This window comes from Ixodes scapularis, unplaced genomic scaffold (genome assembly GCF_016920785.2).
Source record: "Ixodes scapularis isolate PalLabHiFi unplaced genomic scaffold, ASM1692078v2 PGA_scaffold5__190_contigs__length_132052651, whole genome shotgun sequence".
Classification (NCBI taxonomy): domain Eukaryota; kingdom Metazoa; phylum Arthropoda; class Arachnida; order Ixodida; family Ixodidae; genus Ixodes; species Ixodes scapularis.
In genome coordinates, this window is record NW_024609880.1 from 101,613,265 (window position 1) to 101,685,353 (window position 72,089).

The following is a 72,089-nucleotide window of genomic DNA, read 5'->3' on the forward strand; positions in this document are numbered from 1 at the left end:
CCCTATTTCGAACCCTCGTCCTTGAGTACCGAGCCTCCTACCACCTGGCAGGCCGGTAGTTGGTGTTACTTCGGGGGATCCACCCATGTCAAATCGCCCTTCGACAAGGGGGCAGGGGGGGGGGGGGGGGGGGGAGAAGCCCGCGTCGCCCGCATCGGCACTGAGTGCACTTGGGCTGTTGTAGTGGCTCTAGGCTGTTGATGCTCAAGCCTTTCATCCGCGGCTTGCCGCCAGCTTATCCGGCTGCTCGACGGTGAGGAAGCGGCGAAAGTTACCTCTGAAGTAAATGTAAATCCTTGTTCATACAGTTATCTGGTGTCAAAGTGTGGAAGGTGTCCAACGTGTATTGAGGGCGGGAACTACGAGCGCTTTGCTTTGCTTTCGTAACCGAAACCAGAACAGCGAGATAACTGCCTTGCGTACTCCAAAATGATGAAAGCAATAAGTCGTCAAAGACCCGTTTCTAGGGTTTCAAACCAAGTAAACAAGACAAATATAATTCAACTTCGTTGTCTGTATGCAGGAGGACTTATGTAACACAACAATACATTCTCGTTCCAAAACGAAAAAGAAAGTAAAACTCGGTCCGCCGTATACGGCAGCAACTTCTCCGCTGCAAAACCTATGCTGGCAACGTAAGCGGTTTTAATATGGCAGCCTCCGCTTTGCGCCGCGTTCCCTTTCCCTCCTTCCCCCCCCTGGGACAGAAAGCCGCCGCCATTCGGTTAATCAAAAATCGACGCAAGCGCCTCCTAGAAAGACAAAAACAAAAATCGAGAAACCGGATAAGACGTCATACATATCCCATAACCGCTTCGCTTCCTGCCGCTGGCAAGTCCTAGCAGTAGGCTTGTGTTCGCGCTTTTGCGTCGTGTTCCAAATCGGGTAAATTCTAATAAGGGGAGACCCTTCGCACTCCACGCTACCGTCCAGGCGTCAAACCACGGTATCGTCTCCTGTACAAGCAATCATGAGCGACCGAGAGGTGAGTAGCGCCGTTTTTTTTTCTCAATATGTTCCGAACCTACGCGCTTCGGCGCCTCGATTGCCTTACCGGCGTTAGGCCACATGGGCCACATCCACGGCCCGTACTTTGATATCTGCTTCAAGTAACGTTCGATGCTGTTGTGTACGCACATCTAGCGTTTCCTGCAGTCGTGTGTGGCTCCGACAATCGACTGCTGCTCCGGGGCACGCTTTTTAAGATCTCAACATGGCGCGCACAAAGAGTGGAAAAGATGGCGTGTCGCTTCGGCGGCCGGTGCGCGTTCTCCGCGCTGAAGCCATTTTAATTCTCGCAACAATGCTTTCACTTTTTACCGTTATTCTTTGTGGTTAACCGTCGCTGTGAGTTCATGCTGGACGTGTATTCTCCGTTCATGCTAAAGTATTTGCATAGGGAGACGCCCCGGAGTATTCGCCATGCCGCACTCTGTCCAGCGGCAGGTCGCGTCGGCTGCTCTGCTCTCTGGGTATTGGGATTCAGGTCGTTTATGATTAGATACTGACGCGGTAATTGCAACGTCCTTCTCCTCTCGGACGCGATAACGTTCTGAAATCATTGCTCGGCGATCATTCCATGCTGGTGGCGTTAGAATATTGCGAAAGTACTCCCAACTTGCAGCTTGTGTCCAGCCGTGCGGGTGTTCGCAGAGCTCTGTGGGCTTGTAGCAGGTGTTGCCTTGCGAGGAAATGCCTTTTTTTTCTTGTTGTATTTTTTATAAACTAGCTTGCATGTGATGTCGTTCGCGGCCACGCCTGTTTTTTATGTGCCGCGAGCGTTCGGTTCGCGCTGAAGTTGTAGTTCGAAGAAACCAGTAAATAGAAATAACAGTCAGTACCCAACATTGGTGAAACTTCCAAGCTGGTGCCATTTCGTAGTAAAGTGAGCCTTGGTTTTACACCTATTAATTGACAAATTTGATTTGGCCGATGTGAACTATGCACATGTGTTACGTGCCATTTTGTTTAAAGCAGTCTGGGGATGCTATATTATAGCCTCAGAGCAATCAAGTTTGGTGTGACTTGTTGCGCCATCTAGCTCAAGGTATTTGCAACTCTGGGAAGGCCCTTTCGCCAATCCTGCTTGCTCGTTGGGCCGTTCATGCATCACTTCAAAGGTGTTGACTTCAGAGCATTTGGTCTTTTATTTTTAACATTGCTATCAGCTGTTGCAGAAGAGAAAACAATTGCTATCAGCTATAGCAAAAGAGCAAACATCAAAAGCTGCGGGCACTGTTGAATACTGGCTTGTCGCAACCCCAAAGCCTAGCCGGTTTGGAGCTCCGTGGATTCCCGTGGAGAATACAATGCCGCCAGAGATGAATTTTTTTTTTTTTTATTTATTTCACAATACTGCCAGCCCTGTTAAGGGCCAAAGCAGGAGTGGATGATACAAAAACAAAGAATGTACACTGCGTTCTGTACATCGCACACGTACACAAAAAAAAAAAGGCCGGTGTTACAAATCCGCTTACAGAGGCGTGCCAGAAACACACACACATATATATATATATATATATATATATATATATATATATATATATATATATATATATATATATATATATATATATATATATATATATATCTGTTTTTTTTTATTCAAACAACACACATAGAGCATTCTCGAAATCGGAAATCGACTCGAGAGCAACAACAGCACCTGGAAGTTTATTCCAAGAATCTATAGCCTGCACAAAAAAGGATTGTTTAAATATATTTATACGGGCGTGAATGGGTTCGAGCACTTTCGGGTGATGTAAGCGCTCTGAATGGTGGCTTTTGGGTGTTACATATTTAGAGCTGTCGATTTTGAGAAGGTGATTATAAATTTGAAAAAAACAATTTCAGGCGTTGACATATTCTCCTTTTTTTCAAGGGCTGCATGTCTGCCTGCTTTTTTAGCTCCGTCACAGACGTCGTAGTTCTGAAATCAGAAAATATCGTACGCACCGCAAGTGACTGAACCTTTTCAAGCTCATTAGAAAGCGTGGCCTGCCAAGGATCCCACACCTCGGAAGCATACTCCAGTGTTGGTCTTACAAGAGCTTTGTAGGCAACAAGCTTAACCGAGGGAGGTGTCCTATACAACTTCCTTCGTAAATACCAAAGTTTTTTAGTTGCCTTTTTTGTTACATAATCCACATGTTTGTTCCATTTTAGATCGCTAGTAATAACCACACCCAAGTATTTATAGCTGTCAACTTTAGTAAGCCTGACATAATCAAGCTCGTAGTCAAAGTAAAATATATTTTTTTTATTCGTGAAGTGCATGTATTGCGTTTTCTGGGTGTTTATTTTCATATTCTTTTCACTACACCATGACGAGATGCGATATAAAATATCATTTACTTCTATCGGATCGTTTACTGACGAAATGGGAGCATATATAATACAATCATCGGCAAACATTCTTACTTTCACGCGCCCGTTACTACAGATAGAAAACACCCTATTAACATATATTAAGAAAAGCAAGGGACCCAACACGGAGCCCTGTGGAACCCCTGAGTACACGTCCAACAATTCCGAAAAGGTGCCATTTACATCGACGAACTGCCGGCGATTTCTGAGATATGCGCTAATCCATCTTATAATCAATGAAGGAACACCGTAGTCAATTAAAACATTAATTAGTTTAAAATGTGGTACTCGATCGAACGCTTTAGACAGATCTATAAAAATGGCATCCACTTGCAGGCGATTATTAACATAACCAGAAATCTCATGATAGCATTCCAGTAGTTGGGTTGTTGTTGAATACCCTTTCCGAAAACCATGCTGATTGGAACTTAGGATGCCCTTATCCTCCATAAAAGAAACTAGCTGTTTATTCACAATGTGCTCTAGTAGCTTACATGACGTACAGGTCAAAGAAATGGGGCGATAATTATCAACTGAATCACCCTTCCCACTCTTTTTTACGGGCACAACTCTTGCCAATAACCAATCGTCCGGTAGAACAGAGTCTCGGAGTGAAATGAAGAATATAATTGTTAAGTATTTCGCAACCCATTCAGCGTATCTTCTTAGAAATTCATTTGGTACAGTATCTGGTCCTGGCGATTTCCTAGTATTAATTGATAACAATAAGGATACGATACCTTGTTCCGATACAAAACCACTCACATCAGAGCCTTCATCGGCAATAAATGCCGTAAAACGTGCAAAATCAGCAATCCATTCACGTTACATTACTCGAGATGGATTTCTATACATACTATTTGACTCAATACTTCGAGTTGATGTGTTTGAAGTGCGACGTTCTGTTTGGGTTCGATGTGGCGACTCCCTAGGGTCACATCAATCTCTTGACACCCTTACTGCTCACTGGTCTCCGGACACACCTTGTTTGAGCAAAATTATGCGGATGCTTGTGGAGTTTGAGCGTAGTTACCGGAGTGAGCGTTTACTCTGCTTCGGCGGTCGCAGAGCAGACTGTCGTCTGCATCTTTAGCATAATCGCGTAGCTACTCAAGATGGCTACTCTATTTCAACCATTGTCTACGGTTGTTTTTTCGTTTACGCTGCGAGAAGACAGTGTACTCAGAAGATAAAAATGTATGCACTGCATGGCGAAAGCTTATTTATACGGCATTTATTCGAGTTCTGTGTAAAAGAAAACAGCATATTCGATCGATGAGAACTAGCATCACCTTGCGACAAGCAACTCCGTGCGACACTGTCCCAACTACTGCCAGCTTACACCAAAATCACATTCCTCGGACACCACTGTTGTCTTCAACAGAATGATGAGGGTAGGGCAAAAAAGTTGATCGCCAAAGTCAGGTCGGTTATTCATGCGGGAAGAGTTCACTTGGGGGTGCGGGAGAAGGGTAAGAGCCGTTCAGTCGGGGGCGAGACAAGGCAAGGCGCTTTTAGTTCCACTTTTGTAGCGGAGGCAAGCTCGATGAAATTTTTGCTTCTGTGTGTCTGAGGTGTGCACAAACAACGTAAAAAGATGCCCTCGTCTATTTGTCCTCACTGAAACGTGGCTGAATTATTTGGACGTTTAATTTTGTTCTGCCAGTTCCCGTTTTGGGTTGTCTCAACCTATTGAGGAAGGCACCCCTAAAACTCCCCAGTGCTAGAGCCACACATGTACATACATTAATACATTTTTAGTCTAGTGAAACAACACAATGCTCAAAGTTGGTAATAAAAACCGCATCTTGCAGGCGTGCACCGGTGGCGCTGCTGATTTTAACCTAATGTTGCCTCATTTGACAACGGTGGTGCTGTTGATTGTCTGACAGTAATGACCCTGAGTAAGAAAGTAGCAACGTCTTCCTCCTCCTTTGATGCCGAACTTTTTTTCTTTATTATTTTGCTCTTTTGAACTTGTGCGTCGACGATAGCGCCGCCTGGATCGCTCTAAGAGGGCAGAACCCCTTCAATACTGGGCTTCAACTTGACTTAAGAGTGCAGTCAAAGGCTGAAGGCATGCAAACGCATGCAGACTAAAAGTGCATTGTGACGGTGTACTAGCCGTAAAGGACATGCTCAAAGAAAGATAGTGGAAGCCACAATGTGTCGCTTTCTTTCTTACTCGACTGGGTAAATGGGCTTCAAGTGTCTACTGCGCTTGGACATCATAGGCATTCCCCCTCTCCTCCTCCCTGCTTACTTTTTTTTATAAATATCTTTTTGCTCTTTTGCACTCATGCGTGGACAGTAGTGACGCCTGGATCGCTCTAAGATAGCAGGTGGCATTTTTTGAAGGATGTTCCTACTTTTTTCTATAGAGGGGCTTTAACTGACCGTGGCGCGCTCTGGAACCCTGCCCAGCAGGCGTATAGGCTCCGGTAGCGTCCTTGGCGGTCCATTGTAAAATGAAACACAGTATAGTGCTGCCTTCTGAATGCTCTGCAAAGCTGTACACATGCTGAGAACAAGACCTGGGTTCTTTGTGCCCCACATGGACACAGGTCTTGTCTTCAGAATGCATCCAGCTTTGCAGAGCATTTGGCAGGCGGATCTGATTCTACTGCGTTCTGGCTCATGTTGACCGGGATGCATGTGACATACGTTGTCACACAATCTCGAGCGTATATAAAATTCATAATTGTGTCAGCTGGCAAATGAGTGCACAAATGTTTGTGAACTGAACAGAAGGCTGCTGAGGAAGAATGGCGAAGTACAGGGCTATTAGGTAGGCCTGTGTTCGGAATGTTAAATAGCTGGTAGGAGTAACCATAATGTAGCCAAAAGTAAAATATTTATATAACCCATTTATCACCACTTTAAACATAGATCGAGGGGAAAAGAAAGTTGCCTTTGTCTATTTTGGGGTTTGGAACAACACACAAGGTTATGACACCTTGAAACGTGGTGCGGACGAATGTTTGATTTCAAATAATTTCGTAGAAAAGCAGCGTGTACAAGTATTTCTACAGAATGGGATAGTAAACTGAAATTCGCCAACTAAGCTTGTACAGACACTCTTGCAAACTACCATACCAGGCGTTTCTTTGAAGCCTGTCAAACGCATCTAAAAATGGGAAGTTTGAGGAAAAATTGGGAAAAGAGAAACTTTTGGGGTACAAACTGCCAGCCACAACAAACGTCAAGGATTGCAAAAGACAAACTAATGACCAAAGTTTACTAGTCAACTTTTTAGTTAGTGAAATTAAACGAGGTTCTAATTAGAAACTTGCTGAACATCATCAAAAACCCCTAAATCAGTCAATCTTAAGACGAAGCACATTGGTGCTCTAAAGTTATCACTCGTGCAGAACTGCAAGGCTGGCGATGTGAAAACGAAGATAATATTCTTATCACCCACATTTTTGCATGTGGGCCTTGTGTTGACGTAGTGGAAACTTCTGGACTGGTCTTGGCATTTGTAAAGTTTATCCAGAATGTCACGACGCATTGGTCAGAGAAACCTTCACACTTGTATAATGGAGCCTCTATTGTAACTTCATGTTTGAGATGGATGACAACCTGTTAGAAGGCAAAAAGGCTTGCTGAAAGCTCCAAATGACTTGGCAATGCTGCTGGGCTTCGGTAGCAGCAAATTGCTCAAGAGCTAGAGAGGTGTTTCAGATTGCTCTTAAAGAGTAACTGCAAAGAGAAAAAAGTTTTTTTTTAACAGCCTAATTGGGACAAGCATGTCACAAAAACAATTTTTCCGTGAGAAAAAAAATATTTTACGGCAATATTTATTGCGTGAGACTGATTTTAGTTTGCGGCTATTTCACCCATTTTAAATCGCGCGCCACGAAGTTGGAATTCAGTGTCGTTGAATCCCAATCGGCAGCTATACTTCTCATTGGCTGAGAGTTTGATTGACAGCTTAGATCTTGGTTCTTAAACCTTTGTTATATGTTGCAATTCCCTTTTGAGCGGCATATTTTTACGTTTAAAGAATAACCCATGTAATGAGAGTTATCATCCTTTACAAAAGGCTTACAAGACGGGCACTTTCGTTTGGATTCGTACCGTAACAAGCAAAAACTCCGCCATACTTTCATGGCCGCCGAAGTCTCTGCTATCGCTTGTCTTGCCCACCTTGACTAATTGTTTCGCCGAAGTGATCAGTGTTTCGTGCTGACCCAGGTGCTTGAGTGAGACTTCTTGAAGTGAAGTAGTGTATGTTTACCAGCTGTCGCAGGTTTTAGTGATAGGAAGCGCTGCGGGGTTTTGGCTTTCATAGCGCGGTTCTTTCGTTTTCCTCTGCTTGCTTAGTGTGTTTTGTTTTAGTTTTTTTTTTGTGCTTGCGCGTGCAAATGCTGACTTTTCGGAGATGTCAGATGAGTGATCCCGACAGCGAGCCTTCCAGCAGCCATGTCGCCCCGAAAGGAATGCTATTTGGCTGGAGGTGATCGAGCATTTGCGTAGCAACAAACATGGCCAGTTACGTTCTAGTCATGTCGCTCCGGAGGCCGTCGAGATTCGCACCGGGTGCCCCGGGTGCATTGAACGTCCGCGACCAGACACAGCTGTTACGTAAAAAACCTTGCACAGCCAGGTGATTACGTAATAGCTGTCCGCAGAAGTCCTCGGACGTTCGAATTCTGCGTTAGCCTGTACTGTTATCGTAAATCTTGGCTTGCGATCGCGGCTTTGTAGATTATCGTATTTGTTTTGCTGGAGAGACGCAAACGACGGGCATAACAAAATCTGTTGCATATTCCGCATACCTTGCAAAAGCACTTCCCCAGTCACCATGCAAAAAGCGCGCAACACGCAGTCCGCACCGTCCTGACTTCCCAGTCTTTTACCTGCTTTAGAGCAGTTTGTACCTGCTAGTAGGTATGTCTACTGAAACTTGAAACTAGGGGCAGTGCCAGAGAGCAAGGAGACAAAGTTTGGAAAGCTTGCTCGCCCTCCCCAATTTCTGAACTTTCAAGTGATTGTACCATAATAAATGCACAATGCCTCTTCCCCCCCCCCCCCCCTCCAAAAAAAAAAAAAAAGCACCATGTTTACTACGTAAAAAATGGTCTCAGTTCATGCATCATTGGGCAGGTAGGAAATCTTGCCCAAATTTATTCACACCGCACGATGAGCGCAACATGTCGCTGTGCAGTCCAACACGAAGCATAAAAACTGCAGATTTAGGATAACAATTCGAAGTTCATTGTTCAGTTAAAACGACGTAATTTTGTTGAAAACGCCCGCAGCTTTTTACTCACAATATGCGTCAGGAGTCTTCCACATTTTGAAATGGAACGAAGGAAGATTTACTTTTAGAAACGCTCGCCGCGTCTTCCTGGACCAGTTTGACTGGACGGGACTAACCCGTTTTACTTCAACACCACAACAGCCAATTTGCGCTCCGTGTTGGGTGTCTACTTCCAAGCACTGCACCACACACACCACAAATGTTTCAGTTCTTTGTCGCATCGCCGTGTTGCACCAAACAGAACGAGATCGCCGAAGTCAATGCAGCGCTGTCGTGAACGTTGGCTTGTGGTTGCACACTCGTGGATCCTGTGACTCCCTTCGCTTTCAAAGCACGCACGACGATTACGAATGATACTTTGCGTCTTCCGGGAACATCACAGGGGCACTTCTTCGGTCACGTCTTCGTTATGTGCTCGCAAACCCGCAGCTTCTCGTGTACCGTCAAACCAAAACAATACCGGCGCCATGTTTAGCGTGCGTTGTTGCCAGATCTTCTCGGAAGTCAGACGCTGCATTGTTCAACTCAGCAGCCAAGTCAACAAAAGGAGCAAATCCAAGAGTGAGGAACGGGGCGTTTCCTCCGCGGCGGTCGAAAGAGCGGGAGTTTCAAATGTGGAGATGTTCTGACTCCGACTAAATTGCGTCCTGTGACGTGAATATTGCTAAAAAATATTTTTTTTCGCGGAACATTTGTTTTGTGACATGCTTGTCCCAGTTAGGCTGTTTAAAAAAAACACTTTTTTTTCTTTGCAGTTACCCTTTAGAGACCCGTTCAGACACTTGCGACTTAAGACCGAGTGCCTTGGAACCTCTTAAAATCGCTTACGACGAGAGGACACATTGATGCCATCTATTGGGTAGCAGTGGAAACTTGGCAATACGCATATTTTCTATTTCTCACACACATCATCCTTTCTTGGCTCGAAAAACTTTTCCCAACGTTATAAATGACCCTTTCTCATAGGTATGATGCACATTTGGCCTCGGAAATCCTGCAAAACCCTCGTTCTAGTGAAGTGCGTTCCTGGGTCAGCGTGCCAGTGTGTTCTGTCGTCGTAAGAAATTTTAAGAGGTTTCAAGGCACTCGGTTTTAAGGAGTCGCAAGTGTGTGAATGGGCCTTAACGTGCAATTATAAATGTGCTTAATTGTTCTTAGGAGTACAGTCGTGTCAATTTCTGCAAGTGAAAATTTTTTTGGTGCTGTACAGGAACATGCTTTTGATGTCACATGTACACACATAGTGCTTCTTGGTCTTGCCAGTTTCCTTCTAGGGATGTGTGGGTGGACGTGAATACTTTGGTCATGGGAGGTTTTACAAGTGTTAACAAATCCTTATGTCACCTCTCAAAATCTTTAAGGATATCTACACGTTTACTGTTGCTCCTCTGCTTTTTGCACTTTCTTGTTTTTAGAGTGCAGCTCTTAGGCGCCCGTTCCCGGCTTGAGCGGCGTCGCCGCCGGCGTAACCGCGCGGTGCATTATGACTAAATTTCCCCGCTAAATTTAGCGGAAAAAGTTTCCCCTCTAAATCTAGCGGAAAAAATTTTCCCGCTAAATTCAGCGGAAAATTTTCCCCTAAATGGGAGGCGAGCAGGAGAGGAGGAGGGGCATAGCCTCATCTCCGCGTACCCTTCCCCTCCTCCTCCTCAAGAGCTGCGCTCTAATTCGGCGTTACAGGGAGCTGTAAACGGCTTTCACTGTTTTCATGCATTGACTAGGTATAGGTAGGTGGGTCTTATCTGTCGTCCTTGTTTACTGGCATTCCCGTGCAAATTCCGATTAGTCACTTTATTGTTTTCCCGCCGGCGGCAACTGTCGGTCTGGTGCCCGACTTCAATCTATTACCCTTGCAGGGCACCCCGGAGGAGGTCCACGAGGAGGAGGAGGAGGCCTACCAACAGCAGGGGGGCCAGCAGCAGATGGGGGACGGGGCCGGGGGAGAGGCTCCCTCTGAGGAGGAGGAGGAGGAAGAGGCCGAGGAGGAGGAGGAGAAGAGCAGGGGAGACGAGGGCTCCCCCGGGGAGGAGGAGGCCAGCCAGAGCAGGGAGGCGCACGACCGCCGGAGACCGCCCTCGCGCTCACGGTCCCGCTCGCGGTGGGTATCCCAACCAATCCTTGGAAACCTTTAGAACCCTCGAATTTGAGACCTGCCTTTTCCAGACCTTGAAAGCCCTGGAACTTCTAGCGGTGCTTGGAACATTTTAGTCAATTTTTTTTTTCTATAACATTTTTTAAGGTAATAAGATCTAACCTTTTTTTTTTTTTTATTTCTATGGTAACATAAATTACAAAATTTCAACGAGGAAGTTTTCTTATATTTTGACACATTTAGTGGATGCCCGTTAAGCGCCTGGCCACAATGGTAGCAGTCCCGGTAGTTCCAGATTCGATTTCGCCCATCCGCCATCTTGCGATCTTGCCCCTTGTTCAACTCGTTCCCTCGCATACTCTTTGCTAGCTACTCCTGGTTTGCTTGTTCTGCATCTGTTCTATGCTACATGGGGGACATGGTTTAAAGGGGTCATGAAACGCTTTTCCAACTTTTTCCTGTTTAACTTTCCTCCTCAACTCATAAATCGCTCATTCCACCAAACAGTTAAAGAAGACGAAAAGAAGGGAGGCCCCCCTCGCTCGGAATCTGGTTTGTGTAACCGGACAGAGCCATTGTCCCCCTAGAAGATTAGCCCGTCGCTCAAAATTCAGACAAAAGTGCGTTCCCCACCCCGTTCATTCCGAAGCTGACAGTGCTGTTGAAGCTACGTGCTCGTTGGGCCAGCCACACTTGTTACGTGAGCGTGGCAAATGTGGCTGCAGAGAATGAAGTCAGGTGATGAAAGGGAGGCGGCTGATTGGTCGGGTAAGCGCGTAGCTTCTAGCACAATGTCAGCTTAAGGGTGAAGGGGTTAAGTGAGGTCCGGTTGCGTTTGACGTCAGTTTGGACCCGATGACGCGCTTTTGGGACCGCGGATGTATCACAGTGAAAAGGCAGAGAGGTTGCGAAGGGGAGGAGGTACAAAATAGTCCGCTCTGTTTTCAAATTTTCGCACTGAAAGTCAGGCTTTTGACTTTCTACCTTTTTTTATTTTGGTTCACTGAACGATGTGCTATTAGTAAAATCCCAATCTAAAATAATTTATCCCAACCCAAAAATTGTTTCATGGGCCCTTTAAGTTGTGCGCGATGTCCGGGAAGTGTAACTCCAGTCACCGAGAAAGCAGAGGCAACAGGTGACATCACCTAAATTGTTAAGTAGAACAGCCTAAGGAAAATGGCGAAAACGAATGTTTAAGAACTTCTAAACAACAACAATCAAGGAAAAGCTACAGTAGCTCTGCTGAACCCTTTACTAGCCCCTCTTTGGCAAATGCGCCTTTTCCTAGGTATCGTGCAATAAAGAATTTTCGCACTGCATTTAAAGTGTGTTGTTATATTATAAATTTACTAGATATGGGCTTTGTGTACTTCTTAATGAAATGAAAGACGAGAAAAAAAAAAGTGTGTGCCCATGCTCCAGAAGTTCTTTTTGCTGCTCCAAAATGACCGAGACCAATCGTATCACTGCATTTATGGTCGGAGACAGGCTAAGAGGGCATTAGATGCTCCGCTTCCAGCGATTGGTCGTCGCCTTCCGTTGGGCTTAGGCTGCACATGCAACGAACGGTCGCGGAAGGCGGAAAGCTTGCGTTCGAGGCGGACCGTCTACTGGGGACTTAACTCGTCACCGACCATACGCCAGCGCGCTGTTTACAAACAGGCCCACGTTTTTCCACACCGGGTGTGGGCACTGCGCTTGAGCGAGAGAAAAAAGTGTGACCGAGGCAAAAGCGTTTGTGCGTGCACATTGCCGACAACGGCGCTGCTGCAGCGACTCTACATAAAAGCCGCGCGTCGATCATAGCGTCATCTCCGAGTTGCGTACGCGGACATCCTGGTGGCTGGAGTGCATCTTGGCTGACGTGCTCACAGTTTCATCATTTTTGGTTCCTCTATTTTCACCCAACGACGTGGAAGCGTCGTGCCGTTGCCCGTTGCGTTCACGGCGGCGGTATAGCGTTTGAAGTAGACGTGGCGGACGTGTGTTCCGCCGTAGGTCGGTCGGCGGTCACGAATTAGGATGCCATGGCGGTAGCGACGCTTGTCTCTTCATACTTTTTGCCGAGACTCCTACGACCTGCTGGCTCTTGTGACGTAATTTGTTGCCAATTTGGGACCAGTTTCGATGCACCGGCGGTGTTGGATGCGAAGTACGCCGGTGAAAGTTGCGTTTGCGAAGAAATCTGTCGCCCTGGCTCACAGCTCCCACTGGCCCGCGCAGAAGTCTCGATGAAAAGGGGGTGTATGTAGTCGGCGACAGGTTGAGAGTTAGGGGAAGCTCCTCCCAACTTGTTCCAGTCTAGCAGAAAGAACGCTGGAGACAAGGCGACCTCTCCAGCGTTCGCTCTGCTAAAGTGGAAAGAGGTGTGAGCTCGTGAACTGTCGCCGACTGTAGCTGTGGGAACATCTAGAACATCTCTTTTCAGATTGGGGACACCGATAAGTTGGCTATTTTCTTTTACCAATTATTCTTAAAAAGGTCTGCCCATGCAAAGATTATAAAGAGAGAGAGGTTCTTCTGCAGTCTTCGAATTGTTTTGTTACTCTTTTGAGGTTTTGGGGTGAAGTCTAAATTCTAGAGAAAGGTTCTTTGATCGTGGCAGGGAGAGAGAATGGTACTGTTTTGGAATTCGGAAGGGGAAACAGACATTCTAGGTCCGTTTGCAGAATTGCATCCTTTGTCTTTCTGTCAGTTTATCACTGTAAAGCTGAGAGGTGAAATTGAAGTATTTGCATTGTCCTGTCTGTGTCCAGAACCTTGTTACCCTTGGTGTCCGAGATTGTCGACGCTCGTAATTTTCTCGTGGTTCCACGAGGTCTTTGGAGGGGGTTTGCAAGCGCCGGCATGTGACGCGAGATTGAGAAATGTTTTGCGTGTCTTGCAGGAGTCATTCCCGATCATCTCGCAGGAGACATCGTCACTACAGTCACTCTCGATCCCGTTCACGTTCACCCAGGCGGAGCAGCAAGTACTAGTGAGTTTCACTTTCTTCGTCATACTTCTGAAAATATTTTCTTTGGAGGAGAAAGTGTCTGATTGGGAGTTTTGATTGCTTCAAAAGTCTGTCGCCATTGCTCGCACCTATGCCGACAGACTGTGTCGGATGCTCTAAAGCAGGGTTCTCTTAACGTTTTGGCTAAGATGCCTGATTGAGAAATCGTCGCAGTCTCGAGGGTGTAAAATAGATAAGGCTGCACGAATGAGGAAATACTAAATCAATAAGCTTAAATAAGCATTTAATTACAAAAATCTAAAGTGTAGTCAGATACAACATAAGAAAAACAGTGCGAGAAAAAAAAAAAAAAGGGGCAAGCACGAAAAAAGTTGTTGTAGAAAAGAATCGCCCTTCCCCACTCCAACTTTCCTAGTTTCCACCGTTTTCCCCCTTGCACCGTCCTTCTTGTGTTGTATCTGACTGAGCAAAAATTAGAGAAAAATTTAAAGGGCCCCTGAAAAGAAAAAAAAGTTTTTTTAAAACAGTCTGGTTGGGACACGCGTGTCAAAAAATGAATTTTACGCGAAAAAAAATTTTTTTTAGAGCAATATTGACGGCGAGAGATTTATTTGAAAATTTGCGCGCAAATTCCAGGTCATTCAGCTTGGCTTCTCATTGGTAACCATGGTCATTCAAATCGGCTTCTCATTGGCCAATAGAATGAGTGACAGCTTAGATGTTGGTTATAAAATCTTCGTGATCTCTTTAAATCGCCTTTTGAATTACATATTTTTAGGTTTAAGAAACAATCCATCGAATGAATGTCGCAATTGTTTACAAACGTTTTACAAAATCATAACTTCCGTTCGGATACTACAACAAACAAAAGCTTCGCCATTTTGTTTTCTGTCGTGGTCGCCGTCTTCGCGTTTCGCGTTCTGAAGAGGGCTTGTTGCTTGTGTTAAGCGCGATCCAAACCAACGCTTCTTTTTGCGCCTGTAGGTCGTGCGGCTGCGGATGTGACGTATTTTCGTGACGTCGCGCCGCTTCTTCGCTCCTTCCGGGCGCGCACAAGAAAGTTGGTTGATTTCAACTTCTTTCTCAACGCGCACAAAAACGCGCGGTGACGTAGTAGGACGCTCCTGTGTCCCGGCCAATCGGTGGAGGGCAAGCTAGTTCCGGCTCCGCGTTTCTTCGCCGTCTGGCTGCCCTCTCCTCCTCCCCCCCCCCCCTTTTATTCTCTTCCAACATGACAACGCGATCTCTCTTTCTCTCGCCGTCTGGCCGGCCAGTCTGTCGCCGTTGCACTTTGCTTGTGCGCTCGTGCCGAAGTTTCGCCCGTCCAAACCAAAGCGCACGGTTCTGACTCAGAAAGCGCGCCCGGAAACAGCAAAAACGCCACGAAATGCGTCACATCCGCAGCCGCACGACCTACAGGCGCAAAAAGAAGCGTTGGTTTGGATCGCGCTTAAGTTAGTCAGTCATAGTAAGTACTTAGGAAGTGGCGCGGGGTGACAAGTTTCTGCTTTTCTGCTCTTCTTTGCGCGATTCGTGTGTCCCGTTTACCTCATCTTTTGTTTGTTTTCTGGCGCGCGCCAGTGCCAATTTTTGTTTAGATGTCGGTTCCCGTGGTTCCCGTAAAGAGTGTAGTGAGGCACGCGGCACCGCACTCAACGTTTAATAAAAAAAAAATCAGTTACCACTGCGTGTCCTCGCGGCGGCTTGAAGGGTCGTGCGGCTCAAACGAACTCGTCGAGGCACCCGCTTCGCCGCGGCGAAGCGGGTGCCTCGCGAGCGGTTGTTTTGCGGCGATCGGAGCGGACGCCTTCCGGCTGGCGAGGCGTGTCCTCGTACGGGCGAAGGCCCAGCTGCTGGCAGCGTTGAAGCAACCGACGCTTCAGGTCGGGGTCCACCGCGACGACTATGTACTGTGTGTACGACCACGGTGACCACGGTCCGTGCACGATACGACGCGGTATGTCGTTCGACCGGCAGATAGCCGGCCAGCCGGGCCAGGGGCTGTTCCAAATCTCCAAATGGATCCGAGTTTCTCCGGCGGATCGTATCACGTGACAGCACAGATTGAAAAACGCTGTACGCGGGTAGGTTTTAGAACGCCGAGAGTACAAAACCCTCACCCTGGGGTAAGATCGAGTCGATTTTGGAACACGGCCAGGAAGTAGCAATGGCTCTCGTGCGGGGGGCGCAGCCAAGCCAGGAAAGCAGCCAAGCCGATCCACTACGAAGAGGCGGGGACTACCTCTCCTCCATGCGCCCGAGATGCCGAGAGAGAGAAAAGTGGAAAGGAGGTGACTGCCGACTAAATTGCGTCTGGCGCAGTCAATATTGCTGTAAAAAAAATTTTTTTTTTCGCGTAAAATTTATTTTTTGACACGCGTGTCTGAAGCAGACTGTTTTTAAAAAAACTTTTTTCTTCTTTTCAGGGGCCCTTTAAGGTGCATAAATAGATATGTATGCTTCATTTTTAAATGCAGCAAGTTGATAATTATGACGTTGCAAAATATTTGACCCAGAGAACTCGCCAGGGATAAATCAAAGCACTTTGGCATATTAACACTGGACAGAAGATTAAAGCATGTTTCACATGCAGCGGTTTTGGCCCTAGAGCGGCGAGATTTCTGCCGATTTTCTCAGCTTTAATTTTCGATTTTCTCAGCTTTGGTTTTCGATTTTCTCAGCTTTGGTTTTTTCAGCCTCTTCTCCGGCCTGGGAAGCTTTTTGATTCACTTGCGCTCAATCTATTTTCATAAACTTGGTACTATTTTCTTTGGAATGAACTAGACTGCAAGCTAAAGCTATCTTTATTACGATATTTTGTGGTATATAAAACTGGCATTTCATTATTAGACATTGTTATAGCTGCTATTGTATGTCTTCTGTTTACTTTAATTTTTTTTTGCATGATTATATGGTGCTAAAGAAATAAAAATAGCTTTAGCGTGTATGGCATTTCTTTAGGAAGCAATTGATACCTTTTTTTTCATTAAAATTTTAATAAGGTTTTTTAAAACCCTTGCTGAAATTAGCTAATTAATATTTTACTTTGTTCATAACTTTTCACTAAGGGTGTGCGAATATTGAAATTTTCGAATACGAATCAAATATGAATAAGACAAAAAACTGGGTTCGAATATCGAATATGTGTCTAGTAATAAAAAATTGCAAAGCAAGAGGTAACAGCATGTTTTATTGCATTTTTTAAAATAAATCAATGAAACTGCATTCTACTGGACTGCAGCAGGCTAAAGATACTTCTAGTAATGCACTCATTACAAATTATTGTGTAGGAAAATTAACTGCTCAACGTGTTCAGAAAGTAAGTGCTCCCTACGCACCGTGACAGCATTTCCGCCAGCAGAAATACCCTTTCACTTGGGAAACTTGGAAAATTTAACTGAAGTTCGAAGAAGTTTGACTTATGGACAGCGTTGCCCGGCTGCTGCACGAATATTTCGAATTTTGGGAAACAAATAATTTAGAGAGTAGTTTATTTTATATTTCATAAAATGGGGTACCAATGTTTACACCATAGAAAATCGAAAATATGCGCTTTTAATGCTTTCATTAGTTAATAATTTGAACCAGTGATGCCAATAAACCCAACAAATATTGCGCTTTTCCTCCGCCAGGTAAAGTTAACTAGTTGTTTTTCTTTTCTAAAATTTTTGCGCATGCGCACAAAAGTCAAACTTTGCTCGGACCCTTGTCGAACATCATGTTGAAAGTTCGAAAAAGTCGAACATCATGTTGAAAGTTCGAAAAAGTCGAACTTGGTCGCAATCGAACGTGGGCAGGTTCGCGACATCCCTAGTTTTGACTGCGCGGGAGTGGCAGGAGCTGTTAACAATGGCAATGCAATGTTCTGCTCGCACCTGGCTTTTTATTTTATTTTTATTTTCAGACATTTATATTAGATAACACTCGAGATTTTTTTTATATTTATATTTCACTCTCGAGGTTTATTTTATTGTATCAATTTATAGAACGCGCAATTACATCACATATTGCTATTAAAGTGCCGCACAACAAAGGGCTTGGTGAAAAAGAAACCGAAACTGATTCTGTCTTGCTGCCATCGGACAGATAGAAACGTAGCAGACCGATAACGCACGCTTCATACACCTTTCTCAGTGACTAAACATATTCATAAGGTAATGCGTGGCAGGCAGATTATTCATTACTCGCTCGAATATTCGCAGTTTCTGCGAATATTCGCTGTATTCCTGAATATTCGGGAACTTCCGAATATGCAATTTTTGAATGAAATACGTTTCAAATAAGGAAAATATTTCATTCTTATTTGAAATTTCGAATATTCGCACACCCCTACTTTTCACAAAGAAGTGATATCTGAAATCTGATCGCAGTTATGAAATCAGCACAATATACTGCATGCCTGTGCAGAAAAATCATTGAGATAGACCAATAAACAAAAAATAATTATTGAGAACCCACGTCCTCCCTTAAGCCCGGTCAAAATGATCCTCACAGTGCTCAATGCATAATGTTGTAATGCTCTTATATTTAACCACCTCTACACTGGTCAGGAAATTTCACCTGAAATTGTCAGGGAAAACCTGGATAAGTCGGGGAATTTCAAAATAATAATTTGCTAGACACCCTGTGCGTGTGCAGCAGTCAAAGGCAGGGGCCTTCCTACATCATTATGCCAAAGGGCGTTGCTCTGAACATTTGGACCTGTGCCACACGAGTTTTTTTTACCACATGCACGAGCATAATGGCGCTCTCTCCATAAACTGCAAACCAAAGTGAGAGCAAACATAAATTTTACGTCAAACTCTGCAAATCTATAACAGAGACCTCTGAAATGATTTAGAAGGCTCATGTCAAAAAGAAGTGAGGTGTGCTAGGTACTCTGAGTGTCACTCTTGCCTCAAGAGTGACAGAACGTCGCTGAAGTCAAGGAGAGGGGTGATCAGGTTGCCCCACCGCTCTTCATCTTTCAGGGACGTTCTGCCGTTCCTGAAGCGTGAGTGCCTCCTAAAATTCAGTGCTTTTTGACACCAGCCCGTTGAATAATTTCAAAGGTGTCTGTTCTATATTTGCGGAGTTTGACGCAGAATTGATGTTCGCTCTTGATCTGGTTTGCAGTCTACGGTGAAATTGCCATTGTGCCTGTACATCTGGAAACAAAAACTCGTGTAGCGCAGCTGCAAATGTTCACAGAGCGACGCCCTTTGGTATACCAGGACACGAAGGTTCCTTCCTTCGACGGCGCGTACTGTGCTGCCCTCTCTTTTTATGCTACAAAATCAGTCCCGGAACTTTTTGATCACACCTCATATGTAAGTTATTACACAGATGGTAGTTACAGACAGGAAACGAGGAACTAAGAATAATGATGCTGGTGATAACAATGTAAAACAAATAGTATGGCGAGAGCCCTCATTTTTATGCAGATTTTTTCTTTCTTTCTAATATCCAAGCTTACGCTTTCACTTTTTTTTCTTCCGTCCTTGTATTTGCGTTTGTTGCACCGGGCCGGGCGTCATTGGAAAGACCGCAGTTGCCCGCAGCTGGATCTGGCCAGCGGGCTGGGGTTTGGAGACTTCCGTTCTGAAGCTTGGCAGCTGCAAATGTTTGGTTATTAGAGTTGAACCTCTTTGTAACAAACACTGATATAGCAAATTTATCGGATATAGCGAACTAATCACAAAGTTTGGTTGGTCATGCTTTATTTGGGTGGGAGTTCTAGTTATATACCGAAACCGTGAAATCTGACACGCTATCGGTTATAGCGAAGCAATTCCTACTTTTCTTGCGTCACAAAATACTATGAAGGTTATTAAAAAGCAGAAAAAATACAAAAAGATATTTCTAAATGAAAAATTCCGAAAGTTTAGATCACCCGATGTACAAAAATGCGCGTTTCGGGTGTTAGCGCCACCTATGAACCGAGCGAATCACGGCGGTTGCGCCGCAGCTGGACTCTATACGAGGCATCAAGAGCCAGTGAAGACAGGCCAACCACGCCACTCGTAGCGGAGCGGCAAATGGCGTTGAAGCGAAAAGCTGTCTCCCTGGAGACAAAAGTGAAGGTTTTGAGGGCAGTGGACAGCAGTCGGAAGAGAAAAGACATCGCAGTGGACTTTGAGCTTGTACCAAGCACGATATCTACCATCCTGAGTACAAGGCAGATCGAAGACTGCTATGCAAACAACGCCGTCAAGACTGACCGAAAAAGTCTGAGGCCTTGCCTCAACCCGGACGTAGAAGAGGCTCTGTACTCGGATGTTGGGGCGCGAAATTCGCCGGTGTCTGGTCAGGTTCTTCAACCGAATGCAATCAGTCTGGCGTGTCTGTTAGGGCATGATGATGTCAGCGCGAGCAGCAGTTAGCTCCAGCATGGTGGCTGCAGGTGAAGAGGCAACATCCCAAAATCACGTCTTCAAATAAATGGATTGATAAATCTAGCTAACGTTGTTTCTCGTGTTGCAAATTGATATCCTCATGCTCTGATCTTTATTTTAATGCTGCTTAGTGACAGGTAAGGATCTCGTGGTCTGCAATAGCACGTTTTAATATCTTAGTGTTTTGTACGTGCTTGCACGGGTTGATTGTGGGAACGGTTGCGTCAATTTTTGTGTGTACTTTTATAATGAATATCGCATATAGCAAGCAAATTTCTGCTTACGATGCTAGTTCGTTATAACAGGGTTTGACTGTATGTGCAGTCTTTAAATCATTCAAGAAACTAACAAAAGGAGAAGATCGCTGGAACCGCTCAATCTTTGGAACCTTTATCTCTCAAGCTTGATGTGAACCTTTATCTCTCAAGCTTGATGTAGTTTTCGCAGACTCGATGGTGATGTTGTAAAGCGGTGCAGAAGCCTCTGAACCTCGTAACAATGATGTGCACAGTATGAACCGTGCGGCTCGTAGCTGTGCATCAATGGGCGGCTCAGACCTGCTAAAAACAATGCTCAAACTTGGGAAAACACTTTGTGGCAGGGAGGTTTGGTGAAATTTGGGAGCTTGGGGGGAACGCACAAGAGCACTTCTGGGGTTCCCACTTTGAGAACCCACGTGTTGGGTGTTTGTGGCGACCGTTTTTGAGGCTGTCTCGTTGCCGGCTTGGCAATCCAAGTCTACTTTTCCTGACGTTTTCTTTTTTTCCTGTTTGGTTGCAGCTCCCGTGGCAGGAGGTGAGTGAAGCCCTCCTGATGATGCCTCTGTCTCTAAGACCGTCGGCGCCCTGCAAAATGCAGCCTTTAGCGGCATGTCTATTTTGGGTGGTGGGCGCGCGTGCTCCGATGTCGCAGGATTGTCATGTCAAGTAATATTTGTCGTGTACGTTCTCGACGGTACAGTACTGTGGAAGTTGTGACCGTGCATGACGTGGTTTGCATGTTGCAGCTCCGATCTGTCTGGCCGAGTAGCTGACATTTGCCCCGGCTGCACGGTGTCCACTTGGTGTCGTGTTAAGATTTTTGTCCTTCAAAACGTTTTTTTTTTTTGGAGTAATTTGTGTGCTTTTTAAGAGATTTTACCTATTGCCAGGAACCAGGTCCTCGTCTTGCAACCCAGGGAGACGAGTTCGGCATGAAGTAATTGATTGCACGGCGCACCATGCTTCTGACACTCGCTGCTTTTGGTAATCTCGTGGTTTTCAACACTTGTGCTCGACCAAGATGTTATCTCCTCGTTGGAGAGGTTCTTGTTAGGTCAGACCTGAACACCTCCCCTTCCCCTTGTGCATAATTGTTGGGTAAGTTCTAAAGGTTCACGGAAGATTTGCACTGCATTCAACGTTTGCACTGCAAATGTTTTGACCGTAGGGTTTAGTCTCTTTATGTACTGTTACGTTATAAAACATTACGTTCGGTTTGTCAAGCATCTTAGCTGGGAGTGAGAGCTGGCAGACCAATAACAAGGACCAAGCGCAGCACTTGGCTCTTTATATTCATGTGTCATGTGGGGCCTTTCTGCCTCAATTGTGCAGCTTGTCTAGGATCGTGTATCTTAAATAGGCCAGGCCTCCCTGCATGCGAGCACAAATGCTGCAAACATTTTTCACGAGCTTGATACCGACTCGCCAGCACATTTTTTCAGTCCAAATAGTATGGCAATCATTGCTCCTAAATTAAATTAATTTCTTTGGCTAGTTCTTGGCTGCCTTATGTATCATAACCTATCTAGCTCGCCACACGAGGCATTCTGTTTGATATTAGTTTTCTTAGTTTATCGTCTATATAGAAAACTGGCAGTACAGTGTGCGAGACCAAGTGCCGGTAGATTGTGAGTTTTTTTTTTTTGCACATGATGTACTGGACTGTTTATAAGAGTCGAGGCCACAGAGGGTACAGGGGGAGTTGAACTATGTTTTCGAAAGCATGTCCCCCTCTTGGGTTTGGTGAACGTCCGCCGGTCGTTCGTTAGGCTTCCTGTTTGGGTTGCCTGTAAAAGGTTAATTGGCAAAGTGTATGTACATTGAAATTTTGGTTCCAGAAACATGACTGAAGATGGCTCCCAACATGGGTGAGGGCTAGTTTTCCTTCAAGTGTTTTTACTGCATTCACCATGGGGAACAAAAAAAAAAAAATACTCCAAGTGCTTGCTGGGGTTTATGTGCCCAGGCGTACTGCAGTGTGATGCATGCATCTTTTGGATGTCCGTTGGGCATTGAAGGGACCCCCATGTTTTCTTTAACGGTGTTTTTTTGTTTCGGTTGTCTACTTGCCCCTTTGGGTTATCATGTGACACTTTTTATTAGTGTGTGAAACATGTTGTGGCTTATTTCTTCCTGACAGTTCTGTGTTCATTTGAGTTAGGGGTGACTTTTATGGGTTGATGTAGCCACAGACTGGCTCTCTTTTTCTATGTTTGTTGCCTAAAGCCTTTTTCACGGCGATTTATTGAAGTGAGTTGTAGCTGGCAGGGGGGGGGGAGGTCTCTGGTCATTTGGTCTCCATTCCACCTTAGCCTGGTAGTCCATCTTTTTCGTATGCCTTTTAGCTAGATGTCAGGTTTTTTGTATATGCTAAAACATCTAGGAGTTAGAACACTCTTGTTGCGAGCAAGCTCTTTAGGTGATTGTTGTAGCCATAGTACCATTATACCAAACTGTAGGCCGTTGCTTTCTGGTCCGAGGGGAATCGTTGACCGTAATTAGGCGTCTGATCTTGGGAAAGGGAAGTAGGTTGTTAAACCCAGCTGGAGTCCAAAACACTTGTAGGTCCCAGAATTAACTGCTATTGTCTGTTCTGGGACTGCTCCCCTCATATCAGCCATCCTTCACTCTTGTTTGGGTGACCTAGTATTTAATATCGTGAAAGTAAACAAGCGGCTGGCATTTTCGCATGATACCCCAATGCTGAGACATGCGAGGAAGTTGTGTCCAGTAGTGTTGGCATGATGTACATAAATAAGCAGTTTCATGTTATTTGTTGTTTGTTCAGAAGCTATCTCTCGCATGGAAACCGGGGGGCAGTTGGTTCTGCAATCTTGGTCAATACTTCGCTGCCAAGTTTATATGAAAACCCTTTGCAAAGGCGAAGGAAAAATGGGACATATACATGGAAGTACTTACTTGTGTATATCTTGTTTTGCCTCTGTGTAGGTTTTTGTACAGGCTTGGGAGTACAACATGGGTACTGAATTCATGAGAAGCATTCATAGGAGTTGCAACCAGGGCTGTACCCAGAAAAAAAATTTCGGGGGGGGGGGGGGGGGGGGGGGGGGGTTTGGGCCGTACCCAGAAAAAAATTTCGGGGGGGGGGGGGGGGGGGTCAGAACCCCCTAACCCCCCCTCTGGTTACGGCCCTGGTTGCAACAGATGCCGGTAGATCCCAGTGTGCCTAAGCTTTCTGCATGGACAAAAATAACAGACTGGCCGACTGGCAAGGAGGCAATAACTTACTTCAGCACGCTGGTGATTTGAAAACTTTATTTAAACCTGTTGAGGTTCCCAAATGGATTCTATGCCACCCCGTACATACTTGCACTACCTTGAAAAGCGATTACAGGAGCTTGGCTTCATCTGGGCTCCTTTGCTCGAAGCACTAACCACGGCTAAAGTTAGCTGCGGTACCTAGGAGAGGGATTTTGAAATCACGTGACTGGCTCGGTAGGGATACATGGCGGTGCCCCGGTGAGTGAGCGCCGCTCGCTTTGGAACTATGTTGTAGCTGCAACATTGGGCGTTAGTCAGCAACAAATGGTGCAGGAGGCTTTCGCTGTGCCTTATCGCACTTAAATCGCAAAGCGTGAGCAATGAGCTCGCTGCATTTTTTAGATATGTCTTTCGATTCTGGCCATTCCTAAGTCTACATGGACGCAATAATTCTTGGCATGGCAACGTCTTTGGAAAAGCTTTGGCTCAATCGGCCGGGTATTGATAGCACACAAAAACAGACATCGTCCCAGTAGGTCTTTTTCTAAATTTCCCAAGCACTGAGGTGCATGCTAAGATTGTAGTCACACGCTGCACGTGCTGGCATCTGCAGTAGTAATTGTTCTAAAGCAAGAAAGTCTAAAACAAATTTTGCCTTGCATGGTCGTTCGTCAAAGCCATATTATGATTATTTACTTAGAATCTTTTATAAGAGGAAGACCAGCGCATGCGGACCGTAGAGTTACACTTCCAGCGTTCTTGATGCTTGGGTAATATTGAAAAAGGTCTATTGGGACGCTGTCTGCTTTTATGTGCTGTCAATACCCGGCCGATTGAGTCAAGGCAATCCACTTTCCAAAGACGTTGCCATGCCGAGAATTATCGTTTTCATTTAGGCTTAGGAATGGCCAGGATCTTAAGACTATCTAAAAAATGTGGCGAGGTCATTGCTCATGCTTTGCGATATAAGTGAGGTAAGGCAAAGCGAAAGCGTCCTGCACCATTCGTTGCTGACTAACGCGCCCGATATTGCAGCTACAGCGACATATTAGTTCCAAAGAGAGCGGCGCTCACTCCCCAGGGCAGCGCCCATGTTTCCCCGCATCCCTACCGAGCCCAGTCACATGATTTCAAATTCCCTCTCCTAGGTACTGCCGCTAACTTTAGCCGCAGTTAGTGTTCGAGCAAACAGGCCCTGGTACTCTGTTTTGCTCATGAGATATGGGACAAACCTTTGTGCTCGCACCGCCACCTTTTGCCACACTATGTTAAAGGGATATCGCAACAGAATTTCAACACCCATATTATTGTCTGTCATCCACCTACTGGCCACACCACTGAGACCCCAGTTTTTTGCTTGAAAAAACATCGAGACATTATATAAAAGGATTAAACTGAATGTCCTTACATCAACTTAAATCCAGCGCCACATCGCGGAAATACGGCGGCAAGCTGCGTGCGCGCGAGCCCTGTTGAACTTGTTTTTATCTGGATTTTCCTTTTCTTCTTCGCCTATTCAACTCCTGCAGGGAGCGGGGAGGGGCAGCTAAAATGGCCAGGTTGTGATGCCTTGATGCCACCAAGTTCCAAGGCTCACAACCATGCCAATGCTTTCTTTCACAACCAAGGCTTCATAGAAGCTGGTGGGGTTGAGCTTTGCCACTTTTTGGCGTCAACGCATTACAACCTGACTGTTTTAGTTGCCCCTCCCCGCAGGAGTTGAATAGACGCAGGAGAAAAAAAAAATCCGGTTCGTCCAAGTTTGACAGGTCTTTCGGGCACGCAGCTTGCTGCCGTGCTTCCATGGAGCGGCGCTAGTTTTATGTTCAGAGTGACGTAACAACGTTCAGTTTATTCCTTTAAAACGTTTTGGTATCTTTTTGAGCAAGAAATTGGTGCCTCCGTGGTGCAACCAGAATGCGCTTGATGTTTAGGCAATAAAATGGGTGCGAGAATTTCGTTGTTGTATTCCCCTAATGCGGTGGGGTGTGGCCTGCCACAGTCCTTTAAAAAGTTGGTGTACCTGGGCCCAGTTTTAAAGGAATATTGTAGGATCTTTGTGCTGTATTTGGCTTTGCTGTGTCTGTATGTAAGGTGTTCTTTGGAAAGAGGGGCGATTGTCATGTTGGTTATTCGAGATGGGTGGTTGACACTGGTGGTGCCTCTACTTCGCAGGAGCCACAGTCGTTCTCCCATGTCTAACAGGCGCCGTCACATTGGAAGTCGGGTGAGTGTGTCCTCAGCATCCGCCGATTTATGTACCACAAAGAAAAACTCTGTTAGCAAAACGTTGGAGTGCAGTGCATCGTAAGCTGGTCGCTCCAGTAATTCGAGAGGTGCTCAGTTTCTTGTTGCCAAAGACTGCAGCAGATTTTACGAACCACCCGGCCACCCCAGTGCCGTGAATGTGTTGCGTGACTACACGCTCGGCGCTTTGCTATGCCCAAGATCGGGCGACACTCTCACGGCACTGGATTGGCTCCGATATCTCATAGCATCCTTTGCAGTCCATCATGAGGTGGACAGTAGTCTAACGGGAAATCTTAAGGGGAGTATGGGGTATGGCTGCATTTATTTGTACCGGGATTGGTGCTTTTTTTTTTTTTTTTTTTTTAAAGCCAGGGGCAGTTGTTTAAACATGTAGTAGCATCTCTAACTAGACCGACCATATTTAAATTACTTAGGGAGTGCCATGAAATTAAAATTTGTTCTTGCATATATATTTTTTAAATATAATGACCTTGCTTCTTACTTCAACTCTGACTGTGGCAAAGGCTAAGAGTCTCAGCTCTTTCCTAGAGTGTACCGTAGCATCTTCAAAACAGCAATTAAATGAATAGCTAGCATTACCTTTCGTAAGAGTGGAACCCCTTGTACTGGCCCCTGTTCACCTTTTCTGTAGCAGTTGCCACAGAAAAGTTCGAGCAAAAGTTACACATTTGCTCCAACTCACTGATGGCTCTTAAAGGAGTACTCCACCGTTTTTTTCATTGTCTCCGATTTGCTTGAAATTTTGCTAAACTAACCAACAAACATTGCTAAAATAGTGTCCCAAATATTAGGTCAAAATATTGTTTTTTCGCGAAGTTATTGAATTTACAGTTTTGGTGTTCACCATGTTTTTCAAACTGAAAGTCTCTACTGGCAACAACGAAAAAGTGATGTCAGTGGAAGGCAGGGGTTAACTTTTTGGACTACAGAAGTTGTTCCCAACGGATTTGAAGCAGTTTCTTGGTGTCAAATGAGTGCTTTGGAAGCTCGCTCCCGTATCCGCGCTCCAGCACGGAACAAATGATTGGCATATTCTACTTTTTAGACTGCTTGCCCGACTGACAAGCCTGCCTTCCACTGACGTCACGGCACTGAAAAGTGCGCGAATATTTGAATATTGGATTTTGCACCATTTTCATTTGCCGATTTCACAATACCTATTATGAATTTCGCGATGCTAAATAGCATACCGGAAAGGCTAAAGGCCGGGGAGTCAGAAAATATAGTTAGTTGAGGTAGCTCAAAAAATCGGTGGAGTACCCCTTTAAGGAAGGGCTACAAGTGAGGAGAGCACTACAGAAAAATATGCTTGATGTGGGAGAATGTGTCTAAGTGTATTGTTTGTCGTGAGATTCATTTATAAACCGATGTCTAGCTGTCAGTACCCTGACTGCCCTTCTTGTGCCTCTGTGGGCTGCAGGACAACCCCAATGCAAGCCGCTGCCTGGGGGTGTTTGGCCTGAGTCTGTACACGCAGGAGAGGGACCTGAAGGAAGTGTTCTCCAAGTATGGACCCCTCGAGGATGTGCAGGTGGTCTACGACGCTCAGGTGAAATGTCCTTCTTGTCTGGGAGGAGTTGATCGAACAATTGGGCAACCTTTGACAAGTACAAGTGTAGTGGGAACTGTCGTGCCACATACATACGTTATGCCTTGCTTAGAGTTTACTGTGATCCACGACGGTGTGCTGTTTGAGCAGGTGCTGTAGGATGTTCACTGCATAATCTCTAACCTAACCATTGCTTTGTTTTTTTTTGTTTTTTTTTTTGGTATCAGGCTTACCTTTTGTTATCTCTGTTTTCTTGTTTTTATATACTATAAGGGACTTAATTTTTGCAAGAACCCAATTTTTTGAATTTTGCAAATCGCCTACAGTTTACGAAAAATAGGTCCCATGAACAATTCCAGTAAAATGTAAGCACATTGCAATCTATATTGAGATCCCACCGTGTCTCGAAAATTAGAACCTACAAATTATTCCCAAACATAAGCTTTGACCTAAATCATGAAATATTAAGCCCACGAAAAATATGTCGTTTGCAATATTCACATTTAAAGTGCTGAAAACAAATGCTTGGTTTTTGGATGGGACCAAGGCTAGTGACCTAGGCGGTAAACTGTGCCACCTTGACTGGTTTTTTCAGTCTGGTCGATCCCGTGGTTTCTCGTTCGTGTACTTCGAGAACGTCGAGGATGCAAAGGCGGTGAGTGTCATATTGCGGTGTCTGCTGCCTCGAGGCATGTCTTGCTCTTTTTCTTGGCCGGTGTGCGGGGTTCTTCTGGCAGAGACACGCTCACTGATCGTGATTGTCGAGCCCATGATTTTGTGCCTTATAGTCGGAGGACAAGTACCATTTGAAACCTCCCTTCAGTAACAAAAAGGTTTGTTTCTACCGTGGAATACCGGGGGAGTACCCAGCTTACTTTCACTGAAAATTAGACTAATGTAGACATTGGTGCTTGTCTGGTCAGATTGGGCGCTTAACGTATAATTTGCAGAACTCAGAAGTTTGGGAACATTGATAGTGGGCACTTCTGTGGTATTTTATGGTAAGTTGGTCATCAGTCATTGTTTTTTTTTTTTTGCGGGTGGCTAATTCATGAAGCGTGCACATGAAGTGTATAAAGCTTGTCCCGTTTACTTCATGTACCCGTTTCTTTTGCGCTATTTTATGTTTCACTAAGATGAACCAACTAGTCCAGCGACGTACCTTACTAGAAGAAAATGGTGCAACAAAGAAATGGCGTAGTCTTGGGAGGAGCTTCCCTGAGCAAGTGTGTTCCGTGAATTAGGCAAAGGATCGCTGCAACGGGCTGGAGATCGACGGCCGCAAGATCCGTGTGGACTACTCCATCACCCAGCGAGCACACACACCAACTCCGGGGATCTACATGGGCAAGCCGTCCTAGTGAGTGCTCAACACCAGTCACTTATCATTTTCTTTTATTCTTTTGCTCGCACGGCTTGTTCCATTGCCTGGCATCGAGCATTGGGAGACTCTGCAAGCTCTCGCAGTGTACTAGAGGTAAAATCGAGAAAACAAAAAAATGACGAATCGGAGGAAACTGTTGTTAAGCGCCCCACCTGCTGAGTTTGGTTGTTTTTATGCATGTGGTTGTAAGATATAGTTTCCATCCTTTATTCGGCCATGGAACTTTCTTCTTTTTCTCCTCCGGCTTTATTTTAAAGGCACTGCCCAGAGCAGGAAGAAAACTATGTTCTGCTCCGAATGCCGTGTCTCTCAATCAAGCACAAGCGTTTAGTGACTTTGTGATTACGGTGCTCGTCCAGGGCAAGAATAGTGACGAAATCGACTTTCGCAGGCAGACTGGCTGAATAAGTGCCTGTGACAACTTGTGATGCTTTCCAGCCTGATTTCCATCCATATTTTTGCCTGAAACATTCTAAATGCGCGGGTCGTCCAGATTTTCGTAACTGGTGCGAGTTGCAACAATAAAAAATTCTCTAGCTAGTGCTGCGCGTCTTGGTAGTTTAGGTTCTTTGTTGGTCTATACCAAAATGTAATCGACAAAAAAAGCTGCTTGAAGCTCTGTACTCTTTTCACGTATTACGTCCAAGCTGATTAAATTTTTTTGGTGATTATATTTCTATTCCGTTACTAGAGCCTCGCACACTAACTCCCGAGTGTGCGATGCAAAATTAAAATGAGATACCCAGCAACCCGTTGCAGGTGCCCTAAAGTCACTGACGCAAATTTTGAGGAATGTATTTGGAAAAGTATTTGAAGGAGACCAAATACATTTGGTTGTATTTGTATCTTGTACATAAATGCTTTTTTGAAAATGTAATTAGATTTGTAATTAAATACATTTTTGACGAAGTATTTTGTATTTGTATTTCGATACATATTTGCATGTATTTTGCCCATCCCTGGTGAAGTACAATAAATGCAGGGCAATTCAAAGTAAGGGTGCTTTTCAGCACAATCTTTTATTGTGCCCTTCCATCCCTCTGTAGAATGTTTTTTTTTGTTGTTTTTTTTTATTTTAAAGGGTAACTTTTGCCCTGGGGGTAATCAGATGTGCATCATTTATTGTCGGAATTGGCGGCGAATATTGCATAAAGTCAAATGGTCACAGAGTAGTCGTTTTACTCGCTGATAAACTACTTAAACAAATAAACTTATAAAGGCACTTTGAATAGTCTTCTAGCCATCATTACTTCTCGGAGAAATTACCCGATGACGTAGGAAAGGCGGTAGCGCATTTTCACATGACGATACGCCATTTTTTGTTTGGGGTTGACAAAACATATTTTTGTGATACAAATTTAACGAGACCAAATTTGGGGAATGTTCATTGAAGTAGGGAGAAAGGTGTACTTTCCTCGGAAAGTACAAGAAAACCATAAGTACAAGTACATACTCGGATATAACATACCGTATTTACTCGCGTATAGGTCGACCTGTTTTTCAAAAATCGCCTCATCAAAACTGGGGGGTCGACCAATACGCGAATCCCGGTATTATATTTTTCAACTTTTTTTTTTCTTTTTTCGGGGGTCCCGAAGTTAGGGGGTCGACCTATACGACGTATCGACCAATATGCGAGTAAATACGGTACTTAAAGTACAAGTTTTGTTAACCTACTTGAAGTAGTAGAGGGAGTTTCCGAGAAATGATTACCGTGTTTTTTGGCCCGGGTAAATATAATATGCATCGTAGGGAGCTCAAACTCCATGAGAATGTGACGCTGGCAGTTGCAATAGAACGCAAAAGTTTGAGGACGTGACGTTACCTTGATCGAAAGATAATTGAGAAAAAAAATTTCTCTGTGAGCCGACGTCCACCTAAGCCTGATCTCGTTAAAACAGGATATGACACTGTGGGAGAATGTAGCATCTATTTCAATTTAAGAAAACTTCTCAGCAAGAACAAGGATATTGTTTTCTTGCTAGCCGAGAAGTTTTTTTTTTCACTTAATTGAATATCACTGGCACCACAGTGTCATTTCTCGTTTCGACGATACTAGGCTTAGCTGGACGTCGGCTAGTGGAGAAATTTCATTCTTCTCAATTATCTTTTGAACCAGGTGACGTCATGTTCTTAAACTCTCGCGTTCCATCCCAACCGCTGGCGTCACATTTTCACAAAGTTGGAGCTCTCTGTGACACTTCGTTTATTTACCTGAGCCGAAAAAAAACACAGTTCTCGTTTCTTGTGAACTCTCTGCACTTCAAGTATGATGTCTTTAAAGTACTTCCCAACACTGCCGAGAGGCAACGTGTTAACTGTCTCGAAGCAGCAGAGCAGCGTCCTCGAGTGGTCGGTACGTCTGTGTCTTGCAGTGGTGGAGGCTATGGCGAGGGCAGCGGCGGAGGAGGTCGCAGCGGTGGGGGCGGCGGCGGTGGCTACCGGGGTGGCTATCGGGACCGCTCCCCCTCTCCCTACTACAGCCGGGGCAGGCGGGGCTACTCCCGTTCCCGCTCTCGCTCGTACTCGCCCCGGAGGTACGGATACTACTAAGGCGCTCGAAAAAATCGCTCCTCTTTCATCAACCTCCAAACTCCTTTTGCACCCCCTTGTACTGTCCCTGCCACCATGCTTATCATTTCCCAGCAGGAGCAAAAAATGCATCGCAAAACTTTGTAATTTTGAGGAAACTTCAAGTTTTCTTTACGGCTTTTTTTTTCTTTTTTCTTTTTTTTTTTTAGTTGAAGTGTACGGGCACGTCTGTGACAAAAACTAGCCTGGTCCCGACTGTGCAAATAAATGTGCCGTGGTGGGAAGCCCGTCCCCACGCCTTTGTCAGTTTGTGTTTGTTGCGACGCGGCCCTCTCACCGCCGGAGGCACGCATTGTTCTCGTAGCTATGCCTGGCTGCAGCCAATAAACGAGTGTGAGAAAGTGTCACGTGGTTTGTTACTTCGCACCTTTAACCCTGCCTTCCTCTCTTTTTTTTTTAAACCCCCTCAAGGGCTTGGAAGAAGGAAAAGAGTGAAGAGAAGGGAAGATGGGTGTCTTTTGGTGTGTCTGTGAAGTTTGAAGTTGAAGTTTGAAAATGCCAAGAGAGAGAAAACCTAGTCCCCCCGCAGACGGGTCTCCAAGACGTCGGCCGAATCTTAGAAGAGCCGGAAGCGTTTGGTCTCACCCGAGTGCGCGTAGAAGTAGCGGCTGAGCACGTAGCGAAGGGGTCTCGAAGACGACTGCACGTCAGGCGTGGAGAGCGCCGAAGATGCCGGTATGTGTGGCACAATCAAGCGGCGCTGCCACCACGATTTACAACGCCGCTGCATGGGCCACTCTCGTAGTTTAAAAGAGGCGTCTGGTGTAGGGCTCTTCGGGTTTGGGAAGGGGGTTTCTTGTTCCTCTGTCTGCACAAGCAGCTGAGGGTGTGGGAGGCCCCCTTTAATATGGGTCTTCTTCAAGGCAGCTGCGCACCAACCTGAAGTGTGCGTTTGACCATCTTGCAGCCACAGGTAAGTCTAAGTGAGGGAGCCTGTGTTTTGGATGGGAGTTAAACTGGGTTGTAAAAAAAAACACTTAAGAGTTGGGTTTTATTTGTGGGGTTGGTATAATTGGGCTTTGTTTAAGGAGCTTATATTGAAAAAGCTTATGTATTTTAGATTTCCTTGCGTATTAGCTGCTGATGTTGACATTGTGGCACCAGGTTATGTTCAGTGCTGTTAAGGCCTGATTCAGACAGTTGTTGGTTGCATTCTGTGCAACCAAAAACCACAGCAACAGGTCACCAGAACGAGGGTTTGCTTTGCACAATATGATAATCAATGCAAGAAATGGTTTTGTGAAGCAATCCTGAGTCACGGTAGCCTGTTTGCGTTGCTGTAATTTTGCTTGTTCTGTATGCAACCGATGGATCCGTGTCAACTTGCCAAAAGTCTGCTTAGCACAGTTATTCATTCATGGAAATACATGCCTTATTCTTGCTATGCAAAACTAGATTTTGGTGATTTGGAATGGTGTGGTCATAACTGTGTTGACGTCTTAATCACTTGTACTTTTTCAATTTCTCTTGAAGGCTTGGAAGCTTTCCACTATTTGGTAGCTCCTGTCGAACCCTAGCTTTTGATATTTTTGTTTAATCCAGCCTGCTGTTGGTGGTTTTTTACCATTTCCTCTGGTTGTAAGGGAACTCTTCTGTGAATTGGGTTGAACTATAGTTTGGTTTCATCTTTATTGAAGCCAGTCCAAGAAGAATTTGGAAAACAGTCGGTTCGGAAGGTTTTTTTCTGTGGTAACTCGTTTCCAATAATTGTGGGTAAGTATTGCCTTTCGAAAGGTATGGAAGTTTCTGAGGGTTTCGTGCAGCTTCTGGTGAAAATCAAGCTGCTTGAGGACATCTGTGCTGCCGGTCTGCTAGTTCCATACAATGATCATAGCCCCACCCCTGCCCGTTTCAATCTGGATGAGCATCGTACCGGCGTGCGGTCGTGTATCACTACTGCGTGATGCACGTTAAAGACCCCAGGCTAGCGGCTGTACCGCACTGGCTAAATTTCTCATCTACAGCTGGGAGACTCGTCGCTCCTGTGAGGCAGACCAAGTTCTAGGCTGTATAAACACACACAGAACCCAATTTTTTTTACAATGATCATGACGTCCAATGATCATGACATTTTGTTGAGTTTCGGTACCTAGAGAGAGAGGTGTAGGTTTTGAAGTCCAACGGGTCTCCACTCTACGTAACCATGTAAGTGTCGCCCAAAGCTGCGGCTGCTTTGCCCCGTAAAGTCTGAATAGTTTTTTTTTTTTACTAGTTGTGCATTTCAAGTCTCGTTATGGCTTGCCGATTGGCTCTCAATAAAGTGCTTTAATAAAATTTGAATCCTGGTTGTGCCTTGCTTGCAGTCTTCAGATCCGTAATATGACGACAGGAGTGTTTAATAACACTACTAAACATGGCACTTCTGGGCCACAAAAATCTTTTGTGGGGCAATTCTAGTTGAATGTTATGGGAAGTTTGTGCATACACAGTGAATTTGCTTGGTGTGTGCCTTCATACAAACTGGTGGCTCCTTCAGTGTCTACTTGTAGGCTGGTTCAAGTCCTATGCAGGAGCCTGTACACAGCATGTACTGGATTATTTTGGGAAGCATGTAGTATATAAAATGATCTCATTGTGAAGTCCCGACAGGCAGCCAATGTGAGTGTTAAAAAGTGGGAGATACAGTAAAGCATTATACAGGTTTGGAGTCGCTCCTGCGAGAAGTGCATCGCTCGGGAAAATGGTTGATTTCAAGGGCTGGGAACAGATAGACTAATTATAAAAGAGACGACAAATAAATGTAGGTGAGAACTTCAAATCAAATGTTAGACTAAAAGAAACAAACGAAATTGGATGAATACATATACTTCAGTTTGAAATTAGATAATTGGCTAATTATGACGCGGCAATTTCGACCATGGACACCTGCCAAGCATAAATCAAAGGGAATGGAAACTGGCATATTCGCACAGTGCTAAAGATTATTGTGAATGATAAAATATGCTGACATAATGTGCATAATGCAAGGGAATTTTGACAGTTATCAAACCTGAACCTGTGATAATAACGATGCTCAGTCGTAGAGAGGGAATCCCGTTGCAGTGTGGTTTCTCTTTCTGGTATCTGCGCATTTGAAGTGCATTGCAACACCATTTTTTTTTAGTACATAAAGGACATTTCAGAACGTGTGAGGAGACACTTTGCCATGTGAAGTGAAAGAAGTCAGTCATTTCAACTTCTGTTTGGATATTCGCCAAGGTCCCGTTTGCTCGAAGCTGGTGAACTTTAACCTGGGCAGAAAGTTAACCGCTTTTCCCTGTGAGGAAGATTTAGGTCATGTGAGTGGCAAGGTAGGGACGGCGGGCTAAATGGTGGTGCCCCTTCCAATGAGCCTTTGCTCACTTTTCTAACACTGAACTTTGTTCACTTTTCTAACACTGAACTTTGTTGTCCTCTTTCGGTGGGAAATTTCAACTAGGCTTGTCTTGACTTCAGACAGCAAAGCATTGGATACAGGTCTACCTTACCAAAATTCAAGCCTTGGACACAGGTTGTTTCGGTTCTACCTTGCCCAATATTTGCACTACGAGCAACAAATGCTGCGCTGCGTTGGGAAAACCCGGCAGCATACATGCTCGGGTCCCCCTTTTTCAGAAAGTCTTCCATGAAAGCCACTTTTATTCGCTAGAACCAGTAGGTGACACGAGCTGCCACGCCATAGTTAAACGCCGAGTTATCGCATATCCAACCCTCATCAAACTTGGCTAGGTACTTGTACGTACATGGTAGGGCAGGGCGGTCTTCGGAGCAACCAGGCCAGGCATACATCACAGCGTTTCTCCTCTGCTTTTCTGTGACCTCGGTGCTTGTCAGCAGGGTGTCGAACCGAAATGTTTTTCGTTCCGGTTTTTGTTGCGGTTCAGCTCCGGTTCAAATCCGGAGTAAAAAAAATAAAGGTTCGAACCGGTTCGTACGCATATGCTACAAGAGCAATTGACGGCAGAAAAAGATAAACTATGCACATTTTCTAACCGTGTTACATATAAAAAGCCAAGTCTGTCATTACTGTGTGGAAGGAACGAGCTAGTGCTGGAGCACTTCGGGACGTGGGACAATGTCGGGCAGCTGACCCAAGAAGCAGGACATCGTCAAGCATATCCGGAGAAAGACGGCACCTCTGAGACGATAAAATGAACTTCAGTGCAGAAAAGGCCCTCTCCACCCTCACCTGGGTCGCAGGCACTCCCAGGGCTACTTGCGCCAATACGTAGAGTTCTTCATGGCATTCCCTTCTCTCCGCCCAAAATTGCAACACGCTAGTGTCCCTTGAAAGCCGCGGCTACTTGTCTAGCATGTACTATTTGAGCGTGTTGGTTCGTTTTAAACATTTAGAAAGTGGAGACATAAGGGAGATTGTCCTGTCTGTATTGTCCCTTATGTGTCTCCACTTTCTAATTGTCTAGCATTTTTAGGAGGCATGCTACAAGTAGGCTACTGGTACCTCGAAAGTGCACGCCAGCCTCAACCTCTCTTTTCCTTGAGGAGCACTTGCAGGATGTCTTGGGGATCATCTGGAGCCGCCGCCGTTTCAGAAAGGGTATAATCTTGTATTGCAGAGCTGTGACTCGCCTCCAAGTCTTTTGCAAATGCAACGTGGCCCGGTACTTTTGCTCAGGGGCGAGAAGGCGGTTGCAAAGAGTCATGTATACTGCTGCATAGAAGACATCCGTGTCAAGAGGTTCCCTGTTTTTCATTGACTGGACCAAAGCATTTGCTAACGGCGACGATATCTTGGAAGTGTCCATGGAACATCTCAGCCATGTTCAGTAGAAATCTACAGTGAGCTGTTCCTTCTGCAATGTCTTCATCGTCACTTCTGACGGGCGAAGGGCGGTAGCGGGGATTCATGTACACTGCTGCACAAAAGACATCCGTCTCAAGAAGTTGTAGCTCCCTGTTTTTCATTGACTGGGCCAAGGCACTTGCTAACGGTGACGATATCTTGGAAGTCTCCATGGAACATCTCAGCCATGCTCCGTAGAAATCTCTGACAGTGAGTTGTTCCTTGTGCAATGTCTTCGTCGCCACTTCTGACGGGCGAAGCGATACTGCGAGCATTTCGACTTCCGCCCATACGCCTTCAGTCAACCTGGAGCTTTCTTATTTTGAGAGGAACCCTCCAGCGAAGCCTCTTAGTTCAAGTGGCCTAGTGACCATATGCTGCGTGGACATCTACCACGCTGGACAATCAAGCACTGGTTTCTTCAACCCTAGCTTCAACCCGAACCAGCCGAATTACCGAGCCGAGGACCTCACAGAAAAGCGAGTAAGAAAGAACACTGGTACAGAGCTCCACGCAAAGGTGGACTGCAGCGAACGCTAGCAGCTCGCCTAGCATATCCAGTGCTAAGAGCCTATTTTCCCGGCTGAGCAGCGATGCGCGGAACGTCCTCTTTGTACGATCGGAGGATTTTGAGGATGGCTCGTAGGAATGGCCGCGGTCCATCTTAGGTTGAAGCTGAGCATAAGCAACGGGAGGCGTCGCGTCTTTGAACGCGCCTGAGAGTCTGGACAGAAGAGCGTCAACTGGCGAGGCGCGTGGGCCGCCCGCCGTTAGTTAAAAAGCAAAACAGGAGAACGCGCGTGGAGGGTGGAAAGGAAGCGATGCTCAGAAGAGCCGTGCTTCTTGATGTTTGTGTCCCTGAGGAGAGAACGTTTTGGTCCTTGCTGTTTCTGCTATTAGAGATCGAAGCTGTTTTGCTGTTTTCTGTAGCTGTAACTGTTGATTGAATCCCCCCTTCCCAGTGCTAGACTTTAATTTCGGCCCGATTATTAAATCCGCTGAGTTATATTGAAAGATTAGAAGCGTCACAGTATGGCAACTAGTGCAGGTTCTAAAAGATCCATCGGCCTTTGTATCGCTTTCTTATCCGATCAGCCGTACAATGAAATCAAGGCGCTCAAAATAAATTGCACACAACTCTACAAAATAAAAGACAAGAAACTCCAAACAGGCTTATTAATTGGTCCCGTACGAATTGGGTATGTTCTAGTGATAAATTTTCTTTGATGAACCATTTACGGTCCTCAAAAAAAGGTTGGAACGAATGTGGGCATTTGTTAAGGAATTACATAAGACCAGAAATCCCGGAGAATTTATAGGTATACTGTGCTCATTACGTTTGAGTTCTCGAGACAAACTTTAAAAATTATGAAGACGGCTGTTACGTGAAAACCTGATAATTGAACGTTACAGAGCTTTCCGCTACGCATTTGTCGCACTTTTTGACTTTCTACATGAACGAAACGCCGCAAAAATAATTTACCAGTCTTGCCCAGGAAAAAGAAAAGAATTATTTCGGTCAGATTCAACTCCGGTTTGCGCGAAAATAATTTGTTTTGTTGCATTTTTTTGTTCATTTTTTAAATTACTGTGTTTTTTGCCGCGCGCTTTTCACGTGACTTGACTTCGCGTATGAACCGAAAACCGCATGGAAAACATAGCGGTTCCGCTCCGGAACGAAAAAGAATTGTTTCGTTCCGGTTGAACTCCGGTTCATGCGGAAATAACGGTTTTTTTCGGTTCACGGTTCGGGTTCGGTTCAATACCCTGCTTGTCAGACTTGACACCGCACGCCACCTGCCAATGGTGTGCCTGTTGCCTCTCCATCTCTTCTGCTGCGCCCTCGTATCCCCTTTGCCGTTACCACGGTGTAGGAAGGCTCTTTAGGTGTAGAAACTCCGCTCTCCGCCGCGACCAGATAATGGGGGATTGTAGTAGACCGTTTCCGGAACCCGTTAAGCACCCGGATAGCGCTCCGTAATCCGCTACAAGACCTTGAACTATGCAGACAACCCAGACAGAACATGCATATTCTGAGGACCACCTCAGAATATCCCTCTCGGAAGTTGGGATATCCCCAGAATTATTGTGGTGGGAGATATATTTCCCCAGGATGTCCGTGGGATATCTAGTCCCCGGTATATCCCTAGAATTTCCTGGGACGTTGTCAGTATTTCCTACGTTTATCTGTGGGATCTCCGTACCAGGTCCGGGTTGTCCTTGGGATATCCCCAGAATATTCGTGGTGGCAGATATACTTCCCTAGGACGTTCGCGGGATATTCAACATATCCCTATGGGTGTTGTCAGCATTTCCTACGTTTATACCTGGGATCTTCGTACCAGACCCTACGGGTTGCCGTCTGTACACTAGGTTTATACGTGGGGCCTTACAGGCAGCTCCAACATACAGCGTGCCAACCTCGTCACGTGCTGGCCAGACTATGGTAATATATTATCTCCGTTGCGTTGACTGGCTGGCACTCGACGCTGTAGGCAGTGGCCTGGATCACACAGCTGTCAGCTGCAAGTCAGGTGTGCACCAATAGAACTCGGCGTCGCAGTTCGCCAGCTGTGTTTTTACCTAAAGATACATCTTCCACAGTGACTATGAGCTTGGCAACAATAAAATTTCATGCGAGTGAGGTATCTGAGCCAACCTGTAGGGCTGAGCTCGAAGAAAGCTGTTCAGTAAAGACATGGGCACATGTTAGCACCAAAAGCATTGAATACTTTATATCAGAACAAGATTTCTCTAATAAATGGTTGCTTAACATTCCAAAAATAAAAATATCACATAATATACCAGGCGTCAAAACCAAAGTTGTACTCTGAAATGACTTGTAAAAATTAGTGATCTTATGTATTGCAAAGAAACTTTCCTCTAATATGTTGTTTACTGGTTAGATATATTACCATTAAAATTTACAAGTTTCAACTACGACTATGAAGGAAATTAAAGTTATAAAAATGAAATTTTTAAGGACTTAGCGGTATCTCTCGCGAACAGTTAAAAAAATGGCCATGTTTGCTTACCTTTTACAGAGATGGCCCTACCAGTCCGATAAGTACCTAATGCGTTGTTTTCACTTCATGTTTCAGAAGGAGATATTTGTCAGAATTAAGTTCTTGGCATGAGTTTTCAATTAGGTTAGACAGGCACACGAAGAACGTAATTCTGACAGGTATCTCCCGCAGGTACACAAAGTTAGAAACACGTGCGTGGCGCTTGTTGGACTGGTGGTGACTTCTCTGCAAAAGGCAAGCAAACAATGCCGTTGTTGGAACTGTTACCACCAACTGCCCCCAAGTTTCTGAAAAAGTAATGAATTTATTTTAAGTTCCTTCAAGTCATAATTAAAACTTCAAATACAATTAAATAATTTGTCCAGTAAACAACATATTTTAGAAAATTTCTCTCGATACATCAAATCGTTGATTTTTACAGGCCGTTTTAGAGTTAACCTTTCTTTTAAGACGCCCGGTCTTTAAAAATGACTAGAACCTTGAAGTCGAATTAGCAGTCCCGCTCCTATTCTTCTGGCTGTCGCTTCTCCATCCGTTCCTTCGCATGGGCCAGCCATGACTTCAGTGCCTTCTCCACCTTGTATTCAGTCGCCCCAAGGCCCTTATTGGCGAGCAGACATTCTGGAACGATAAAGAATGCAAGTGTATTCCAAAGCTGAAGTAGTGCGCGGAAGCCAGCTGTTTTCTTAAATAAGTAACCAAATGCACAGTGTATTTTTCCAGGATTCAAAGCAACTTAACATTGGTTGGCACATTCCAATCATTAATTCTTATACTCCGTTTCATACTTCAATGCAACGCTACTGGCACAAGCGTGTGGCTTCATCTAGCATCCCACTTATGCAAGGGCACGCGAAAGTGCAAGATCAAGCCAGACGCTTGCGCCAGTAGCCTTGACAGCGTTGCGCATTAAGTATGAAACGGAGCATGGGCAGCCACCAAGATAGGCAATAAAAGTATTATTTTATAAAGATCCACTCTGCATCCAGCAAACCTGGGTTGTCTAAAAACCACTGGGCAAGAAAAATCGAAAAGACCGGAATATCTATGATGTCAGTGTAACTAGGCCTTACTGCGAGCATGGGATCAAGAAATAATGTGCTGCTGCAGGTAGCTAGCGTATCTTGAAGCCTCCTGCTGCAGTAGCCACCGACGACTCCTTAGGTCGAGATGTTGTGATTATCAGGCTTCTTAGTTTTAACCCCTTAAAAAACACCATGCAAAGGAAAAAACTTTTTTTTTTTTAAACAAGCTAGATGGAAAAATATTATAAAACGAATTTACAAAGAAAAAAAAATAGAGATATATATTTGGGGCGCAAAACGAATTTGTAGTTGGCGCCAAACTGCCAAATTTGTTTTCCAAAAGTAACCTAAAAGTGCCATATTTTTTTTTATCTTGAATTGGTTGAATTGAACTGGTTGAATTGAACGGGTATAATTCCTCTAGTAATACACAGAAAATGTGAAAAGTTTATTACGCAAAAATCAGCGGAGGCGAAAAAAATATTTGCCAACTAAAACGAGTGCCGCCATCTATGTGAGCACTGCAAAACTACTCGGACGAGCCTTGCTCGTCCGTCGAATTGAGGGCTACCGAAAAAACCACTGGACGAGCTGAGCTCGTCCATTACAGTTTTAGCCAGAAACTGGCCGATGAGCTCAGCTCGTCCAGAGCACTTGAGGGGTTAATATTTTGAACTCCTGAAGGTTTGAGTACACCACTCAATAGTGTGAAGTCAAATTTAGTCAACAAAGCCCAACAGCTGTTGGGCACATTTTGGCAATGGGCTGATCATGTTGAGATTCAACAGTTAAATGGGAAGCTTAACAAGTTAAATATCAATCATAGCAAATTTTTTGAGCTAATTATCACACCACACTCATGCTTGCATATGTGCTGTTGTAAGTAGCGTCACCCCAAAGAAATATTATTCCTTGTCAACTATGCCTCAAATATTAATACCCGTTGATGCAGGAAAGTGTGCAAGCTCACTAGTTCACAGTCCCTGCATAATTTTATCGGAAGAGTAAATCTTCAGATTGAGTTAAATTTTCCAGTTGATTAGCTTTTGCTGTTACTGTGACAAATTTTAGTACATTCGGTGCCCAAACTAGTATAGACATGTTTGCAGTGTTCACCATTAAATTACTCTCAGTCGGTTGCAAGCCTCTATTGTGAGAAGTCAGCAAAGTTACATACCAAGCAGAACTGTCCAGCTCCGAAGGTTACAAAACTTCCTCTTCCCTTTGCCTCCCTGAAAGCTAAATTCAACTGCCACCTCATCTGACATTAGCTTATGAGGAAGGACTGGTGTTCAAGACTGTTTCCTGAAGGCCCATACGCACATCCGCGTTTGAGCGCGGTGCGTTCCGTAGCGGCAAGCGGACGCGTTGCGTTGCGAAGACCGCTTGCGCCAAACTTGTACGCACAGTTGCGTTGACACGCAGTCAACCGCAGTGCGCTATCGTCGCTAGTGGCTCACCAATAGGAAGCGAAATCCAAGGCAACATGGCGGCACACAGCGACAGCGTCGAAATGTTTCGATCTTGGGACGATCTCGCAGGCTTCCCCGACGTTTTGTCAAGCTTGAACCATCGCAGCCTTGGAAACTACAGTCCCCACCGCTCCCCAAAACGGAAAAGCAAGCACTGCGACCGGCGAACCGGATACGTCTCACAGTCGCCGAGTCGGCCGGGTGGGGCGAGCGAACAGGTCACCCCCTCTCCTCTTTCGGCTTCTGATTGGTCGAACGCACCCGAACGCACCGCAACGCTTCGGAAAGTTGAACAAGTCTCTACTCGCTTGCGTCGCGCTACCGAGCGTTGCGGGGAGGCGCGCGTCGCTCCGCAAGCGACCGCGCCTGGCCGCAAGGACTCCGCAACGCACTCAAAAGGCCCATACGCACATTCGCGTTTGAGCGCGGTGCGTTCCGTAGCGGCAAGCGGACGCGTTGCGTTGCGAAGACCGCTTGCGCCAAGCTTGTACGCACAGTTGCGTTGACACGCAGTCAATCGCAGTCAAGAGCCAATAAGAACGCGCTATCGTCGCTAGTGGCTCACCAATAGTAAGCGAAATCCAAGGCAACATGGCGGCGCACGGCGACAGTGTCGATGTTCGATCTTGGGACCACCTCGCCGGCTTCCCCGACGTTTTGCCATCGCAGCCTTGGAAAATACAGCCCCCACCGCCCCCCAAAACGAAAAAGCAAGCACTGCGACCGGCGAACCGGATACGTCTCGCCGAGTCGGCCGGGTGGGGCGAGCGAACACGTCATCCCCTCTCCTCTTTCGGCCTCTGATTGGTCGAACGCGCCCGAACGCACCGCAACGCTTCGGAAAGTTGAGCGAGTCTCTACTCGCTTGCGTCGCGCTACCGAGCGTTGCGGGAAGGCGCGCGTCGCTCTGCAAGCGACCGCGCCTGGCCGCAAGGACTCCGCAACGCACTCAAACGCGTTCAAACGCGAATGTGCGTATGGCCCTAAACGCGTTCAAACGCGAATGTGCGTATGGGCTTTCAAGGCCAGGCCCATACGCACATTCGCGTTCGTGTTCGGTGGCAGCAGAAAAACGTACGCCGGAGCTGGGTCCCTCACTGCCGGACGACCCGTCTGACTCGCCCGCTACCGCAGCCCCACAGTAAACTGCGGGGCCGGAATCGCACACCAAATCGACGGCCGTGCCTGCCAACCGTAGACTCATTTCCACACTTTCCCGTAGTTTCCGCCGAAACGTCGGGGATGTCTTGTGTTAGGCAAGACAGCGCGCGACCGCACCTGTAACTACCACAACCAAACAATGCACCCGGATAACTGAAAACCGCGATCAAGATCGATCACAGGGTTACGCACGAAGCGTTCAGGAACAGTTTATGTGACACTGCGGAACTTATAAAGTAAGAAAAAGTGTGCTTACCTGTCAGCCTTGCCGATTTCAAGACGAAAACGAGTTCTTGTTACTTCTGATGGACTAAATCGCGCCAAATGGTCAAACCGTACAAACTGCGCACGCGCAAAGTTTCCTATAGCCGATACTAGTACCGCCAAGATTTCGTATTCAATTTGAAGCTCTATAATCATTAAAAATGATATTAAAGTACATTTATAGTAATAAGATAGCAGTTAAAATTATTTAATTATTTATATATATTTAAATTTTTCTGGGTTTAGATTCGTATTCTACTGGTTGAATCAGCAGGGGAATCTTACAAACTCTTCCTGGACAGGATATACTGGGGTGCATAATCCGACGGATGTCCCGAGGACGATGACATGTAACATGATCTCCCACACATGCCCGCTACAGGATATCCTGAGGATTGCAGTCCCAGGGATATCCCCAGAATTAGTTCCTCCCGGCCGGGACATCGGGATATTATGGGGATATCCTCAGGACTTTGTGTTCTGTCTGGGAAGGCTTGCGGGGCGCATGCGCAGCTGCGGCGTTATCTTCACGGATACTGTAGCGGAGAAAAACTGTCTACTACAATTCCCTAATGACACCCCGCGCGCTTCGCTTCACGGAGCCACCTTCAGATGGCGCCGTAAGTTTCAGGCCATCCGGCAGCGCACCGGGCCGCCTGTGCTACCCAGAGGTCGGCATTTTAGGCCGCCCTCACTCACCTTCACCCTCACAGCCACACTCACCTAAGCCCCTCACTCACCCTCACCCTCACAGCTACACTCACCTTCAGCCCCTCACTCACAGTCACGCTCACCTTCAGCCCTTCACTCACCCTCACTGAACCTCACGCCCCTCACCTCCCTCACGGCCCTCACTCACTCATGGCCCTCACGCCACTCACCGCCCTCACGCCACTCACCGCCCTCACGGCCCTCACCGTCCTCACGGTCCTCACCACCCTCACCGCCCTCACGCACTCATAACCCTCACGCCACTCACCGACCTCACCGCCCTCACGCCACTCACCGCCCTCACGCCCCTCACCGCCCTTGCGGCCCTCACACCCCTCACGCACTCATGGCCCTCACGCCACTCAGGCCAGCTTCAGATGGGGCAATTTCGCCCAGAAACTTTACGTCACAACACCAGCAACACGGGCCGCCCGCGATCACACGCAGCAACCAATTGCTGCAATTTGCCATCATCATCATAAAATTTTATTTTTCTTGCACTATTTAGACACAATTACGCGTTATAAACGTGTTTTTATGCATTTAAATCTCGTTAAGAATACTAATGCACCTTTTTGAAACAGTTTATTTCCAAAACAAAAAAAACGATCGATTTTAAACCAGAACCAAGTTTTTTGGTGTCATCATCACCGGCACGAGGTATCACATGAAAATTTTGCGTCCCTGATTGGATGCAGCCGCTTCAAACGTATTCGAATTGCTCCGAGTTGCTTGCTTATTTCGAGCCGGACCCGATCTCGGCAATTCGTGTCGATCTAGGGAAAGCTAGAGAACAACCCGCCATTAACACCAAAATTGCTGAGAAAGATGCTCGATCTGAAGGGCGCCTCACGCACTCATGGCCCTCACACACCTCATGCACTCACCGCCCTCACGTCACTGCCCTCACGCACTCATGGCCCTCACACCCCTCACGCACTCGCCGCCCTCGCACCACTCGCGCACTCATGGCCCTCATACCCCTTACCGCCCTCACCGCCCTCATGGCCCTCACCGCCCTCACAGCCCTCATGGCCCTCACCGCCCTCAGAGCCCTCACGGCCCTCACTCACCCTCACACATGAATTTTCCTGGTTCAAAAACTCACTCACCCTCACCTCACCTGTGAAGATGAGGGTGAGTGAGGGTGAGTGAGGGCCCTCATGAGTGAGGTTTGCCGAGGTATGGTGCTACCTGCCTGCTCGGCGTGCAGCTTGCTTTCCGGTGGTTACCGGTTCGCGTACGATGGGGTATGGAGGTGAGGCCACTATCATCTCTCTCAGCACACCGAAGTTTTTATAACCCGAAAAATGACAGACGCACAAACAAGAGTAACCGCCGAATTCACAAACCTCAAAGTGAGGGGCCCCTCCACTTCCTCGAGGAAGGCTCAAGGGCCGGCGCTGGCCAATCGCGACAGCGGATCCGTCCTCGCGATTGGCCAGCGCCGGCCCTCGCGCCTTCCTCGAGGAAGTGGAGGGGCCCTTCAGTTTGAGTGAGGTTTCCGAATTCGGCGGTAACTCCCTAATACCAACCGACGCGGCAATATCCAAGTGAAAAAAAAAAAAGTTTCTTTTTTATAGATAATTTCCAGCCGAGCTTACATTCAGTCGTTTGTTTCCTCAGTAGCGAAATAGTAACGTCAAGAACAGTGATGTGATTGCTGCGCCAATTGCGCCAAACTGCGCCAAGGGGTGAACCCTGCTACATCCTGCTACATTTTGCCAAAATATGGGTAAACTGCGCCAAGCCTGCGCCAAAGGATCAATTTTGGTCGTCTTTCAAAACCGAAACTAAACTGAGTACCGTAACTGAGCATGCATGAGCTAGGTAGCGCAAGCGGCCGCCCAACAAAAAGTACCCTGTATCAATCGTCCATCCGGTCTTGCATAGTTTTTCCCGCCACCTCTCGTTTCACGCTCTCGTCGTTCATGTGTCTCGTCTACACTGTGGTCTCGTCTCGCGTATTTTTAAAAACAATTTCAACGATAGACGCGGGCGTGTGTTGACGCTTCAGTGCTTCAGTCGTTGTACAAAGCGCTCCAAGTACATTTTTGACCCTGACTCGCGATGTATTGTTTTGACCTGACTCGCTCAGGTTCTTTTTCTCTGTGTGTTTAGCTTGTACCTCGCCTGCGGGCCTGGCAAGCACTTGCTGCTGGACTGTTTTTTGTCGTATGCTGGACAATTCCATTTTGCATACAATTTTGGGAACCAGTTGGCGACGGAGCGGATTGGCGTGGTGTCTGTTTCGATCGAACAGCCATCTCCGCTCGCGCGACGAAGCACGTTCAAATGCAAGCCGGCCGAAGTTGCCCTCATGCGCATGCGAACATGAGCACAAAAGAGGCACCAGCCGGGACACTTGCAACCCATTGTTTCATGTTTGCTTACTTTTCATGAAAATCTGGCACGTCGGGAACAAGTTAAACGTTGGCAAGCAGTTTTTCGGAATCGCTCGGCAACGGCCGCAGCACTGTTCACTTGTGGGATGTCACAATGTCTCTTTGGAGACATTGAAAGTGGGAATTCATTACTAGTCAAAGGCAAAGCGAGGCTTGCAGCATCCTTGTACTAGAAAGTTTCGAAAAGCAAAAAGAAAAGCACCTTTGTCTTGTGTACAATTTCGCATTGCACTGCAGTAGTTACGTGTTTCACCAGTCGGAGACTGCTTCCATTTATAATGCTATATAACTACGGTAGTCAACCTACTAGCTTATTTACTAATAGACCAGCTTATTTACTAATAAGCTGGTCATTTTCAAACAAATTTTGAATATGTGCAGTTTGGTTCTTATTTATCAATAACGGTACATATATATGTATAATTTAACTGAAGCATTGCAAAATGTGTCATGTCATTAGCATTTCAGTTACATGTTGAAAGGCACCAATGTGGTTGAACTTGACCATAATTTGTTTATTTCGGCGAATGAAGTGCCTTTTGTTCGTCCAGTACTTAAAACAAATATTTTTATTTTTTTAAGAATATTTGCTCCAAAAACCACATTTGCTCCTCCGAAACACTGTTCTGGCTGCTCCAAAAGCAACTTTTGTTGCTCCAAAACACTGGTTTACCTGCTCCAAAGGCCACTTTTGCTGCTCCAAAACACCGTTTTGGCTGCTCCAAAAGTTGCTCCAAAACGGCTTAGGCCAATCACATCACTGCAAGAAGCGTTTGTAAAATTAATAAACTCTGATTGTACCGCAGGTAAACGATAACTTGAGTGCGACCGAAAAAAAAAGAATGTACAAAAATAAAGAATGATTAACACAAACCTTGTTAACGGATAATACGGAACTGAATTCTCTTAAGAACCGTTCACATGATTTTTCTAAATATATATATATATGCTTGAGGAAGAAGGGTCCCCCTTCGAAACGTCGCGGTTTCTGTACATGTTGAATTAAACCTTCCAAGTTTGTTTGACCCTCTGTGGCTTCTTCTTTTATATATATATATATATATATATATATATATATATATATATATATATATATATATATATATATATATATATATGAGACTGCAGGCTCTTTAAATCGACCGGGTGCAGCGGTGCCCACAGGTGGTGCATTTTGTTTTGTGTAATATTTGCAAAGAGCGAACTTACCTGAGGAAAAAGCAAAGAAAGAAAAAGGTTTAGCTCCTATGGAAACGCAGCGACGCCACCGGTCTTCAAACAGCACGGCGCCGCTTCGCACGGGAGACGAGATGGCGCAAGCGGTCGCGACGCCAACTGCCGCCAACGAACGAGGAGACGACGCCGAAAGCCGGCGTATTTAGCAGACGAACTGCAGTTCCTTGTTGTTACCGCGCCTGTTTTTGTTTCTGCGACTACTCCGCCTGCGGAACGCGCGCCGCTTCTGAGTCGAAAGGATCGTCTTCTAAAGACGCCAGCTCTCGGCGCCGTGTGCTCGTTCGTTGGCGGCGTCTGTTGCGCCATCTCTTGTCTCCCGTGCGAAACGGCGCCGTGTTGTTTGCAGACCGGTGGCATCGCTGCGTCTCCATAGGAGGTAAGCCTTTTTCTATCTTTACTTTTTCCTCAGGTAAGTTCGCTCTTTGCAAATTTTACAAAAGAAATGCACCATCTGTGGGCAACGCTGCACAAAGTCGTAGCGCGATAGGTTAAGAAACCGAATATTCCGCTCGATTTAAAGAGCCTGCCGTCTCCTTGAATCACCCGGTATATATATTGGGTTCGCAAACTCCCGTTGATTCGACTGGACTATTAAAAACAAACTCGTTTCTTCAACATGTGGGGCAGCTAACGTGATTCTTTTGCATTTTAGGGCAGCCTTATACCCTATTCACACGAGCATAAAGGTCCCTTTAGCTAAGGGACCTTTATGGCGAAAGGCGAATCAGTTCGCGATCCTCCCCGCGTGGCATATGCTCGCGATCTACTAGCGCGGGCTGATTCGCTGGCTGCAAAGGGACCTATGTTAAAGGTACCTTTATGCTGGTCGTGTGAATGGGGTATTAGAGTCCTGCTAAATTGAACTGCTGGCCGAATTGGCACCAAGTGACACGTTTTGCACGCAGAGGTTAATAAAAGCAGCATTTTTTGAAAGGTTCACTTTGTTAGTACACTTACATTTGCATGTAGCAGATTGCAGCAAAAGTGTATAGTAACCACACTCGTCAAGGAAAGCAACCCGGTTTTATTAATGACACTTCTGATATAGGTATAATAAGAGTAATATCGCAAACTTCAATAAAAAATAATAAAAAAAATCGCTGTAAAACAACGCTGTAAAAAAAAAAAACAAAAAAAAAACCGCTGTTGAAACATTGTTTAATGTATGACACACTATAACTGCTTTTGGAGTTCTTTTCCACATTACGAGTCGCAAAGACAGGACTCTCCCTTCTTTTCTCAAGACTGCTTCTTTGCATCTCGGTTTTTTCCTTTCCAGTACTGTCGCATTCTCATGCAATCCGAACCCTTTTGCACGTTCGACCGAAATCGGAGAACCGTCTGGCTTCCACGGAGGCGTCTGTATTCTACGAGAAGGCCAGACAGAATTCGACCCTGAACAGATGGACAGTCTGTCGTGTCTGCGTCTACTGCATCCAAGACAATCCCCTACGAGGCTCTTTCAATTCAGAGAGAACAACGACCGAGCATCAGGGCCGAGAGGAGGTTGCGGACGTATAGGCCAGCTTTTGAATGCGGCACTAACCGACCAACGGCACGGCACCTCCAGAACCCCGAGTCATATTATTAGAATCTGTCCGCTGCCCATTCGATGCGCTCCTTTTGCCAATATGTTACACGGTATAACCATGTAAATAAACTAGTATTCCGTCCTGTTCAGTTCTCCCGATCTGTTTCCCCGACTGTTTGGCTAGGATGTTCGCGAGAAAGTTGGACGCCAGCGAGATAGCCATGCTACCCGAGAGACCAGGCTGGACGTCGACTAACAGGACAAAACACATGAACGACACAGACGAAGTCTCAAACGGAGCTACAAACTTTATTTGTGGTCCCCCTCTTTTTCTCTTCCTTTTCCTGAAACCCTCACCCCTCTCTCTCTCTTCCTTTTCCCAGGCCCTCCGTACATCCAGTCAACAATAAGCTCAGACGGTGCCAACACAAAGCTGCCTACAGATCCCCGTCAACACACACACACCGCGACACCCCGAGGTCATCCCGGTTCTCTCAAACCAGTCAGCCGCAAAAGTTTTTCGGCGACGTGTGACTGATGCATTCGGTAGACGTCTTTACCCGGATCGTCTCTTTTACTAATATTTTCATGTCGTTGTTTTCCCTTTCTAAAATGTTTACGTTTCCACAGGCTGGAGAGTAGTCGGCGCATTCATTCAAATGTTTGTCTATTTCCAAATTCGGATCCTTGGTTTTTACATTTCGTTTATGCTCAGTTCACCATTGCAAGAAAAAAAAAAAAAAAAACAACAAAAAAACAAAAAACAAACAAACAAACAAACAAAAAAACAAACAAGAAAACAAACAGGCGGCGTAACCATAATGGGTGACAAGCCCACGTTCCGGCGGAGGGCCGGCGACCGGACGGATGGATGGATGGATGAATGCGGCTGAGCCCTTTGGATCGGGCGGTAGCTTATGCCACCTAGCCATTTTGTTTTACCATTTAAGCTCAAAATATTTAAATGTGAAATCTGTATTCACTCCGCACTGCAAAGAAAGTGCGGCTATAAAACCCCCTTGCCATTAGTTAATAAGAAAATACGTAGTTTCCCCTCGCTTTCTGCCACCATTGGCAATCTCTACAGTCTTGAAATCCACTCTCCCTTCGCTGTCTCTAAAACCCAATGACTTTATTAAATCCATGTTGTCTTCGGTAGGCATAGGGTGAAGCCCTTTACAGAGAGTATCAAGTGCTCAGCCGTCTCGTCCTCCTCTCCACAAGCAGTGCACACTGTATCCATTTCCTGGTAGCTGGCTCTGTATGTTCTGGTTCGCAGAACACCCGTCCTCGCCTCAAACAACAATGATTTTCCCCTAGAATTGTCATAAATGCTTTCTTTGGCAATAACTGTTTTGTTTAATGTATAGCTTTCCAGAGCCGTCTTTGTCTGCATTCCGTCTAGCCACCGATCTCTTTCTGTGGCCTTAACTTTCTTCTTAACTGAGACCTGCTCTTCTGTATTTCCAATATAGCCTAAAAACTTTCCTCTTAATTTCCTAGTGCGCTGTCTCCACTTTGTGTCTATGCTCCTCTTGTATAAATAGCTGAAAACCTTTCGTGCCCATTGGTCCCCATCCATTTGCCTCAACCGATCCTCAAATTCTATCTTGCTCACCGCTTCCCTGCTCTCAAAAGACGCCCATCCCACGTCTCCTTCTACTCCCTGTTTTGGCGTTTTGCAATGTGCCCCCCAAAGCCAGCCTACCTACTCCGCGCTGTTTTATTTCTAGTCTTGCATGCACTTCGGATTTCATGCATAGCACTGCGTTTCCAAAAGTCAAGCCAGGGACCATGACCCCTTTCCAAATCTCTCGCACCACCTCATACCTGTTGTAATTCCAAAGTGCTCTATTTTTCATTACAGCTGCATTTCTGTTGCCCTTACCTATTATATACTTTTCATGCTCACTGAGATATTCTGCCTGAACGTTTTGGCGCCCTCTAGGGGCAGGCAGAGAAAATATAGGAAAGGAGGGGACGTGATGTGTTCGCCGTTCCGACGGGGCGAGGAGAGGAGTCTCCACACCTAAAGAGCCTTCCTACACCGTGCCCGTTACTGACAGCCAACAGCGTGTGAGTAGCTGTACGGACGCACGTGGTGAGCATGCTCTAGGCTAGGGGTGGCCAGAGTGACATGGGGTTAGAGCCACATATAAAACCGCGAAATTTCAGAAAGCGGCTGAAAAAAAAAAGGGGGGGGGGGGGGGCTGTTTTTAACAAACAATATGGAGGGAACAATCCTTTCCAAAAGGGGTACAAGTATAATTGTCGGCTACAACAAATAGCACCTGGCAGCAGAACGTTTCCTCCACTGCTAAAGAAATATGAATGCATGGTTTGCTAGCCAGCAACTGTCCCCAACGCCTGTTATGCGTATACGGTTCAATATTCTTTCTAGAACAATGGAGGAAATGGTCAGCGGACACGACAAAGCAGTCCAGCTGTATGTACTGTGCGCCCTTAACGCTGCCACGAGAGGGTCCGGTTTCTTCACTTTTGGAGCTATTCCTGAGCCTAGCGGTCCAACAAGTTGATGAAGATTGGCTTCTCCGATGAAAACCCAACCAGGAGAAGGTATTCCAGCAGCTGCTGCGACCACTTTTTCTTTAGGTAGCATGCAATAGATCAATATATCCGTAACCGAGTGGCGGCGTTAAGTTTGAGGGGCGTTGTACATAGTGTAACTGCCAAATTCCATGGAGGCTTAGAGCATGCTCATTACGCAGGGCCGGATAGCCACTCGCACGCTTTGTTGGCTGTCGATCACTCAGGGGCTCCGCTGCTGTTGATGTCCCGGAAACGGGAAAGGTAAGGATACGAGGGTGCGGCAGAACGGTTGGACAGGCAACAGCTACACCACTGGCAGGTGGCGCTTGACATCAAGTATGACGAGCGCTGATGTCGCAGAAAAGCAAAGGAGGTGAGGAGGAAAGCCGTGACGTTTACTTGGCGAATCTCCAAACGGAAGATGGACGACCTAACTTCAACTTTCACTTCATATGACGGAAAAGTGTCGCGTCAAGGGGTATACAAACTGGCGGCGTAGTCCGTGAACGGCTCACCGCTCCGTCAAAAAAAGCTGGGACTCCCTTTCCGTTTTTCTGTTTGAACTTGATAGCGAGCAGTTGTCAGCCGTGGTGAGTCGGAGATGGAAAAACGATGCGACTGACCCACCCTTTGGTCTCGTGCTCGGTGTGTTTCGCAGCATCCCGGAGTGGGGCCGGTGGTTCCGCCGCGATGCCTGACTCCATGCTAGCCTTGCCGAACGAAGAAGACCTCTACCCCGCTCGTGAATGTGATTGGTAGCATCCAGTGGTTTCGTCATGGAACACGTTGCGGGACAGGACGCCATAGCTTGTTCGGACATGTCGTAGGGTTACCACCTTCCTGCTATCGAAGTGCGGGACAGATGGGGCAGGGGGGGTGGAAGAAATCTATTAACACGCACACCACGAACCGAAGCTCTGTTCACACATGGAATATTCTGTGCTGTTTATACAACTGCTAATTGTATTTGCAGCAATTAAGCTCAAATAATTCTCACTCCCAGTGATATATTGCTTTATGCCAAATATTTTGATTAAATGTGTCGAAATTGAAAACATAAAAATCGACTGTGGCAGAACTCAATTCATCAAATGGAAATAAGAAACAGTAAATATTTTTCGGGTTATTGTTTTCTGGCAACGCTTACTCTTATCAACATGGTCCTACACAAATTTTTAACATCATGTTCTTTTTCAACCGTTGTGAGTTGCAGGCCTTTTGCCTTGTGTGGCTGTCTTCATTAAAAGAAACATTCACAGCAACCCTTTCGCATTGATACAGCGATTCGAAAATAATTACAATATTTTATATTTACACTTTTGGCGAGCAATTTTTTTTTTTACAATATTTTGCTACCAAAGGGAGAGGCACAACAGAGTATGCGCGTCGGATCTCCTGCAAGAACGACGGTCGCTTCCCGCAATGCTTGCACAAAAAATGGCGTATTATCGCGGTTCACACGATTACCAGTGACCTCCGCGATCCCCCGTGCCCCGTTTCTTGGCAGCACCATTTATTCATATTAAAGGCCCTCGTGAAAGCATTACATAAGGGGGGGGGGGGGGGGGGGGGAAGGGGCTGGGCTGCATGGTTCAGTTTCATACAATAATTACACCAACAAGGTAAATATACAAAATATACACGCATTAACACGAGTTGCGGAGTGAATTTTACGACTGAAGTGCGGGACATTTTGAAGATTTTGAAATTTCTCGCTGGGACGCGGGACACGAGCCCTCAATCCGGGACAGTCCCGCGAGTCGCGGGACGGGTGGTCACCCTAACATGTCATGGCGAAGATTGAAGTTTCCGCGGCTTTGCGGCGAACTTTCTCAGGCTCGCCACGACGCCAGTTTCATACCCCTTTTAGGCGCACATGTTTTGGCGCCAGTAGCATCGGTTGTGCTGGAAGCGGGCCGCCGGCTGGACTTTGTAAGGATTGCTGCCACGCTGCCAACCACGAGCCAGCGAGAAGGCATCCGCGGGCCGAGGTTTAGAGATGCCCGATTTATATTTCGCCAGTTGTATTACGATTTAAATCAAAACATTTCTCACTAAGATAATTCTGAAAATGATTTATATTTACAGCTTGTCTATAATTCGATGCTTATGCATTTTTTTTTACTTGTATGGAATAATCATTAAGAGAGAAATATTTATGTCGGGCTGATCACAAACAAAACGCATTGCTCTTCTGAGCAAATCGGATCACTGAGCTTTTCTACCTTCCGCTTCGTTAGTAGGTTACGTAACGTCCTTCTGCAAGCCAGTCGGTTTGAAATAAACAAACTACAAAAAGTAATGCCTTTTTGCTAGTAAAACAGAATGCATAAACCAGCGGGGTTTACATAAAAAAGTTGGTAACCTGCTGAAAATTTACAGTAATTCTTCATTGTTTTCAGTGACCAGGCGTCATTATTATCAATCTGCCATGTTTAAAATACAGGTGATAAAGAGGCGCTACTTTGAAGCTACAGTGATTTAAGTAAAATTACTTAGGTTTAAATGAAATAAAGATATATATTTTTTTCTACTTTGCTTTTAGATGTTTCTGAAAGGCTAGGAGCGGGGCTCCTGAACGTGATTTAAAATTACTTGTACCAATCGCACCTCTCTGAGCTTGCAAGATGTTTTCTGGCGACTCCCACTGAATTTTTAACCTGGGCACCATGTGCGCTCCTGCGGCCTATTCAGAACGGCACTCGCTGCAACAAGCCTGGGTCGTGTGCATTTAGAAAATGGTCCATTAAAAACTGGGCATTTTGCAGGGCCACCGTTGCGGAGTTGCCACTCCGGATTTGGAAAGATTCCGCAATTGTTAAACTTGAGGAAGAAAACGAGAAAGGACGGACAAACACAAACTTCCAACTGGCAACTTCCAACTGTTTGTCCGTCCTTTCTCGTTTTCTTCCTCAAGTTTAACTATCCATACCAACCCGCTCGTTCTGTCCCTATTCCGCAATTATTCTACAGTTTTCCGACCCCGGAATGGAATGGGGAATAGAATGGGAGAGAAATTTTAGATGCCTTTTGCCCGGCATGGAGTGTGAATGGAATGGGCTTGGTTCAAATGCGAGCTCTTTCAATCTTCAGCTAGGGCCTACGGCCTGCTGGCGCAACACGAGCCCATAGTCAAAGTGGCTCTTGAAACGGCATGACTACATGGAAGGCGACTGACGACTTGATTGTTTCACCGGCTCGTGCTCCTTCGAGGATGAATCAGCAACCAAAACTGAAAAGTTGTAGATGAACCCAATGTGGTGCGCCGCGAGAAGTGGCAAAGCAGCTGTTCTGACCAAGCGCAATCGTCATGATTATGTAGCTTTTAGCCTAGCAGGTCTTTAGTGCTCCCGCAGAAGACGAAGAATTGAACATGGTAAGAAATTGTGAGAATTTTAGTCAATGTAAAGGTACACACACGTATAGAGGTAGGTTCCATAATCTAGCCCTACAGTCACTTGTGCTGGCACTTTGTCAGCGGTTTTGTGTGCTTGCCATGCGTGAAGATTTGGGACAGGTATTCAGATTACTCGAAGCAGAAAACAAGATAGCTTCTTTTTGTGCCACCCTTGAACTATAGCTGGTGACAGATGAAAACGAAGTGGAAGCTCCTCCCACCCCTTTCCACTTCAGTGGAGCAAACGATGGAGAGGAGGTCGCCTCCTCTCCCGCGTTCCCTCTACTAAGGTGGAAAGAGGTGGGAGGAGCTTCCACTTCGTTCTTGACCTTTCACCGACTATAGACATCTTAAAGGGGCTATGAAACTATTTTGCTACTTTCACTAAATATTATACTCAAAATCGCTCCCTGACCTTAACACCCAGCACTTAAAAAAATGGCGGCATTCTAACTTTGAAGTTTAACCACATTGTTGCAGAATTCGTTATTTTTAGGTTAAAAGTACGTGTTCAAAAGAGTAACTGCAGAGTAATGTTACTCCAGTCTAGGGTTAGTGTTACCCTATGAAAGAGTGTAAATTCGACACTTCGAAGAGCAAGATCAATCCTTACAGGTTATGTTTTATGTACACTGCAAAAGAGAGTCATGGCAACTGGTGTGTAACGGACAACCCTTGCGAAGTGGTGAAGTGACTCATCAAGACTTAATTTCACTCTTGAGGAGAGTTAATTTCAACTCCGTTGTGAGGGATGTGTGAACTCCTAGAAAGATAGTTTTATGCATTATCTAGTAAGTGCCATTGAAGCTCTGCTGAAGTGTAACAGACAACTCTTAAGTGGTGTTGGAATCACTTTCTTCTTAGGAGTTAATTTCACTCTCGCGGAATAACAGCAATTCTGTTGCAGGGATTGCTTTAACTTCCAAAAATAGTTATAGATACCCTTTTGGTGCAAATTATGTTAACCCTTTAAAGAGCAACCTATGGATAGTCTTAAGTGTACTCTCTTCACTTAGGTGTTACTTTCAGTCTGAAATCTGGTGTATTTTAACTCCACTGGAAGGTTATCAGCCCTTGCACAGTTCCCAAAAGTAGCTTTCACCTCCTGTGCTGTAATGATTCAGAATAAATATTCCCCTAAAATAAATGTTAGTTTGGACCTCTTGAGGTTACTTCTTGGGTCTAAATGGATGAAGCACGACCGAAATGCAGCTTAAAAACAGCAAGAGTCCCCTCGATGGCGCCTGCAGTTGCATACGAAAGGTCATGGAAGTAAAAAAAAATAGTCAGAGTGCAGGCGAGCTGGTGTACGTTGAACATGATTGTAAACCTGAGACTGGGGCAAGAAGAGAACACAACAGAAGGTAGTAAAAGAGGAGGCAACGTCTCACGTTGCCTCCTCTTTTACTACCTTCTGTTGTGTTCTCTTCCTGCCCCAGTCTCAGGTTTACAATCATGTTCAGGGAAGTCCTTGTGTCACCCATGCAGGTCGTAGAGATCTTTAACCAAATTAATTTGAATTGCAAAAGCATATTATTTATACATACAACTTTGTGTCTGTATTGAGAGAAGGCAGCATGTTTTGATACTGACCAATGCAAAAACTCACCATGCCAAACAATCTTTCAGTTTTTGAACAGCTAATGGTGTAGACCCAGAACAGTGCAAGAATAAGCACTGCACTGGCCACAATGTCCATCACTTTAAATGAGACCTCGTCCAGCTCCAGAGATGATGGTTCCGGAGCCTGACGCCCTTTCCCTGATGCACAGCACTTGAAATGGTGTCTCGTCAGAGTGTTCTCCCTGTAAAAGGCAGAAAAAATTTCGCTTCAGGTAGAGCCTATGCCGGCTGCTTTGAAACCAAAGGTTTTCTAGGAAGAGAATGTTAGACCATTTGCTTAGAAGAATATTTTAATATAAGCTATTTACTACAATATTTTGTTGTCAGACTTTGTACACACCATAACCAAGAGCAGTTTTCACCATTTTCTAAGAAAACCTTAATAATTTGCTTGTGTAAATATACAAGTAGTAGTTTCAAATATAAGTATTCACTTAGGGATGGACTGCAACCTTTGTATTTTTCGAAATATTCTTCATTGTAGGTTAGCCCTGTTGAGTGTGCTTGCCAAACACCGGTGTATTGCAAAAAAGCAACATCAGTAGAGCTCGCTTCCACGGTAGTTCACCGGTGTTTGGCAGAAAGCTCGCTCAATGACAAATATTGCAGTTAAGAGCAAACCAAACTTTAAAAAAGTGTGATGATACGTGCACGCCTGGTGTTAATGTTCATAATAATACTTCGTTAATGTTCATAATAATACTATTAAACTGGATAATGTGGAAGTGTGCATGTTAGAGATGTCATGATTCTTTTATTCATAATTCATATCTTGTCTTTTTCTTTTTTGGCTGGGAATTTCTGTAGGTCTCATTTTATGCCAAATGGAACCTTCACGTGTTCAGATGGGGTTTCGTTGAAGTATAGTGCAGTAGTGAAAGGCTTGCTGAAACAGTTCAATATTCAATTCAAAAATATTCTACAGAACCCACTATTCGCTTTGAACTCACTTTGATGTAAAAATTCGCTATTGAATGTGCCCACTAAATAAAAGTTTTACAGCTTACAACAAGTAGAGAAAACAATGCTGTCTTCCTCTACAAAAACAACTATCATCCCTTTCCCTGCTTCTTTAAAACATTATAATTAGTAGCTTTCTTTGTTCCTCTCCCGTGCTGGCTGCACTCTAATTGAGAGGAATTTTAGTTCCACTTAGTGGTGTGTTAGTGTCTACCACATTACATCTTGGCACTGTTGTCCTTTCCAGTTATGACGAACCAACTAGCCCAAGTGTCACAACCCTTCAGCACAAGCAGGGTCTGTTTCATGTTTGACTCACATTTTTAAACAGGCATCTTACTGTAATGCCAAAGGTGGCTGTTTGATCTGACATGTAAAAGAAACCAGAGAATAGCATACAGAAGAACATATAAGCTAAAAAAAGAGAAAGCAACCAGCCACTGTTTTTTCCCCTTTCACTTATCCTTGTTTATACACACTGTGATTTATCACATGATCAACCTTTAACTTGCCCGACTTACTACCTTGTTCATGTTCTACTAAATGTGTGAGATACACGTTTCATGTTTTTTGCATTGAAAAACTAAACTATGCAGTGCCAAAAGCCCCAAAACCACCTGAACGTTGCTCTGCAGTCGCTGCCAGGACAAGAATCGCAGGGTGTCTGGGTTGCCTAGCCTCCAACACATGCTCGTCGCCTTCCACCCTGCAATGGCTGCACGTGCATGCTTGTAGCTCACTAGCCTCCCAAGTGCTATCGGGGGGTATGAAGCTTGTGCAGGAGCTGGGACAAATGAATCACCTATCTGCTCTTCTTATCCTGTGAGTGACTACACATAGAATGTCTAAGTTCAAAAACTTACATATTTGGAATATAATGTTAGAAATCAAAACCTAGTTTTTCTCTTTAAAATTTTATTAATGTGACTATAAATATTAATACTTCACCATCTTACCAACTGCTAGTTCATCATTACATCATTACTTTCTTTAGTGAGCTCCTTTGCGGGGATGCTGTGCGCCTACTAGCTCAAAAAAGTAACCTTTTAGAGTCTGAGGAAGACAGCCGGTGTTTCGCTAAGAAGCGGGTGAAGATAGCATGTTTCTTAGCAAACTTTTGGCTGCCATTCTGGCATCCCGCAAAAGCTTATTCTTGTAAGTCTTTCAAGCTCCTATTGCATCACATTTTGTCTGCACACATCAAGTCCGTCATGATCGGATTAAATTGTCAAAACTCGAGCATAGTAAAAGCACTTGTGATTTCCGTTTGCAAACATGTCTTATCATTTTTAAAGTTTAATGCGAGCCCTACAGCAGCTTGCAAAACATCAATCTTTTTAAACACCATCGGTCTGTTTGTGTATTCTTGGAGTATCAGGGAAAATCCAGAATTTCCAAAGAATTGTGAGTTTATGTATGACATCATGAATGCAATGTGGCAGTCACCTCACATTGCCTTTATCATCTGAGCTGCCTTCAAGCTCCAGTGTAGGTACAGGCCTCATATTAAACTGCACAGAAATTTACCCAGCTCTGTCTCAATGTGTCGAGGAGAGACCTGCCGTTATACAACCTCAGCTAAGAATGCATTGTGAGGTGGTTCTGGGAACACATTGGATTTACTTAATACCTGCTCGCCATCCACTCAACCTCTGTTCAAGAGTAAGTGTTTCCTGTGATAGCAAAATGAAAAGGCAGAATCCAAAAGCTGATAAACTTGCGACAGTGACATTGATATTCACAAAGCCATTGCAAAAGCTTTAGAAGACAGCCTTTCAGAGATGTTCTTGGTGATGTGTGCCAAATTGCCGAGAACACCAAGACAAAGTAATGAGAAGGCGAGTTAGTAAACCCTGACCCTGTCCCATTAAAGTTGTGCTCATGACATATATCCCCATTAAACATTCTAGCTTCATGTGACACGGCCAAATGTATATCAAAGTTTTTAACCGACCTTCCCAACAGTGAGCTCGTGATTCTTTTTCATGAAGTGTGTTAGGCTGTTCAGATCCGCAGCATTAGCTGTAAGAAAAAATAGGTTGGCTTCAAGAAAATTTATTACCTTCTTAATGCCAGGCCTTTCTAGAAAACTACAGAACGAAAAAAGGTAAAACAATGTGTATCTGCTCATCCACAACATGAATTCTGAGTATATTTAATCGTGTATAGCAGTGGATCTCGACCACTAATGTTTCGGGGACCCCTTCTGGATTTGTGGTTGTGACTGAAGAAAACTAAATTGGTGCAAATCAACTTTGAAGTTCAGAAACAGAATAATTAACCCCAACCCAGGTTGCGCAACTCTTTGGGCAAAAATTTGATCTTTTTCTGGAAATTGAGGACCTTAGGAAACTCAAAGAATCAAAGGTACAGTGCCTAACTTCACTTTCTTTGGCTAGAGTTTAGGTATCTTGGCCCTGACACCACACACTACTGACTTCACTACATAAACCACCTCTGGGTGACCCCGGTAGCTTTGCTGAGAATGGTGGAAGATGAGTTCTAAAGCCGCGTTCACCGCGCATGGCTCCACTATATGACAACGTTCAATCTTCGCCTCGATTCCGAGGCGAAGGTTTTGGACTCAAATAACTCATTCCCAAGGTTGTGAAAGGTCACTTTGTCGTCACCAATAACTTCCACAAACGACGATCTCGGGACGAGAAAGCTCAGAGTATTCACAGTTCGCCTAGGGAAAATCTAGACAGCCTTGACTCTAAAGTGGCGTAGAGATATAGGGACAGACGGGAGCGACGTAATCAGTGCAGCCGTTGTGGGAACCATGGGGTTCCCTATATCCCTATCTAGGTCTAGCTTCAAGCAGGCCGTGGGAGTCGTCGTCACCTATTGCGTCGGCCTCCCGGGTACGAGGAGCCGAGGTATTCCCCGAAAGGGACGGCTCTCCCTCGCCCACTAGGGTGAGGGTGAATGTGCCGCCGACGCAACCTTGAGAGTGATAATAGGGAGTTGTAGTAGATCGTTTTTCTCCTCCGCTACGGTATCCCCGAAGAAAACGCCGCAGCTGCCCATGCGTGCCGCCTGCCTTCTCTGCATAGTTCGGGGTCTTGTGGCGGATTACGGAGCGCTATCCGGGTGCTTAGCGGGCTGCGGGAACGGTCTACTACAATTCCCCAATGAACTCGACTGCTACCGGCCTCTCCGGTGGCGTCCATATCTCCGAGGCATACTTGGGTAGTAATTGAATTACAGTAATTGAATTACTGTAATTTAATTACTTTTCTTGGTACTTTGTAATCGTAATTAATTACTTTTAGATAATTGTAATTGTAATTTAATTACTTTCTTGCGTCAGTAATTCGAAACTTTCAGGCACAATTGCAATTACTTTTGCAAAACTTTGCAGCGCCGGCGGAACCTCTGAAAGCCTCAGCGCTAGCACAGGCAGCCTAGCTCTCAATGAAACACACACACAATATAAATAGCGTCGCATTGTTTGTTGCTTACACTGAGGATTGTCCAAAGAGACAATCCCCTTAGGAGCCTAGCTCAACGGCGCCGTGTAGCGCCGTCTGCGGTGCGAGCAGAAAGCAATAGCATAAACATGCCAAATATAAAAAAAGAAGAAAAATTGGCTTCAGGTTTCAGTTCAGTTTGGGAATTTTAATTGTCTATGAATTTATTTTTTCTTTTTTTCAGTTTTTACGTCCCCCTTCCAGTACTGTAGCATATAATTTGTATCCTTGTATTATTTTCAAGTTTATTTCCTGTTGGTTTTACTTCGGATATTATTTGCATAAGCAGTTTGGAGACTGACCTCGCACATGTGAATATTGAATTTGCCATCAATGATTTGGGAGCCCCGATTCGGTTCTTATATATTTCCGAGCCATTTAATTTCAACTCAATGGAAATAATTTACAATACCATGATGTTTGTTAGTGAATTCGGTCGTTTTAGCGCGTGTGAATTTGTTTTATAGTAAAATATTGATATATGACTAATCGTCGCATTTTTATTTGCCTGGCTAACAAAAGTCTGTCGGGCCAATTTTTTCTTTAGCGATCTTGCGTCCTCCACTGTATGAACTAATTTATTATTATTTATTAAAAAATATAAGAACGCTGCACTTCATTGCCCCAAACTGTCAATATCTATCTTTAATTTAACGAGATTTATAAAAAGGAAAGTACAATACGTGACATTTAGAGTTATATGGCCCAAGTCGGGTCGCCCTCAGAAATAATTGCGCAGTAATTGCATTTACAAGTAATTTGTAATTGTAATTAATTACTTTTCACGTAGTAGTGATTGTAATTGTAGTAAAATTATTTTTGAAACAAAGTAATTGTAATTGTAATTAAATTACATTTTGGAAGTAATTTAGCCATGTATGCTCCGAGTCTACATAAGCCGGCCCGAAAGTGGGTCGGGGTGACCGGGGGCTCGTGTCGGCGGAGGCCCTGGCAATACGGAGCTCGGTTTTTCCTTGTGGGGCTGCGACTTTCCGTGGATCTGTCTATTGCGGCAGCGCGGAAACTGACCGGGTGATACTGGCGATCGAACCAGCACCCAGACTTTTCACGTCTAAGAGCGAAGCGTGTTAACTTTGGAGTCAATAAACACGTCGAAAACGGACTCACGTGTGTTGGTGTTGTCTCTCGTCCACCGGCGGCCAAAAAGGCAGTCAATGGACGGACCCGACCGTAGCCGCGCAAAGAGCGGACTACGGAGTGAGTATTCACCTCAATGAGGACTTCGTGGTAAAGTGGACAAGTCGCACACCGTTCAATCACCTGCCCCCACGGTGTTGCTCGCACGCGCTCCGGTGAAGCTCGCTACAACTTTGTGTTTCACAGTGTTGCTGGAATTTGAGCACCGAGAGTGTTTCGATGATTGAAATCTCGTCCCGCGTGACACCATCGTCGCGAGAGTCCAATCAGCACGCCCTGCGAACTTCGGCCCCAACTTTGTGTTTGATGAGTTTCGCGACCCTGCACGTATTTCCTACTTTTTTTTACGCGTCTTTCTTTCGCCCTGGATCCGAAATAGCCCTGACAACGTTATAACTACTTATAACCGTACATTTCCCATTGTGTGCGGATATTATCTAACAGATACTGCAAAAGGTTATAAGCAAGTGGGAAGTGTTCCAGGCCTGATGGATGACGTCAGTGTGTTTTCTAGTCCTACGCTGTGACAAACGGTTGCAACTCACTCGGGCACAGTCGAACGCCAGGGTGTGAACTTAAAGGCGCACTAAAGACGTTTCTGAGATCGTCTGTTCTTGGTGATAACTTATCTTACGGGCTCCAAGCATACGGCGGCGTGCGGCGTGACGACGGGCGCGCCTCAACCAGTCACAGGCCGCGTCTCTCGGAAAACCGGCTTGCGATTGGCTGACGCGCGCCCGTCGTCACGTCATCGGCGCTGCCGCTGAATTCTGTGCTCCAGATTTTTCCCCTCAGAAAGGGGCGTGGCACCAACTTCAATCGCATTTTAGTAGGGAAATAGACGTCGTATAAGCATAATTGTTTGATTTCTGGGATGCTAAGACTCCGTAGAATGAGTTATTACCAAGAGCAGACGATCTCAAAAACGTCTTTAGTGCACCTTTAAGTGTTCGTGCGTACGTTTCGTGCTCTGGTCGGCGTTCCGGAGCCACAAACACACGCGTGCTGGGCTGTGGACATGGCGCGCCGGGCTGGGGATTTGTGCGCGCACCGACGTTTCGTCATTGGGCCGAGCTAATAGCCATTCCCGCTTGTTCCTGCCTATAAAAAATCGAATTCTGCGATGCTAAAAGTATGCTGGAGAAAGTTTATGTACTCGGCATCGAGGCCTCCACACTGGCAGCGGATGTAACTGGTGCAAGCCATGCGTACGGTCTGACCGGCGCATCTCCTGCTCTCCTGAAGGTCACACTGCTCATATATCAAACTAACACGGTCATGCTGCGGGCATGATGATAGAAGTATCTGCGGACAGTCTTCAAGCATCTTCGAAGCACGCTTGCTTCGTAGATATGTATACTTGGAACATGTCTGCAGGCAGTTTTACAGCGAAGCTGAATATGACTCGTTTGTCGTTTTTTCTTTCGTGTCCGTCGGCAGAAGAGTCGACAGAAAACCATCGCGCGCGCCTTATCTTCGTTCGCGCGCGTCTTATCTTCTATCACGTGGGTTAGACACGTGTTTATTAAAGAAAACCACAAAACAAGTGTCAAAACCACGTGATAGATGATAAGGCGCGCGCGAGCAGTGCAAAGCACGTAGTGTTCCCCGCATGCGTTTCTCGATTAAAAATTGGTGTTGCATAAGCTGCCGCGGCCACGGCAGAATACGAAGTGGGAGTGACGTCACTAGCCCCGCTAACAATGCTAAGCACGTAGCGCTCCCCGCATACGTTTCGCGGTAAAGATTGCGGTTGCGTAAGCTGCTGCGGTAACGGCAGCGTACGAAGTCTTTCATATCTAAAAGAACGTTTTGGTACAGTGCATTTAGTTTTCTTTCGTCAATCAGTTGGTAGATACCCTTTTGCTATTTACAAACATGAACTGCCGCTTGCGTCCCGAGCGACTTCCTGTTGCACTATCTTTGCAACCCTGTTGAGCCTGCTTATGGTATAAATGCCATAAGCCAGTGGTAGAAGGTATAAAGGCTACATAGACAACAAAGTTCGATATTTAACGGGGACCTTCGGCTGTACAATATTACAGCTTGGAGGAGGCAAGTTGGTTTACAAGGATACTCGAAACATTTTAACAGATCTAGCAATCCTTCGTTATTTCGGCGTTCACCTGGAGAATTGGTGGTTAAAAGTTTCATCTACATTTCAAGCAGCGGTGCTAAGGTGGCCTTTGTTCATTCTTTTTATAAATCCCTACCGAAAAAAAACGGTTTAAAAATAAACCGGAATGAATCCGGAATTTTAATCCGTCATATGGGCCCCTAAGCAAACCGGATTTCTAGAAACCGTAAATGAACCGGAAATACCCAGTCCGGAAACCCAACCGTAATTGGTCGAAGCGGAAGCTGAACCGTATCTGGCCAATCCGTAGAGCTTCACCGGAATGGGTCTAACCGTATATTAAACCGTATCAGGCAACACCTGAACATAATAGAAGTAGTTTAATACAGTGACACACCTACTGTTTCACCTTCCGATGTACTGCAGCTGATGCTACAAGCCATATCCCTTACAAAAATGTCATATCTAGACTTATAATGAAAATACAGGTATGGATATATAAGGAATTGGGCAGATATGACCACATATGCATAATCAGGCCGTATATGGATAGATATAGCCATATTTGTTTTGTTGTGTTCGTCCGTTTTTTTATCGTTCCCCATCTCAGGGTTTACAAGATGACGATATCTGCCCATTTCCTTATATACCATATATAGACTTCTTTATATGATCCCGTGTTTGGGCCTGGCAAATAGGGTACCCACCTCATATAAAGCAATTTTCATCTGATGCGCCTTCTAGCATCACATTAAAATTATTGCCATGGGGCAGGTACCATACTTTCAGGTCCAGACATGGGATGATATAATGCATTTCTATGAATATCCACAAAATATACATTTTACTGCTATCCCACACTGCCAAACGTGTGTTTACGTAGATACATCGGCAGAATAGGCCACTGACCAATCTTTAGTGGCCTGGTTCGAAATTTGTAATTCCGACAGATATGTATGCTACAAAAATAAAATGCAGGCGATCGCTAGTTAGCAAACATTGTAACATATCATTCGACGTCTGAAAGTCACAGCCCTTTGGCTGGATTGGTTGTCGAGGGAGCAGACAGATAATAGGGTTTGCAGAAAAAGTTTTATACATAAAAGCGCCAAAATTCCGAACAAGCACTTCCGCCGTTCAAGAAAAAATAATAGTAATATCACACGAACAACCATTAAAATAAACTAAAAATGTAATAGCACACAGACTCCTATTAAAATAAAACAAAAGGAAGGCGACAATCAAGCTGTAAACTATACGAAAGTTCCAAAGTCGTTGATCCTTACTCACAGGGTAAAGTTCTGATTCAACTCTCCGGTCGAGCACAGCAGTTCTGACATGGGCTTGCTTGCTAGCCTCGTCGTTGAAGTCCTTCCTTGCACCGTGCGATGTTCAAAGTCCCCCCATCGCTTTTCGCTGGCCTTGTTTTTCCGTTCAGTCCCGAAATCATCCCTTGTGACCAACACGTCGCACACACACACACGCACAGACACCATTGTTCGCCGGAAGCAATACAAGATGGAAAGTTCATTACTGCTCCTTGAGCACGACGTGGTCACCACCGTTTCCCGGACTGGAAAATGAAGAGGGCATCATATTTTTAACCAAAACTTAATAAAAAGAAAAAATGAATAAATAATGAACACATAAGTAACAGAAACCCGGACTAAATCATAAGAAAAAAATGAAATAACAAACACACAAATAAAAAAGAGTAAAAACACAAAGGACTTACACAGAAAGCCTCATTTGTTCAATTAACAATGACGTTTAAGTCTGATAAAAAAATATTCCTGCTGCGCTAACCATAACCAATATCGTGTGTAAACTATACGACTTTGAGCAAAGCAGGAATATTTGTGATCATAATCAAATGTCATTGCGAACTCAAAACGTGTGGTTGCGTGCCTAGGTCCTTCATATAACTATTTTTCTGAATTCTGTGTTCATTATTGTGGCTGCTCAGGACCAGGTGGAACTTGGTGGTGCTTTTTCCATTCCGACTTCATTTCGGACAGCTTTGTACCCATAGAGAGAAGCACTAGCTTCTCTACATAATCCCACCCTTTCTCCTTGGAGATACCCCCGTGTATGCTGTAATTGGAAGAAAAACAAAAACAATAAACAGCAGATATACACAATATTAGGTACATTGTTTTGTAATAATTTTTCTAAATAGGCCCCTGGCCTAGGACAACACAAGACCTTTTTTTGGGCGATGTAAAGTTTTGACACAAACCATTTGGCCCGCATTTTGCAGAGCATACCCTGTAAAACCTTAAAGTGCACCATTACGATTTCGGCATACTTTACATCACCATTGTGCTTCCTATGTGCATGACATTTAAAAGCCAAATCCGCGAGCACTTCACAATAATTGATGCGTATTAAGCAGTGTGCTTTATGTGGGGCCTTTAAGTGCAAAGCATCCAATGTGCGCGTCCATCTGCATTTGCACAGTACACAGAAGAGGGGAGAATGCGGGCAGACTGCTGTTTTCACTCCTTGCAGCATATAGCTCAAGGATTCTCTAATTTTGCTTATACAGGGCATTTCACTGCACAGAACGCACAAATACAAGCTTGGAGATCGCACACGCAGTCTCAAAAAACGATTACATCGCATTTTTTTTGCACTATAAAACGTTGTGTAATCATAATCATAACATCAATGGGAGTACAAAAGAAACATTAAAGTTCCCAATTGGGTATGTTTTATACCACACAGCCACTGTCTATACACAAGTCAACTAGCTCTACACATACCGCTCAGCACACCACTGCTAGGCTGAATCAGATAAGTGTCACACTTGCCGAGCCTGAACTACGGTCGTGATCTATACAAAGGTGAACAAGCAATCGTCGACTGCTCAGTACTGGGAGCATCATCAAGCAGCTGACTTGCTCTCCTTTTCAAATGCCTTGCGAACCAAGTGTGGTAAGTCGTCGGATAAGGAGAGAACGTCACCACACACGGAACTGAGCCGTTGATACTCGCCTGTTGACCTTCAAATGGATCAAGTCTCTGTCTGGCCGAAGTAGCCAGTGTGTGTGCAGCACAAACGGCTGTATTGAAATCTCAAAAGGATGAAAGTTCAGAACAGGCTTGGTAAGGTTTCACATTACAAGTATGCCCATGCAAATTTCACTTTCTAGAACATAAAAATGCATTTCAAATTGTCACCCAAGACAAGCTGCTCTTACACAGCTCTATATATAAGGCAGCTTACCCATCAACAACTTTTACACACTGCCATGGACTGAACCTCGGCCTGGTCGATGCTAGCTTCTGTTCGGCGAGGGCTGCACTGAGTAGAAAGGTGAAAAATGTGCCGTAGATTATGTGAAACAAACAAGCAAAAGCAATCCTAGCATGCACAATTCGCTAGAGGCACTGACATATAAAAATCAGAGGTTGGATCAATTATGTTACTGCAATATACTTCAAACGCGTACCATGAGTGCTGGCAAAATATTTGCTGCCTTCAATCTAGATAAGCTTGTAAATGTACATGCCAAATAACAAATAACTTAAAAGCTGAAATATATTTCGATGGAACTACAAAAGCCGAAGACTAGCTCTGCAAATATGGTGCTGTCTAGTACACCATAGATGTGTAGAACCGGACTACAGCGTCCCCCTTACAAAGACTGAAGCAAAACAAGTATAGAGTCTGCAGTGTCACTACAACAGAAACGATGGTATTGTGATCTCGTGGAGATAAAAGTTCGGAACAAGTGTGACAGGCTTTGGCATGACAAATATGCCAATGGCATTATTCATTTTTGTATATTCTACGGTGACAGTGCAGGGAAACAATCACACAACAGATACTCAGAAAGACAAGCACACGCGCTAAACTTATAGCTCTTGTGTATTCGACTACTTTGTTCTTCTCTTCAACGTCTGGATAGACTTTCCAGAACGTGATAAGCAGAAGAAATAGCACAAAATACAAGGAAAAAAGCGAAAGACAAGACAAAAGAAGAAAGAATACTCTTACACATCATCATTCTCTCTACCGCTATTATTTAGATAAAAATTGAAGCTCTTTGGTCGACAACGTTATAGAAGGACTACTTACACACTTGTCCTGCAGATGCTCTATTCTTTGCGCTTTCATTATTTCTCTTGTCAATTGGTCTGAAATCCTATCTATTATGGAACAATTTTCAAAATGTGCTATGCAACCACAATCTTGACAGCAGACTTCCAAATGCTCAGCGATGACTCGGTGGTTTTTATAAAAATGTTCCCTTAAACGACCATTCAAACACCTGCCAGTCTGGCCTACATGCGTCTTACCACACCACTTATGTCGACCACACTGGCAGGTGTTTAAATGATCGTTTAAAGGAGCATTTTTATAACACCCACCGAGTCGCCGCTGGACATTTGGGAACCCGCTGTCCGGAGTGTGGTTGTGTAGCACATTTTGAAAACTGTTCCGTAATAGTTAAGAGTCGAGACCCATTGCCAAGAGAAATAATGGAAGCGCAAAGAATAGAGCATCTGAAGAACAAGTGTGTAAGTAGTCCTTCTATTGTGTTGTCGACCAAAAAGCTCTAATTTCTATCTTAAGGATAGCAGTGAGGGAGAGGGACGACTTGTAAGAGCTTCCTATTTTTGTTTTTCCTCCGTTTCATTTTTTTTTCTGTTCTTTGCTTCTTTCCTTGTATTTTGTGCTATTCTCCTTATCACACTCTGAAAAGTCAATCTATAGACGTTGAAGAGAAGAACGAAGTAGTCGAATACACGAGAGTTGTAAGTTCAGCGCGTGTGCTTGTCTTCCTGAGTATCTGGTGTGCGAATGCTTTTTCTGCGCTGTCACCATAGAATATGGTTCATTAACTCGCCCAAGCATCCATTCTATCATTTCTGCAATATTAAAAAGACTCTGAAAGTGCGAGCACCTACAGGGTGTATTCACGCAAGTCTTGCAAGTGTTGAGTTGTAGGTACAAATTTGGGGGTTTTACGTGCCAAACCTACGACGGGCATCTGACACGCCCCAGCGGAGGACTGAGGATTAATTTCGACCACCTGGGGATCTTTTGACGTGCAACCGAAAGCTCGGTTACAGGGCGCCTTCTCCGCAATAAGCCTCCGTCATATCGCGGGCACCTCGGTCGGGATTCGAACCCGCCAACTGGGGATCCGCAGGCCGGCGCTCTCGCCTCGGAGCCACCGAGGCGGCTGAGTTGTAGGTACAGTGTCCTGGTTGTGTCCATGTGCGATATATGACCAAATACCACAAGGACTAACACTGCAAACTTCTCCGAAAACCAATGGGCACGGCGGCGAGCGGTAAAAGTGGTGGTGTTCACCACTCTCGCCGTTTATTTGTGTTTGTGTGTTGCTACTAACAAGCGCACCAATGGGAAGGCTTCAGCCATTATTGGAAACGCTAAATAAACAAATACAAAATACAGATACAACACACAGCAATACTGGATGCAATTAGTGACGCACTTCTGTTGGGGTTCTGTGGATATTTTTACAGCGTGTAGTTGGTGAGCCATTTCAAAGTTGCGATGAGTTGCTCGCTGTAGGTGAGCAATTTAGCCAGTGCAGTACGACTGCTAGCCTGGAATCTACAACCTGCACCACACAGTAGTGATACGCATGCCAGTACGATGCTTTCTAGATCGAAATGGGCAGGGGTTCGGATTGAACCCAGGATCCCAGGGTTCTGCAGCGCAAGCTTTCGGTCCACGTGCTCCAAATGGTGTGCGCTTGCCCAGTCGGCCACCGACCCCCAACGCAAGGCAACGCAATGCACTTCAGTTGTAAACTCAGCATTCCGCTACAAATGAAATGCGCAGTTTCCCTAAAGGCTTTCATTCCACGTGAGTGGCAACAGAATTGCTAAAGGCCAGCCCATAAATGCAGTCTGTGTCAAAAACAATCCTAGCAGCAATAAGTTGCTATTATATTGCTAACCTTACCATGAACAGCCTTGGCAGTCTTTCATGAAGCCAGGACTTCAGCAGGGAAGACTGTCATTTTGTGTCATCTCAGGTCACTCACATCAGGATGGCGAAAGTGAATGCCAACATCTAATTGGGAAAGGCTGCAGTAAGTACAAAGATGAGGACACAGATTAGAATATATGATAAAAAATATCATGAACCAACTTGAAAAAGTGCACAAAAAGACAAGGACAAAAATACAGGAACACGTAGGACGCAGACTGGTGTACATTCGCAACTCGATTGATTGTACACAAAAGAAAATAAGAGGATGAGAGAAATCAGAAAGGCTGTACTCGGAGAATGTGAGCTTCAGGAACCGGGATGTGAGGCAAAGATGTCAGGCAGATTGTTTCACAGACACTCTAGAACTAGCAACAGTCTTTCCATGTAGTAAAGTGGTGAGTTCATTCTGATTGAACATCTTGAAAAATAGTACCCAAAAAACAAGGAATAAAGACTAGGAATACATACACTACATACGAGTGCAGACTCCCAACACACATACATTAGAAAAGAAAAAAAAAAAAGAATGCTTTAGGAGCTTTAACAAAAGTTCGAACAGGTCCAAGTGGGCCGTGCTAATTCACCCATATGCATAATACTGTAAAAACAATTTCCTCGGCAGCTCAGGTAACCGACGGATGTGCGGACACCATTGGTTGCCCCATACTACGAATAAGAAAGGCCTAAAATAATTATCTTCTATGTTTTTATAGTATCTGCTAATTATTGACATTTTTCCTAAGGATGACAAACGAGTAGTGCAAACAGTGCATAGGTATGTGACAATCCATCGTAGATTTTAGAGAGAGATTGAGCTCTCTTTATGTACTAGCCATCTATCTGTTACCTTCACTGACATAAAAATTATGTTTGTTTGTTTTTTTTGTTTTTTTTTAATCGGCTCTTGCTAACAGGTAAATCAGCGCGTTCCACTTGGGCCTGTGCTCGATCCCTTCCGCATTTATATTTCTCCCTTCTCTGATTTATGCGAGTTCAGTTTGCGCTTGCATGAGGTCTATGTGTTACTTTCCCTGTCTCCTTGATTTTTTTGCGAACTATTTTTCAAGATGTAGGCAATACCAAACGAAAAAACAGGGGTTTGGTGAGGTATGTCTAACACTATATACTTACACTGAAAAAATATAGATACCAAAAACTGGCGAGACACTACCTTAATTCAGGACATGCTTGTAAATTTCCCTAGAAGCTTGAATTAATACTTGATAGCCTCTAAAAAACAGCAGTAGGAAAAGAATAAATGCTTCACCATTTAAAGCAGCCTGAGTGTTTCTGGAGTTGTGAAATTCGTTGCACGTGCGTTGGATCATACAAAACACGTGTACAGCAAATGATATTTAGAGCTCGACATTTCGCGAGGAATAAGTGCCGGCGTCAGAAATTATTTCGCGGGCACAAATTTTTGCGATCGGAAGTGGTATGCTATGCATTAATAACCATGGGGTGAATTCATTGCGGCACCAATTTTTGGGAATTCTTTTCTGATTACGAATCGCGAAAATGAAATCGTTCGGAGACGACTGGGCGGTGGAAGCTACGGGCTTGCTCGATCAATCAATCGCTGCTTTTGGTCGCGTCCAGCTCTCCGCATGCCATGGCGTCGGCGATGGAGGGGCACCGCACCGCGCGCTTCCAGACATTCTAGTTTACCAGTAAACAATACGGCAGAGGGAGGCCTTTGGGGAGGCCATCCTCCCCCATCCGCTTTGACCCCCACCCCCGCACCCTCCGTCTCCCAAAGAGTTCCGCCACTACTGATGAACCTTGAGCGAGTACAGTCTCTGCATCGGGGAAAAAAGAAGAACAGCCTCGCATAACACCATTCGCGCACAATTAATAATACTGGTAAAAGCAAGCGATCTACAGACAATAACAAGCTTTCTGAACTCAGTAAATAAGCTAGCCCT

At 45.2% G+C, this 72,089-nt stretch overlaps 1 protein-coding gene across 3 annotated transcripts; it reads left to right on the plus strand.

Moving 5' to 3' along the window:
• The first annotated feature begins 809 nt into the window (after nt 1-809).
• Nucleotides 810-31,680, plus strand: LOC8035444 (transformer-2 protein homolog alpha). 3 transcript variants are annotated; one of them, XM_029966035.4, is made up of 10 exons: nt 810-985; nt 10,489-10,730; nt 13,615-13,704; nt 20,838-20,852; nt 22,156-22,185; nt 25,715-25,766; nt 27,231-27,359; nt 27,955-28,014; nt 28,604-28,719; nt 31,119-31,680. In XM_029966035.4, the coding sequence occupies exons 1-10, from the start codon at nt 971-973 to the stop codon at nt 31,294-31,296; spliced, it is 927 nt and encodes a 308-aa protein (XP_029821895.1). In that variant the 5' UTR covers nt 810-970; the 3' UTR covers nt 31,297-31,680. The 3 variants fall into 3 exon arrangements, with proteins under 3 accessions (XP_029821895.1, XP_029821896.1, XP_029821897.1); XM_029966036.4 differs by lacking the exon at nt 22,156-22,185 and having other exon boundaries at nt 811-985; XM_029966037.4 differs by lacking the exon at nt 22,156-22,185 and having other exon boundaries at nt 811-985; nt 25,724-25,766.
• Nucleotides 31,681-72,089: the final 40,409 nt, after the last annotated feature.

Coding starts and splice junctions, on each gene's coding strand:
- LOC8035444 (XM_029966035.4), top strand. Junction 27,360..27,954: donor AGGTGGTCTACGACGCTCAG/GTGAAATGTCCT, acceptor TGGTTTTTTCAG/TCTGGTCGATCCCGTGGTTT. Junction 28,720..31,118: donor TACATGGGCAAGCCGTCCTA/GTGAGTGCTCAA, acceptor TGTGTCTTGCAG/TGGTGGAGGCTATGGCGAGG.